The sequence below is a fragment of the Quercus lobata genome, chromosome 5, assembly GCF_001633185.2.
Source record: "Quercus lobata isolate SW786 chromosome 5, ValleyOak3.0 Primary Assembly, whole genome shotgun sequence".
In the NCBI taxonomy this organism is placed as follows: Eukaryota; Viridiplantae; Streptophyta; class Magnoliopsida; order Fagales; family Fagaceae; genus Quercus; species Quercus lobata.
Genome location: NC_044908.1, coordinates 21,250,489 through 21,321,670, shown reverse-complemented (window position 1 = coordinate 21,321,670; position 71,182 = coordinate 21,250,489). Strand labels below are relative to the sequence as shown.

The window sequence follows — 71,182 nt, the reverse complement described above, 5'->3', positions numbered from 1 at the left end:
AAATCCTATAGAAGAAAAACTCCACATGGGAAAACGCAATTACAACAGCCAAACCTATAATACAAGTCTGGCTACAATCTGATGGCTCGAATCATCAGAAGACTAGAAAATTTACATTTTTTGAAAATGAGATTCACTTTTTTCTTCTTAAAATCCTGTTGTACTTGAACAGAATATTGCTAGGTGTTGGGCATTAATGCGAGAGTTCTAAACACCTAAAATTAGATCATCCAAATTCTAAGACATAAATGCCCCAAAAAAAAAAAGAAAAAGAAAAAGAACATTCAGGCCAGCTGAAAGAAGACCAGATGTCTCATCAATTACCAATTAATACAGCCACCAATAAAGGATCATGGCAGGGAATGACATAAGTATAGATATATCTTTAGCCTACCCAAATACGTAAGAGAAGATTTTATTTACTAAAATTTGGGGGTGCCAGCTAGAGTAAGACTGATGGATGCACTTGAACCTTCTTGGCAGAAAGGCATACCCAATTTATTTACCAGTAAGCCATCAATAATGCAATCAACATGAAAATCTCTCTCTCTCTCTCTCTCTCTCTCTCTCTTTTTTTCTTACCAAAAAAAAAAAATGGTAAGTTACATGGGCACCTGCTGGGTCTTGAACCCAAAACTTCATCCTCTGCCTTGCTCTTACAAGGGAAGGAAGTGCCACTCAAGCTAAAATAAACTTTTCAAAATAACAGATAGACCACAATTCTCAGTTAATTCAAGGCAAAATCAATGTACATATAAATGAAAGGTAAAAGAGAGAGAGCAAGCACCTCTTATATAAAATTGATCACATATCTGCCTTACAGAATAATGATCTCCGGTTCCAGTGTCATAGTTATCCTCAAAAACAAGATGTTGGAAGCCCGCTTTCAGAGCCTGCTTTATTCTGCTCATGAAGGCATACAAAAGGAAAAAAATTGGCAAAACAATCCCAATCTAGATCAATAATGAATGAAGGGAAAAGTGTTCCTTGAGAAATGGTGATTACCTTTTCAATTCATTTTGATGGTCATCGAAAAAAATAAGAACCCGACTGAGATCAGTAATCTCATGTTTCTTCATTACACTTCCCCAATCAACACTTCCAAAATCAACAAAATCTTTTCCAGCAAAGTATGTGCAGTTTCCATCAACATAAGCAGGCCCCTTCTTCAGATATTTCTCAGGATGCCGTGGTGAAAGCGACACAATTGGTGTGTCTGGCATTGCTTGTCGCAAAACCCAAGTTGAATGTCCCTTAAATGCACCACTCTCAATCATCAAATCTGGCTTCAGCCATCGAGCAATGAACCAAAGGCCAAAACTGTGGTCAAAACCCATCCCATACATATTGTTTTTAATTGGCCGGGTTTCATATATAGGTACAAACTCTTCCAAGCCTTTGATTAAATCCTTAGATGTCCATTCGACCGTTTTTCCATGTTTCGATCTGCCTTTTGCCAAAAATAAGGACATAAGAATCAAAAAATTATTGGAAAATAAAACTTAATGATTTCACATTCAAACCAAGGATTTCAAACAGAACATAAGGATTCAAATCCCCTCATGTTCATCTTATGAGCAGCATGACTCGTGTTAATGAAATCTCAGCCATACCCAATTAAATGTATTGCCATAATCTTACAGAACTATAGTAATGGGACCAATTTGCACTCAGCTTGGTATCATTTTGTACCAGCAGGATCACAAATTCACAGTCAATAACAACTTATGGTTGAAATTTCACCAACACAAGGCATGCTTTACTACCATGAAAATGACAGAATCTATATTCCTGTACTCTATATTGTCTCTGGGAGTGTATGAAATGCAAGGGAAAGGAATGGAACTGAATTGTAGACCCCACCATTCCACTGTATGATAATAGACATTCACATCAATTAAGTAGGGGAAATAAATAACTCTTTTGCTCTTATTTGAAAAGCTTATGAATAAAATAAGCGGTATAATATAGTAAACTTACAATACATCCCTCCCCCTATTGTACATTGCATCTTAAATTCACTCCATCCTTAGTATTTCTTTCCTTTTATAAACTAACTTCTAAATCTGACTTCCATTTTTTACTTGGACCCCATTAAAGACCATAAATTTCCACAAGGTTCAGCAATTTCCTAAAATAAGCAACACAAAAGAAAACACATCTCCCCCATTAATTGTTGCAACTAATTTTTTTTTTTTTTTAATAAAAAAATTAAACATTTCTCACTTCCTTAACAACCCCAAAACACCAAATCTAGACATCCCAAATTCTATTCCATTTCCTCCAAAATTCCAGTACATTTTCTCAGCAACCAAACATAGTCCCCAATTAGTAATACTCTAGATCCTAATCAAACATTCACAACCCATAATCTAAATCCATCAATGCCTCACTATACACCAAAACCAAAACCAAAATATACAAACTTTAATAATAACAATTATAAAATTAATTACATTTTACACTAAAATCATAAATTGAATCGGATCCGGGTATTGAAAAAAGAGCAAAGGGCTTACACCAAGGGACGCCGAGAGATCCGAAATCGGATTCGAGCCCATCCAACCCGAAGAATCCGGAGCGGGTAACCGGGTCGTAACTGGAGACGCAAACGAAGGAGCGAGAGTGGAAAAGGTACAAGGAGAGAATGGAGAGTAAAGCGAGGGAGAGGAAGACGAGGCAGAGCCCGAAAGGCCCCATCCGGGTCAAGTAGTTCGCGGCGGTCCGGGTCGCAATTCGGATCTGCTGGTGCTGCTGCTTCTTGGTCTTCTCGTCGTCGTCGGCGTCCGCCGTCGCTTCGTCGTTGTCGTTTTCGAACTCTACCGATGACGTGGCGTCGCTGCGAGGCGAAACGGCACGGCGCACAGAGAGAACTCGCTCCAGCATTTTCTTGTGCATTGATTTTTATTATTATTTTTTTTTGGTTTCGGTTTTGGTTTTGTTATCGAGTGTGAGAGTTTGTGGGAGTTGTGAAAATTGAAATTGTGAGAGAGTGTAATGTGAAGAGGAGAGATTAGGAACTCAAAAGAAAAAAAAAAAAGAGAAGTAATGTCGTGTCAAGAATGTGTCTCTCTCTAGTCTAGAAGGGTATAAAGATTTTTTATTTTTTATTTTATTTTTGGAAAGATTTATTTTTAATTGTTGTTTAATAAATTTAGCATTTATTGATGAGCTTTTATATATATTGAGAATGAATGATGAGCTTAAATATGATTTTGCGAAGTATTAGGAATTTAGGATAAGTCCCATTCTTCTTCTTAGTTTAATTCTCATCCCTTTTAGGCTGTTTAGTAAGAATACTTAATTATAATTTTTTGTTTTGAAATCCATAAAATGGTGGGTTTCATACTTGAGTTTATTGTTTGACTAATATTTTCTAAATATAGTTTTTAAAAAAACAGTATCCTATTTTTTTGGTAAGGTTTAGCTTACCTTCAGTACTTTTTTAATTAGAATCTATTTTTATTTTAATAAGAAACTACCACATCATCCACTAATTAAATAAAAAGTTGAGATTAAAACCCACTACTACTTGCTATTGTGTATTTAAAACAAAATGACACTTCAAGTTAAAAAAAAGTACTAGAAGTAAGCCAAACCCTTTCTAGTTTAGAGCAGGATTTTGAAAACGGCTAAAGGTGTGTTTTCAAGATACAGAAAATGTTTTTAATGACATAGTTGTAAATAAATTGAAAACAGTGGACTTCACATATTTGTCCAAACTTTTTTATCTCTTAAAATAAGGAATTTATCTTTATCATAAAAAAAAATTTCCACATTTCAAATTTGAAACTTATTATTAAAAAAAAAAAGTACATGAGTTCTATTCCCTTATCATTATCCATTAAAAAAAAAAAAAAAAGTAATCAACAAACTTTTTGTAAATATATATATTTTAAAATCTCAAAAATAGAAATGGTCACCTAAACAATTATCTTTTGTTTTTAGTATTTTGAAATTTTTTCTTAAAAGTAGGAGCCAAACATGTATAATATAAAAATCATTATTTGAAAGCTAGTTTCAAGTTCAATTTTTTGAAAATTGTTTTTATATTGTTTTGAAAACAAAAACAAAAATCCTTTTATCAATCAAGCCCATATAGATAGATATTTACTTTGTTTAGGTGCCACTTAATTACGATGAATTATTAAGTCTATCAGGAGGACTACTGACGTGGTTCTTCACATTTGTATAAATGACATCATCTCATTGATTAGGAAGACCACATTAATAGTCCTCATGATATACCTAATAATTAATTACTTGACAGCAATAGAAAAAGTTATTTTAGGAACACAAACTTTACCGTACCACGTGAATTTGTTGAGTCTATGTGAAAATAACAAGTAACTATCTAACTGATACTAATCAGCCATATAAGAGATTGGGGCGGGGGGGGGGGGGGGGGAAGTGTGGAAAAATATAAAAAAAGAAAGTGCAGTATAAATTAATAAAAGTAATACTTAATTATGACTTGAGCCATCATTAGCACTTGAGAAAGCAGTGGATTTGTAGCAAATTATTCATTACATCCAGTATAGCATACTCTCCTCTCACATAAATGTGGCTCTATATGCAAGATCTACGCGTAGGAGATGTATCTTTATACGAAAAAAAAGAGGATGTAGAACATTAACTGCCCTCAATAATTTCTACAGCTTCATTACAGCGCAAGCCACCTGATTTCTAGCAATATTGCTTCTGGACATTCCACCTAGCCAAGTTGCTTAATTAGTCACCGCCAACACCTATCGAATTTCCAACGTGGTGAGAGAGAGAGAAGTTAGCCCCTGAGCGCTTTTAAGGTGACATGAATACACGTAATCCATGAGTTAATTAGATGATGACAAAGTTAATATTGAAATGTGTTGGAGAAAAATAAGGACTGAATTGACATTAAAAATTTGTAGAGCAGAAAAATAAAACTGGTTCTTAAAATTGGTAACCAAACACGTATTTAAGAATGAAAGGGATTTTTTTTCACATTGGTTGTGTATATCTAGTATCTGCTATTTATAATCTCAGTTTATAAATACAAAAGTTACCTTTTGTAGTTGTACTATAGTTATATAATGTATTATAAACCCGATTTAAAACACTAATATTACTATTTTCGTATGTATTCTAATAAATATTACTGTTTACTAAAAAAAAACATATTTGTTTCTCAAAAAAAAAAAAACATATTTAATTAAGAATTATTTATTTTAGAAATTTTTAAGTCTTAAATGAAAAAAATCTATTTCAAAATACTTTAATCCAAGATCTCAGTCTCAACCAATATATAAATATTTTATTAATTTGATATTTCTAATATATTTTTCAACCTTTTTCAAGATTTTGGCAAAAAAAAAAAAAAAAAAATCGAGATTCCAACCAATATACAATTATATTGGATTGATAATTCTTAGATTTTCCATATATTTCATTGATATACAGTAAATATTTCCGATATCTCAGTCAACATATTTCCCATCTATAATACAAGATAACCTTTTCAATTTTTATAATCAAACCTAGATCTCACAAAAATATGTATGTGGAAATGTTTGGTAAAGAAACAAGTGTGAAGAGATTTTCTATTCAATATGAAATTGTCTAATCATACATTGGAAAACCTGTGTTTTCTTTAAACAAAATTAACAAATTGTTCATTTTAATTTTATAAAAAATTAAACATTAATTTAGGAAATTTTGATAGAGAATATTATGAATAAAAAGTAGATAAAATACTTCTTGATATTTCGTTTAATGCACTGCATAATGTTTGCTTGTTATGATTACTTCTTTTTAGTGGAAACCCAAAAATTTATAGAAAATTTCAAGAATGGAAATAAAAGAGAGGAATATACAAGTGCTTTTTGGTGTCTTTGTTAACAACTTGGTTTTCGTGGGGAGAGAGAAAAATGGTAGTAATAGAAAATGTTTGTTGAAATTATTGGTTAGAATCTTAATTAAGTACCGTACTTTTGTCATAACTGAACTTTGAGATTATTATTGTTATTGGAAGAGAGATAAAGAATCCTAAGATGATTGAAGCTTTTTGTGGCATGCATGCAATATTTTTAAAATAAATTTATGAGTCATAATGAGAGATAGCCCTTGGATTCTTACATTTTTTTTTTTTCTTTTCATTCTTTGATGAAAAATTGCAACTATACAATTCCCCAAATGAAAGGGTAGAAGGAAAAAACTGCAACCAATTCTGCATTAGAGCATTTATATACTTCTCCTACCAAAATCAATTCACATTATGCATCACAATTTGTAGGAGAGCTATATATAATGCATTTAAACACAATATTACCCCACCAAAAGGAAAACCATTACACCATATGCACCACCACTACACCAGTCCTCTCCTTTGCATTGAGAGATAGAAATGGCTTCACTAGACTCCTCCAATTCCCCTCCAAACCCATCTTTTGCAATAAGAGGAACAGCCACACAGAACAAGTTCTTAAGAAGCATTTCAACCAAAGAGCCTTCCTTTTCACATTTTCCTTACACCCCACCAAGGCTAAGCTCCCCTAGTCTCTCCCAAAGTCTCCACACTTCACCACTCTCTTCACCTCTTCACCCTCTCTCTGCTTCCAAGCTTAATGACCTTTACTCCACCTATAGATGTGTCTCTTCTGTGCTAAAAAAAGATGGCCAAATCTTGTCCATTGCTGTGTCCAATAGCTTAGTCTACACTGGCTCTGATTCCAATGTTATAAGGATTTGGAAACTGCCTGATTTCAGTGAGTGTGGACAGCTCAAGACTCAGGCTTGCACAGTGGTTGCATTGAAAGTGTCCAATGAAAGAGTGTATGCAGCTTATGGTGATGGCAAGATTAGAGTGTGGCGCAAAACATGGGATGGGTCTTTGAAACACATTCGATTAGCAACAATCCCAAAATCTGGAAGTTATGTTCGGAGCTACATTGGTGGGAAAGACAAAATGGTAAAGTTTTTGATGGGTTTGTTTTGCATTTATGTCTTGTATTAATTTTGTTGCTGTTATTTGTTAGTGTACAACTGCATGTTATTGTGTGGATTCATTGTGTATTTGTTTTGTGTGGAAATATCGTTGGGAGGTGAGTATTGTGTGTGTGCACTTAGAGGTTCTTTAGGGTGTGCTGAATAAGTGGCATGCATTCATAGGTCGGACTTGGGAGAGAAATATTCTAGTAGTCCTCTTTCACAGTTTCATGTGGTCTAGAATGATTTACATGGTGGTGGCACTATGGAACTTGAATTAACAGGCCCAACTTTCAAGTTTTGAGCTGTTGGATTAGTAAAAATATTGAGCAACCCAATCCTAGGCTACTAATAGAAGATAAAGCTTGGGCTTAAAACTAAAAAAGAAGGAAATGATTTGGAAGGTTAACTAGCCCCATTCTAGTGGGTTTCATCAAAATTTTGTTGAAAATTTACACTAGATATAAGTTGTATTCAGTGCACAAAATTCTCAATTTTGTTTTAAGAGGTTGATTCCCGGATTCAAACTAGTGATCAATCACTTTTGGTGCAAACCACTTTTATTTATTCCTTTTGTTTTCTTTCGTTTGGTGTGTATGTATGAAATTTGGTCTTGATTAAAGCATTGCTTTTTTTTACTGCTAATGCTTTAAATATCGTTGCTAATGTGAGATGGGTAAACTACATAGGATGTAAGAGGCATAGAATGTTAAGGAAAATTATTTACACGTCAACAGAGGTATAGAATGTCTAAATTCTGAAGTATGTGAGATGGGTAAACCCTCCTTATGTAATCCCCATTAGATTAAGTGATATAAATCCCCTTCTATGGAAGAATCTACCACGTTGTACAACAAATTTTCCCCCATTTGAAGGTATAATTTCAAGATTAGGGATAACTCTAGTATTGGCACATTGGTACTATAGTCAGTCACTAGGAATATGTCTTGGTGAGACATACATACCTACTTTAATGAACCCATAGATATTGGTGTTGCTCATTATTAAAATGAAAATATGGAGCTGCAAATTAATTTAGCTTCAGAAGTGTTGGAAGAAGAACCTTGGCTAAAATTAGATTTGGTGCAGTAATAATAGCTTCAATATATACCATGTCTACTTTTTGGTATTCCAGACTCAATGGCATGCATAGCTTTACTAACTTTTCCATTATATATGGGCAGAATCTTATACTCTTTAATGTAGGCACACAACAACCGACATTACTTTAAATTTTCTTTCTATATAAATGTCAGGAAAGAATTAGCTGGAAGTTATTTCCTAAGAGCATCCAAATTAAAAAGCATTGCATGAATAAGGTGTTTGTTGAACATTTTTGCTCAGCGATTACTTCCTTTTCACTGTTTTTCTGGTGAACTGAGTTAAAGTTGGTAGAAATATTTATAACAATAATAACAAACATATAATTATATTCAATCTATTAGCAGAAATATAGGTTATATGTATATTGAAATTGGCGCCTAGTTCTGCCTTTTCCAGAACATTAGGTAGGATAGCATTTTGAGCATGAAGTGTAGTACTGAACTTTTTATGATTGTTTCTTTTTCTGAAACCAAAACAATGTACCTTGTTATTAATATTATTGTTTGTGATTAACAAGAAAATAATTTCATCATTCATGTTCAATCAATCTAGCAGATGAAGCATACTGGACCTATAACCTCACTAGCGATGAATGCATCAGACGACATCATATATTCGGCGTCCCTTGATAAAACAGTGAAAGTATGGCGAATTTCTGACCAGAAATGCATTGAGACCATTCAAGCTCATTCTGGGCCTGTCAATGATATTATAGTCACTGATGATGGGTTACTTTTCACAGCCTCAGATGATGCCACTGTCAAAGTGTGGCGCTGCAACTTTTTTAGAGGGAATCAGTCTCACTCACTCACTGTGACACTCCCTGCCAAGTCCTCACCTGTAAAGACCTTAACACTAAACCAAGAAGGTGGAGTATTATATGGTGGGTGCACAGATGGTTACATACACTATTGGTTCAAGGGTTGGTACTCAGGCCAATTACAATATGGTGGTGCACTACAGGGTCACACACATGCAGTAATGTGCATTGCTAGTGTATCAAATTATGTTGTTAGTGGATCAGCTGACTCAACAAGCAGGGTTTGGGTTAGAGAACAAGATGGGCATCACACATGTCTAGCAGTCTTGGTAGGTCACAGAGGGCCTATTAGGTGTGTCACTGCATTTTCTGGGTCCTTAGGTGAAGAGAGTGAGGATGGTTGCACAATTTGTACTGGGAGTCTTGACGGAGTCTTAAAGGTGTGGCATGTGACATGCAAGAACAAATCAAGCCAGAGTTCTGCACAAAATGCGTGCGAGTATTTTGAGCTTTAGAATGGACTTTAGGGAATCTAATTTGGGTAGCAAGTGTACATATTTCTAGTCTATGTTCTGGCTCACTTTGTTGTCAACTATGAAGCGATGACAAGCTTGAGCTTGTAATTTTGAAGTGATAGGTAATCATGTACTAGATTAACAAGCGCTATATATGGATGGGTACTCTCTAACCTTTCAATATGCAGTGTATCTACTTTGTTGGTACATCTTTAACCAATAATTCTTTTGAAGTAGACCATTTAATAAGATTGGTCATCTTTCAAATGTTCCTATATGCAAAGGAATAAAAAATAACAAATTTGGTCTGATTATTTCTTTATATTGTAAAATGTTCCTTTGTGCTATGGCCTTACGTGCCAATTTAACCAGAAACTAAGATGATTATACATAGCGGCATGTTCTCATTCATTGAATGGTTTGATGTGTCAAGCTAAGATTAATATTCTACAACTTATGATAGTAGCTACACATTTTATACAAGTCAACTAAATAGCAATTTTTTCCTTTAGGACAATACAAGAATGTTTACAAGAAATTTAATTGAAATAAATGAAGGAAATCATAAGAACCCGAACTGCCACTAATTAGTAATTATGGTTGGCCTATGATGAAATACTCCGAGTTATGAATGATGCATGACCCTCTCTTTTTAATATCAGAAACTTGCTTTCTGGCAATGCTCTCCTTAGAGAAATCAGATATGCGTGGGGTGTACTTATCTCTGACTGCATTTCCAACCCATCGTTTGAATGTTCCTCACTGTTAGGTTGCTCCCTCTTTAACAACCTATAAATGATGCGACAAAGAATACGCAAGCCACAAAGAATGGCTATGATTACTAAAGCAGATAGAATGTAAGCTTTGATGGAATGTGATCTTTTGCATCCAAGCAGAAATCCTAGACACACCATGGCTAAGGCTATAAGCACGAAAGGTCTTAGAAGGTTAAGTATTAGAGGAGAACATATATATTTTGCTTGGGGTTCCTTCCTTGTTCAAAATGTAGAGAATTTTTGGTGTATGCCGTATAATACAAGGTTAATTTCTGGGTGTATTCTTGCCTTCAATGTCAATGGACACAGTTTGCCAACTTCTGTTTCAAGGATAGAATATGTAAACAAACCTTTGCATAAAAATTACTATGGGAATCTCCTCCTTTTGAGCCATTCCTAGATCCACATTTGTCTTTCTTTCTGGTGTTGCTTTCTACCTCGGCCCAACTTGAAATTATCATTTCTTTTTTATTATTATTTTTAAGTTCTCTTTTCACTACACTTATGACATGTATTCACACTTTGACATAAATCCATTTACATTAAACACTAACACACAAAAATTCCTGTCGTAAATCGCAAGTCATGTCAAATATTGTCACCTCTAAATCAAAACCTTTTTTTTTTTTTTTTATATAAATTCAAACAAATAAAATTTCAAATATAATAATGAAACAATTTCCTCCTTATTAGAAGTGTTGGATCAAACAGGTAAGCCGAGACTAAGTACTTTATATTCTAATCTCATAATAATTTAAACTACCCTTTCATGCAAATGGTGTTCACAATCTAATCTTAATTGAATATTATTATTATTATTATTATTATTGCAAGAGTAGGCAATGTATCTAACAAAGTTTTGCTACCAGGATGCTTCCCCATCTTCAATCCCAAGCAAGACTCCCAATCTTTGCACCTTTTAAGAGATGCCACCAACATTTGTGATAAAAAAAAAACAAATAGTCTGGATCCTCACTACCGTAGTACTACCCAATACCTGCTCCCTCAGGATTGCCCTCTAAGTCTAAACTGATGTTTATATTATTCTAATAAAGTTCTTTCCCTTCTTATCCAAATAAAAAATTAAAAAAAAAAAAATACCGAACGACATTTAAATTTTTATGGTGCGGATTTGACTAAAGGAGACTCTATCAATGACTACTAGAACAAAACCACCATAAGTAGGTACCAAATTACCAATTGAGCAGCGAGTAAAAGAAGGATGAATAATTTTTAAATCAAATCAGATTCAAAATCTTACCAGATTAAACCATAAAACATTTGAAATAAAAAATGAAAGAAAAGTAAATTCTTAAGAGAGAGAGAACATTTTTGGCACATGCAAAAGAGAACAGTTGGTGTTTGTCCTTGTTTTGGATAGAATGGTGAAAATGAGTTTTTCACCACGGTTAGAAAGTTAGAATTTTAGAGTTTGGTGGAAAAATTTATCAATACAAGTATATAACCATTATCGATCGTGTTAAATTCACAATTCAAATGTAAATTGGATAAAAAAAGACATCTACCTATGTGTTATATGATTTTTCTAATTACGGGTCATGTTAACATTGTCACCCCTAGTTTTAAAAAAAATAATACTAATTTTTGATAAGTAAAAGAAAATTAGAAAAATTCAATCAAAAAGTAAGGATGATACAATGTCTTAATTAGAAGTGTTGGAACACACAGGTAATCCAAAATACGACAAGCATTAATCTCACAAGACCATTTTACTTCATATTCTAATCTCATAGTAATAACTTAAGCCACCCCTCCATGTAATTGGTATTCCCAATCCAATCTAAATTGAATCTCGTAACCTTTTGGAAGGATGGGCAATGTATCTGCCAAAGTTTGGCTATTATCAAGAAGCCTCCCATCTTCAATCCCAGCAAGACTCCCACATTTTAAATGATGCCGCCAACATTTGTGATCAAAAGCACAACAGTTGCATGGATCTTCTCTACACAATAGCTTCTCACATAGCACCTAGAGTTCAAGTAAAATTAGAGCTGAAATAATTAGTTCCAGCAAGAGTAAATTTTTTAAAGACGAATTTGATATATTCTTAATTTCAAGTAATTCTATCTACTTTTGTATTAACAGGACATCAAAAGTTTGTCAAAACTTCAGCAGAGGAATATATCAGGGTACAAATCATTTAAAAAAAATTATTAGTATTAATTTAGATTTTTCATCCTATGTGTGCAATACCAAACCACTGCTAAGCCATAATAGCTTATTGCCTTCTACTCAAATACCAAAAAAAAAAAAAAAAAAAAAGAGAGGAAAGAGACAATATTTCACTTGGAACTTGCAAACTCTAATGGGGGTGTAGAAATCATGCAAACTATTATCAAGCACTTCACTTCAGTAACTTTCATTTCCCCCATATTTTAATCACCAAGACTTATATTACATAATTGTATATGTTCATCACCTGACATGCAATACAACTCCAATGCATCTATCAACTAGGGTTAAAATGCATTAAATAACAAACAAGTCAAATCTAATTAACTTGTCAAATACAAATTAATCTGATAGAGACAATCTAAAATATTGTAAAAGAACAATCATACCATTATGCACTTCTCCTGGAACTCCAAACCTGTTGACAAAGAAATAACCTTCGGACAACAACTCCAAAGCAAGCCATCCATAAAACTTCCATAATCTATTCACAGTGTTCTGTTGCATACATTTAGTGTTCTGCTGCGTACATTTAGACTCGAAAGTTCCAGTTCAAATGGTGGAGAAAGGGTCATTTCTCTCAAGTCTTCAAAATTATATGTAACCTTCATAATCCAAGCAAAGTAAAAAAAGATCTCACTAAACAAAAAGTGAAATTGCAAAAATAAAAAGGCATTAAAGAAAAAACTGGGTGAAAATTGATAAGTTGTGTTAATAGACAAACCTTCGGACAAATGATTGTTAGCCTCAAAACTTTTCTTCAAGTTGACCTTACTAGAAATTCCCTCAATTTAAGGAACCACAGAGTGTCCATTAGATGATTGGCATAAAATGTAAGATCAAGTTCAAAAGAACATGGGGCATTCTTTAAAAATATCATAGGAAATTTATTGCTGAAGCCATGGTATTGGATTGACGATAGATTCGGAGCATCAATTTCAACCTCTAGACTATGGCATTTATCAATTGTTAACATCCTAAGCCCCTGCGCAGAAATCTTGACACTTCTTCAATTATTACAGCTAATGACCTGCAAAGTTTCAAGGTGGGGAAATCTATAGATAATGAAGTGAAGATCCTGATCTGTAATGCTCACACCTCTTAGGTATAATATTTTCAAATTATGACTGGCAGCGATGTCCAGATGTTTCAGTCCCTGACATCTTATAAGAGCAGAATTGGAATTAAAAGGGTAAGTACAGAAGATATCTTGGAGAGTCTCTTCACTCACATAAATATCCTTAAGCCACAGCTTTTGTAGGGAATTTAACTTCACAGCACTCCTATAGAATGGTTGCTCATACTTGCAACCACTAGTTGACTTTGTAACAAGTATTGTTCCAGGAAAAGTATACCATGTATCCCCTTTTGTTTTAATCTTAAGGTCAATCTCTTTGGCATTATGTTGCGAGGCCAACTGTATTCATTTATCAACTACTGAAGCCCACTTCAAGTCAACAAGGGTCATGTGAAGTTTAAATTTCTGTATCAGCAACTTATGCTCATGAAATCTACTTAAAGACTTGTCCACAATTTTGATGAACTCTTCAATTCTGTGTATTTCAGAAGAGAAAACGATCAAAATCAAGGTAACAGGTTTGATCAAAATCCAAGATGGGGAATGAACACCATACACAATTCCATTTCTTAGACAAGAGACTAGTTTTAGCTGCATCTTTTCGGGGTAGGAAGGACAATGTGTGATGCAAGATCATTTCAGGAAATCAGATATCTGATCCATGGCATCAATTTTTTCATCCATCATATGTCTTTCTATGTTGGTCTTCTGTGTCATTGTCAAAAATAAAATGTAATAAAAAAGAAATCAAAGGGAACAAATTGAAGCAAAAAGTTGATATATCCTCTAAAATAGAAGCTGGTAAAAGAAACACATCTTCTTCATTCTAATCATAAAAAATTGGCCAAAATACAAATTGCATCCTTTAAGTTTGACTGAAATTCATTTTAGTTCTTTAACTTTACTTTTCAATTGAGTTCTCTAAATTTTAAATTTATTCAATTCATATATTTTGTCCAATTCCTTTACAATTAACTAATGAAAAAAGAACTTTGAAAAACAAATTCTCACATGAAAAATCTATAAAATATTTTTTTTAATGGAAAATTTTTAATAAAATTGGATAGAATGTCTAAATTGAATAAATTTGAAATTTAGAAAACTTAATAGTACAAAAGTAAAGTTGGAGGGTGCAATTTACATTTTAACCCTAAAAGAATCTATAAAATAAAATAAAACTTAAAAGCTACCTTCATCATAAAAAAAACTCATCAACAATCAACCTAGCTTGTTTACCTCAAAAAGACAAAAATTAATATCTTCGCCACTAAACCTTGAAGAAGACAAAAATAAATTTTTGGGTTTTCAACCCAACATGATTTTCCTCGAAATAAGCCGAAAATATAGCCAACAACAAACGGATTTTCTACAAACACGTCGCAAATCAAAGTAACAACAATAATACTATATATATATATATATATAAAAGTAAAACTAAAAAAACTTACGGCATAGCATCTCAACTCTAGTCAGGAGAGAAAGTGTACTTAAGACTTTGGAGATTGGGAGTATGAGGCAAAATTTGGTAAATAGTACATTTTTAGGAAAAAATTTAATGATTAGCATGCGTTTGAACTTATTTAGTTAGTTAAACTATTTTTGGAACTCGACTCGAGTTTGGCAAACTCGAGTTCCAACCCAAAATCGACTTTACTACACTCGAGGTCCAACTAGCATAACTCTAACGTGGAATTAAAAAAAAAAAAAAAAAAACCCACGTGGAACTTAGTCCCTTGTTTCAATACATCTGCATCTTCCTCATGTTCTTGACCTTGGTCATGCCTGCAAGATATGTCTCATTCTCACTTCTCTATTTTTCTTATCTAGGATTTTTTTTCTTTACTTTTTAGTGTTATTAGCCTGTTTGCTGTGACTTCAAATATTCTGGATCGTTTCAAACGATCAAGAAAACAAAACCCATTACTATTGCTATTTTCTTTTTCTTTTTCTTTTTCTTTTGGGAGTTAAATTTATTTACTTTTGTTAGGGTTGCTGAGAAAATGTACACAAGTCCTGGAAAGAAAGTTTAGATCTTTTTGTTTTTTACCTTGCTTTCTTTTTGATTTTATAGAAAAGAATGTGAGAAATGGTTGTATTAGGTTCACTGCAGTATTTCTTTTGCTAGAATCAAACTTTCTGCATAGATATAAAAAATAGAATTTCTCCTATTTTTGGTTTTGAGGTCTTCAGATTGTTTATTCATTTTCTACTTATTTGTTGCTATAAATTGCAATTGACCATGTTCATGATCTTTTTCTTATGTGATATCTAGACTGTGATCAATTTTTTCTTGTGGTGACCACCTAAAACATGAATTATATTTATTAAAAAAAAAAATGATGATTACAATTCTAATTAAAAGTGTCATTATCCAGCATCACTTATAGTAGTTATAGAGGACCTACTACATAAGTATCATTAGAATAACCCAAATTTAATAATGTGACAAAAAATCATACTGCACTAGAGAATAAGTCTAGGATTTTAGCATATAGGCTTGTGGGGATCTTGTACTTCATCTTCCATTTCTTTTCTTTTTCTTTTTTTCTTTTTTTGGGTCGGCTATGGATCCTTAAAAGATTATGCAATGTCAGCCATATGCATTTTTTTATTATTACTTTGATTATTGAATGTTGTAAATTTAAAAGATTTTAGTCGATATTTTATATTGTATGGTTTAAATTAAATCCTATGTCTTCTCTTTTTCCTTTCATACTTGGCTCATTTATGCATATATCTTGTGTCTTTTTTTTTTCTTTTTCTTTTTTTTTTTTTCTATTTGATATGACATAAAAACTTTTTGCAGCACAACGATAGATCCTGGACCCATTGATCATAGCGTTTTGACGGAATAAGTGAATCATCGATCTGAGTTACTTTGGAACCCTAGAGGCCAAGTAAAAATTTTCGCATAATGGTATTTGGTGATTTATTAACTTTTTTTTGAAGTGATAGAAGAAACCTGAAATTGATTCAAAAATAGACTTATAGATTATAATATTGCTTTTGGATGTATTTGATCAAAGTATAAGATATTTATCTATTGTTAAAAAATTTGCAGGATCCTCCTAGCACACTAAATTGTTGATGTCGCCATGAAGATTTGACACATCAAGATCCTATGGTAGATGAGTGTGTGATTGCTATAGTGAGGTTGCTTGGTTTAGAGCGTCTGCACATGGTCCCATCCATAAAGCTTGGTTATGTATTGATCATTGCATTTGTAGAGCGATAGCGCCTAGAGGCCCATTCTGTCCACCTTCCACATGGTGAGATGATGATCACATTGCAAGATGTGGAAGTTATAATGGGTGTGAGAGACTGCAAAAGGGGTGCTCTCAAAAAAAGAGATTTGGGTGCTTGTAAGGGCACCTCTCTTTTGGGTAGTGGTGTGGAGTCGCCACTTATTTTTTTATACCAAAAAAAAAATAGAAAAAAAAAATACAAGTTACATGTTCAAAATACTTCTAATGTCATTGATTGAATAAAGAAAAATACAAAGCATTGGTCCTAGTTACAATCTACCAAAATTAAAAGACAAAACACTAATCTATCTATCCAAAAATCCTAAGCTCAGGGGCTAGGTTATGGAATGGGATGGTGTTAGGCACCCATTCCGCCTAGACAGAGTCTGGTCTTCTAGACTCTAATGGCCAATATACCCTTTTTTTGCATGATGTTCAATGATATGTTGTAACATACATGACAAACACTCAAAAATTAATTTTTAATAACTTTGCCTTTTGCATATGTCATTTTTTTATAAAGAAATTCATATCTATTTTGAAAATTTTAAAAAATAAAATTGGCTTGTAAAAAATAAATAAAAAAATCAAATCTGTTTTTATGTAACAGCAAGAATAAGATTTTGTTAAATAGAATCAGATCCATTTTTCTGTAAAGTTTAAAAAAAAAATGATTTTGTTAAGAAAAATCAGATTTGTGTTGGACACAAATAAAATAAATAAATAAAAGACTTTTGAAGAGGATCCACATTCATGAGACAAATTTATTATGCATGCATCACATATTTAGAAAAACTTGAACCTAACTTTCAATCCCTTCTTTTGAATTTCAAAATCTGCAATTTTATGACAAAGAAAACTTTTCAAAAAAAAATCGGATCTGTATTTAATGAAAATACAGATAAGTTTTTAGTTTAGAGAAAAGATCAGATCTGTATTTAATGAAAATACAAATTAGTTTTAAGTTTAGAAAAAAAAAAAATCAGATCTGTATTTAACGAAAATATAGATCAGCTTTGTGTTTAGAAAAATCAGATCTATATTTAATGAAAATACAAATCAGTTTTGTGTTTAGAAAAATCAGATCTGTATTTAATGAAAATACATATCAATTTGGAATCTTCATAAAAAAGTTTTGATAGTCACTGCAAATCTTGAAGTCAAAGAGAAAGAATTGAAATAAACAATCATCTAAAGTATCTAATAATGACAATTATATATTAAGAACAAGACATAATAAAACATACTAAACATATTCATGCATCAAACAAAAACATACTAATTAATGGAAGAAAAAAAGAAAGAAGAAAAACAGAATACCTCTTGCATGAGCGTGCTCTTCTAATGAAAGAATATTTTAGAAATCAAAGAAATTTGTTCACCTCTTTGAAGTCTAAAATACTTTACTTACAAAAAAGAAGTTCCTTAAGCAAAATCCTCTAGAACATCTTTAACGTATGGGGAGCAGAAAAGTCAGAAAAGAAGAGCCCCTAATTCTAATTTGTTTCCTCTATTTATAGAGGTTAGGATTAAAAAAATAAGCTAAATGAGATCAAATAAAAATTGAAATACGTCCTTATATCTAAAAAGTTGAAAAAGATAAGCTTTATCTCAATTAGGAAGTCCCCGAGTCGAGAATTGTACCTAGACACATTTATAATCCGTATGCTAAAAATTAATCCCTTTTTCTTGATATTCAAGTCTTTAAAGTGATAATTATCTTGTATATAAATATTCCAAAAAGGCTTGATTATCCACAACTTCTTTGTTATCTGATTATCCACTTAATTCTCATGCAAGCAGGTCTATTTTTGACACTAACCAACAACCAATCACAAAATTATTTAATTAATTTTAATTGTCTAACCAATAAAAATTAATTTAAATTAATCATGCGTGATCGGTTCCACTCAAACAAAATGCATGCAGACCGTGAAAACTTGATCATGTGATATCTTTCAATCCGACGGTCTGATTTGGAAATCGGACATACCATCGTGACCATTAGACCCTCAAGATCATTTTTATGATATGCAATGAATGAATTAATGCATGTAATGCAACTCTAAATTTTGGGTATATGAATGGTCACTCTAGCCATCTTCCATGATTAAATTATGGGTGCAAAATCAAGTGTCTACAATGGGGATGTCCATCGAGGGTAAGGCAATGGTTGGGTTCACTAAAAGAACATGGAAAACTGTGTGTGATGAAATGCTTGGAATTCAAATTCCAAGTGAAAATAAAACCGTGCTAGATGGTCAAAGGATTCAAATAAAAGCGCACATTGACCGAATTGCAAAACCGCTGCCTTTGGATGCCAATGAGTTGTAGGTTCATCAGTGTGCTCGCTGCTATGTACTAGCCCTACTAAGGGATATGGTATTTGTTGACAAGTCTAGAGATAGGGTCCATCTCATGTGGTTGGAGTTCATGGAGAACCTTCATAATCCAACCAAGTATAGTTGGGGTAGTGCAGCCCTATCATGGTTGTATAGACAATTGTGCAAGGCAGCCGAAAAGACGGCAAAGAAAATTGGAGCATTGATTTTGGTCCAATTGTGGATATATAATAGGTGAAAACCACATTTTCATCCCTACATTTCCACGCAATTCCCACTTTGGTCCCTAACTTTTTTTTCCACTGCTTTTAGTCCCTATCCTGGAAAACGCGTCTCGTTTTTATCCCTCTCGTTACATCAAAGACGGAAAATACGCACATGGCAAACGGAGTGCACTGTTGGCATGCTAAAAGCTGACGTGGCCATTAAAATTAAAAAAAAAAAAAATGTTATTTGGCATTAAAAATGCCACGTCAGCATCTAAATTAAAAAAAAAAAATTTAAATAGAATTTAAAAACCAAAAATCACATGAATTGAGATCTAAGTGTGTCTTGACCAAGAACAACAAGACCATAAACTTAGATATAAGAACACAAACCCAGAAATTAAAAAAAAAAAAAAAAAAAAAAAAAAAAAAAAACCTCCAAAACTGAAACTGAATTCTGAACTATTACCTGGATGGAAACTTGCATTTATCATGACCTGCAATAAAGAAAAATTGTAAATTTAGAAACAAAAAACTATACCCATCAAATCCTATCATCATAACTCAATAAGGGTTGGAGCCTTTTCAGATCCCCAAAAAACCCCAACTCAATTTCCATAAAGAGATTCATAATCAATAAAGTTAATAGGACAAATAAAAAGATAAAAGACAAAGCTTTTACAAAAATTAGATCTAATAACCTTCCAAACATTCTAATTTCCAATTAGGAAAAAAAAGAAAAGAAAATAAAAAGAAGGAGAGTTTTTGGGATTGACTGGGGTTCAAAGAAGTGAGGGCAACAGTGTTATTGAAGGAGCACTTGTCGGTGCTCAAGCCATGCTTGAGGTAATAGTCATTGAACGTGTACAACGCCATAACCACTATGTAGCAGGGCCCACCTTGCTGTATTGGGCTACAGTCGGCGGCGCCGGGCCCATAGGTCTAGTCCAGCACTATTTGCAACGTCGCATCCTCCATGTTTTTCTTTGCTTTCTTCTTTTTTCCATTGTTGCTTTTTTTGGGTGATGAGAGAGAGAGGGAGAGAGAGAGAGAAGGGAAATGTAGGAGATTGGAGTGTGAGGGAGTGTGGTTTTTTTTTTTTTTTTTTAAATTTCTGGGTTTGTGTTCTTATATTTGAGTTTGTGTTCTTGTTCAAGACACACTTAGATCTCAATTCATGTGATTTTTGGTTTTTAATTTTTTTTTTTTAATTTAGATGTTGATGTGGCATTTTTTTAATGCCAAATAACATTTTTTATTATTATTTTAATGGCCACGTTAGGTTTTAGTGTGCTAACAGTGCACTCCATTTGCCACATGTGCATTTTCCGTCTCTGATGTAATGGGAGGGTAAAAAACAAGACGCGTTTTCCTGGATAAGGACTAAAAGCGATGGAAAAAATAGTTAGGGACCAAAGTGGAATCGCGTGAAAATGTAGGGACGAAAATGTGGTTTTCGCCTATATAATATGCCAGGTTCCCACATATGTCGCCACAAAAGGTGCTCCCACCAGAGGGTGTTTATGGTCCACCACCACCACCAATTCCTCTTGCCATGAAGTAAGTATATATTGCATAATTACTATGCTATCATTAGACGTATTATGCCACAATCATTTTATCATTCAAGTTTTATGTAAACGACTAATGACCATGCTATGTTACGTGCTTGTAGGTGGGCAAGGGCTAAGCGTACAAAGAACGCTTCTATACACGTGCTTTTCACATATCGCAATCAAATTGCCACAACACGGCCCAACCAAGTATAATACTTATTTTTATACAACGTTTATATCAATTTATGTCTTTGAAATTACACCCATCATAATCAAAATCATAAAAAAGTATTTCATTGCCTACTATTGAATTAGTTATGGAAATTATGAGAAAATTGCTTAACGTGGTTGCTTTTGTTGGTGGCTACTATAGGTTAAATGGGTGCCATATGCGGATGAATTAAGCCACCTTTCTCTTGATTTTTGCATCGAGGAAAGTAATATGTGGAGGTCGAAAATTCCACTTATATGTTTTTGGCTTGTAGAGTTTCACCTACCTGATCATGTCCTCCGACAATTTGTGCTAAAGCAGGAACAACCTGAAGATTTTGATACCAATCGCGAATTGCATAAAGTAGATGTGAGGGTCAAGGTAGAAAAAAATTGGAGGGTGGAACATGCAATCCATATTTAGAAATGGAATGATCGTTCCGAGTACATTTGTCATGCAGAGAGGATAAAGGAGGGGATGTCATGTCATCATCTATATATGGTGTGCTATCGTAGGATCACTCAACTGTATACTGATCGTGATAGCGCTAAAATGGAAATTTTGGTAATGTGCACAAATTTATTTTGTTTTGCAAGTTGTGTTTAATGTTATGTCTGTGTCCTACTCAATAATGCCTGTGATTTAATGACAAATTGCCAACCAACTAGCTGTCCTTAGTTGGTTCGATGAAGACTCTAAAGAATACAAGTTCATCAAAAAAGCCCTTGAGGATGTGGATAAGGTTGATCGCATTGATGTGCTAGCTAGTGATTAAGCAGCAAACCACACTAAAACACTAGATGTAGGGCCCAGTACGAGCTCAGTTTTTTTAGTGCATACACATCGTCGACGTGCACCCACTCCTCATCTTGTCACTGAGACCCCTGATCCACCCTTGTCCACCCCTCGTGACACAACTAGCCCCCTATGTCACCCATCCCTCTTATTGACATCGGATCTCCCTTGTGATTTACCCAAGCTGAATTTGAGTCCTCCCCACACACCACCATCGTTGACCACAACTCGCCTATCGCCCCATCCTATAGCTCCCCACAAACAATTATACCCACCCCTAACCTTCAAACACCCCAAGTTGAGCTCATGTCTACCAGCCCGAGTCATACACAATTGCCTCCTACCTCCTCTTCTCCCTTGATACATGTTGCATAAGCGATGCAACCACATGATGGACACGTTGAGCAGGGGCAACGTGATTAAGTTGAGCAGCCACACGATGTAAACAATCACGCTCCCCCTAAACGGAAATCCACTCGCATCATCCAACCAAAGAGATGCGGCACAGGTTCCCACATGGTATTCCAAGTGCTTTATTGTTATTTTAATTTCATCTATTTTTTGTGGTTCTATGTGCATGAATTTGTTCGTTTGTATAGGCTTACAAATAGTTTTATGAGTAGGTTACGGCTCCAAATGAGTCATTAGAGCAGGTTGCAGCTCCATGTCTAATGCAATATCGATGATATACTGGTACATAATCATGGGGCCACTGTGCAATGGAAGATACAATAGCTCTATGTCAGTTAGATATTATGCAAATGTTGGAATCGGGTACCACATGCTGTATTGCTGTCTACAGGCAAGATAAAAACCATCTCTAACTGGCCCTCGTCTCATCATCCATAACTGCAAAGGCAAGCAGAAAAATCTCATTGTTAGCATTAGTAGTCATTGCAATCAACAACTTTCCTTTATATTTTCTGTAAAGATGAGTTCCATCAATACTAATTACTAACCTACATTGTGCGAATCCAGCAATGAAAGGAGCAAAAGCCAAGAACACATACTTGAATATAATAGTACCTGGTGTGTTCTCGTTGATCGACCGATAAGACACTTGTGTACCTGGATTGTTGTCCTTGTATGCTAACAACAACTTGTACAACTTTTGGTATAACTCTTCCCAATTCCCATGTATGTTTGCGATGGCCTTTTTTTTCACATCCCATATCTTGTAGTACGATATTTCGTGCTCAAACCGTTCCTTCATAAGCTTTTGGAGGTCCTTTATTTTGCAAGTGTGATCTTCAAGTACATATTTATGAAGTTCTTGGGCAAGAAATTTGAATCCATCATTCTACCATCTTTGTTCACCCCAACTAATGGACAAGGGTAAGGACCGCTATACAATGTGACGGCCCATAGTCCGTTAAGTTTCCATTGTGAGAATGCTCAGACTTTTCATGCACATGACCCATTCACCCACTTCACATGCAATCTTTGCTAGTTGGACCTCTCAGTTATATAACTTTTGTTGTTATCCATAGAGTACACTATTAATGCCTGCCTCACCGCCTCTTTATTAGGGAAAATCAACTCCTTGCTAAAATTCATTCCCCACACCCAATTTGATGAAAATGGTATCTTAACATTTGAAGAATCAACCATATTATCCCAAGTGTTTGCATGGAATGACGGGCTATAAGCTTCGTAGGTAGGGACTATATTCGTAACATGTTGCACACCTATATGATCGCCTATATATCATCATGAAACTCTATAGCATCATCATCATGATCATTCACAACATCATTATGAGCATTGTCAGCATTTTCATAGTGATCAACGTACTCATGGAAGTCATCTCTCCCAATCATCTCTTCATACTCATCTTTACCATGATCAACATCGCCTTCATCTTCCCCCCTAGAGATTGAATACATTCTTGTTGATAACTAGATCCGCAAACCTCCATTGGAGTTGGTGTCTCATGACATGGTAGTGTATAACTCCCAATTGTGGTGCATGGAGTAAGAGTTGGATGTCCATCAGCATGTAATGATTGTAATTCTTCACTTCCATCCCCTTCCAAAGTTGTTTGTTGCACATCTTCACCACTAACTTTTGTATGAGGCTCCACACATAATCTTAACTTGCTTCTCTCCTTTTATTTCAATAGGCATGAAGACAATGCGATCACTGAAAACTGCATGCGAAGCATGATATATACTTGTTATGTCATGGAACCAACGGTCCAAATTTGGCTCTTTCATAATTTTCTTTTTCAACTTCTTCAAACTGATCTCTCGCCATTTTTTTAGCTGAATAATCTCCAACCTTTTACTAGATCCTTCATACGTCACTCCATGAACCACATCACTGCAGGGCTCCCTACCATAATATAGATATAAATCAATTGAACTCATTACAAGCCTATTCAAAGTCAAATGAGTTTGCTAAAAGTTAGTGACAAGTATAACACTTTTATCCGATATGAATTATAAAATATTATCTCCAAGCAAATATAAAGATAACATTGTATGGTCCACTGAACAATTATAAACAATTGAAATTTTATTATCTCCAAGCAAATACAAAATATAGAATATAACATTGTATGGTTTGCCAAGTAAAAATAACATGGTATGGTCCACCAAAATATAACATTGGAGATAATATTTTTGAAATTTCCAAGCAAATTTTTATTAAAGATAAATATTGTATGATTAACCAAACACATATAAAATATTGTCTCCAAGCAAATACAAATATTTGAATTTTTATTCTCAAGCAAATTTTTATATGGCCACTAACCTTTAAAAATTAAAAATCATTATGCCTTACAAATAACAACCCATTACAAATAGCAACACATTGCAAATAATAACAACATGTTACTCATACACATTACAAATAACAACCCATTTCATAGAAAAACCTATTACACATTGCAAAGAACAACCCATTACAAAGAATGAACAACAACCAAGTACAAATACATTTTTTTTTTTTAAAAAAAAAAACACATTATGAAGAACAAATAACACAGTACTCATAAACACTATAAAAGTGGTATGTGTATATATATCTACCAAATGAAAACTTAATTAACTAGGTCTAACAAAAAAATTTTGAAAAAAGTTTAGATATTTACCTACAAATTGAAGAAGAATGAAGCTATTAATTTTGTAGAGTGATCAATGAAAGTTGCTAGGTTTGAAGTAAAAAAAGAGAGTTTGGGCATGGGAGAGAGTTGGGAAAGTTGTGATTTGTGTGTTTAATCTGATATATTTGTGAGTTATGAAAACTGAAACAATTGGGGTGGTTGGTGAAATTAATTGGAACTCGAGTTTGGCAAACTCTAGTTCCATTTGAAAAAAAAAAAAAAAAAAATACTTCCCAAGAACTTGAGTTTACTAATCTCAAGTTCCAAGTGGGTAAAAAATTTACCCACCAGGAAATCGAGTTTACTAAACTCGAGTTCCAAGCGGGTATTTACCAGATAGGAACTCGAGCTTAGAAAACTCGAGTTCCACATGTTTAAAAAAAAATATCCACGTCAGACAACTACACCAAGAGGAAATCGAGTTTGGTAAACTTGATTTTGGATTGGAACTTGAGTTCCAAAAACAGTCCAACTTACTAAATAAGTTCAACCGCATGCTATTCATCTAATATTTTCCTAAAAAGGTGTTGTTCAACAAATTTTGCTAGGAGTATGAAGAGCTTGTAGTGTTGGCATTACTCCAATCTCTAGTATATAAGGGTAAAGGGTTAGATGACAAAGAAAAGTGTACTTATATATATATATATATATATATATATATATGGGTTGGGTTCAAGTTACACCTAATGTAACGCTAACCAATGTTACACCACCCAATAAATTGTTATAGAATTCATATTTTGAAAATTCCACCGTTTAATTACATGTTCTATATGTTCTTAATGATCATGCCAATTTTCATGTTAATTGGATATTATTTATCATTTGATCTATAAACTCATCTTTTATGCATTATTTTAAAATACAAAAACTTGAATTTAAAAAATCGATCGATGAGATGGCTATTAATCTTTGATCACCTTGAAATTTTGCAAGAATGAAGAGTATATGATGATAATGTAATCTAATGGTAGATTTGTCAAAATTTACATCCAATTAAAAAATATTGAGTGGTGTAACATTTCTTAGAACCCAAGACAACTTCAATGATTCCCAAGCACCAGACAAAAATAAAGAACTTTGAAGGACTCTATGTGTGTTCTAAATTTAATCTCCTCTCATGGAATTTAACAATTGGAGAGGGACAATGTAGAGAGAACAAATGGAATTTAGGTTGTTGAAGCTTGAATCTCATGGGTTAGAACAATATATGAGAGAGATTTAAGAGATGGGTACAATAGAGGATGAAAATAACTAATTTGTCTTAAATTTGCAAAACTCGTTCAATTAAGTTATTGCCAAGTGTTTGTTGAGTTGTTGTTCCAATAGCTTTTCAAGAAACACCTGTGAAAGGTGTCCAGTTACAGGAACTAAAGGACACTCACGCAGAGTCTCTATACACAAAAAGTCTCATCCATATTTACAGAATATAAACAGTGGACAATCATTAAACGTTTCCAAAAGGCTAGTTTTCATCCTCACCTTATTCGTGAGGTCATTTGCTATTGAGTTTGCTACACGTTATATGTGGTGTAGATGGACCACCCATTCCCTGCTGAGGAGCATCCTGTAATCAGAAATTATGGGAAACAATTCTGGAGCCAATTTCCCAGCAGAAGTTAGACATGAAAGAACAAAAGTGGAATCAACATTAGCATTTAAAAAATTAATATCCATGTCCCAAGCAGTAATTAAACCATGTCTAACATCTCACAATTCAGCCTTATTATTAAAAGCAATCTCAATGTGACAAGAAAAACCTACTACCCATTTTCCCAAGTGATCATGGATAACACTATAAGAAATAAGGATTGCAACTTATTCTATAATTTTTAGAGTGATCTGCCATCATATCATTTGCAAGAGGATGTGCGTAGGTAATGATCTAAATTTAATTTAATTTGTATCATAATTAATTTCATTAAGATTAACATGTTTATGCATGTAAAAGTATGACCATGCATATTAAGATTAAATTTTAATTTATGTAATTTCACATGATGAGCATATTTAATTTATTACAATTCATAACATGATTAGAATAGCGCATAACATGATATGACTATTAGTTTCATAAAGACCAAAATAAAGCATTGTATTTTTATTTTTTTAAGATTATATCTAGGACCAAAATAATGTAATTTTTTTATTTCTATGATTTTATTTAGGATCAAAGCCATGTAATTTTTCTTGTTTTATTATTCCAATTATTTAATTTCAAAATTAATCAACAAAGAGGTATTCATGAAGATTTTCTTTTTTCTTGTAAAAATAAGTGACAACTCTATTATAAAACTGTCCATTTATGCACTAACACATATCTAGGTGAGTAATCACTACACACACGAACAGTTTTACCCATTTTAGTTTTTAGTTTTTTTTTTCCCCCTTTTGTTTTGATATGTGTATGTCATGTTATGTTATGCTTGTTTGTTTAATGTGATGATGACGTGCATAGTTCACGTGCCCTTTTCCTACTACTATTCTTTGATCAATTTCATGTGGTTGGTTATCTCATTGAAGGACATCATCTGCCAGATGAAACCTGTCAGAAATAAAGAAGAGATAATACTTGACTTTTCCTTAGAAATTACATGATTTGATTTTACCAAAAGTGGTGGCGTAGATGAGGTGTGAGCCAAGTCATTGTCTTGAGACAAATCTTGTCATCTATGGTATATCTAATATAGTTAGACAAAACATTTCTACACGTTGTTCCCAGGATACAATAGTCCAACCACATTTGCTGATTATCTTTGCGAGCCTACACCACTCATAAGATATAAGCTCTCTATAGTACTTTCTTTTCTCAAAAAATTTAGTAAAAGATTAAATATTTTTGTGAACAGTAAGAAGCAATAGATGTAAGTGTTTAGAACAACAATAAAAATTGTTTTTGAAATTCTGTAACTTTGTAAATCAAAATAATGTGTATCTTGAAACTTTTATTTCTTTCCATATATATAGAGCCAGGCATGTAACTTGTCCTTAGCCGAAGAATCAAAAGGGTTTGATATCAATTAAATGGTTATAAAGTTATTGAAATCAAGAAAAATGATATGTCTACAACATTTTTATAACAAATCCTAAGTGGAAGGTTATTACTGGTTGTTATTGTAATGGCAAAAAAGCAATCTTAGTATTAGTTTCAAATTTGAACCAATAACAACTAACCACCTGTGATTTGTTGTAAAAATATTGTAAAAATGTTGTAGACGTAGCATCTCTCTGAAATCAATATATATATATATATTTTTGATGTGATTATATATTATCAATAGCTTTCTTTCTTTCTATATATATATATATAGAGAGAGAGAGAGAGAGAGAGAGAGAGAGAGAGATGTGTTCAAAAAGGTAACAAACTTCTTTGAATTCTAAAATATTCTTTCATTAGAAGAGCACACTCATGCAAAAGGTATTCGGTTTTGCTTCTTTCTTTTCTTCTTCCATTAGTTTTTTGTTATTGTTTGATGCTCGAATATGTTTAGCATGTTTTATTATGTTTTTTTCTTGATATATAATTACCCTGCTTAGATACTTTGCTAGAATTTTCTTAAACATGTTCTTAGATGATTGTTTATTGTAATTCCTTTTCTTGAGTTTCAAAATCTGCTAATGACTATCAAAGATTATTTTAAAAACTCAATAACTAATATGTATTTTCATTAAATACAGATCTGGTTTTTTAATCCAAAAACTGATCTGTATTTTTCAGATCTAATTTTTTTAAAGTCTCAAAACTGATTTGCATTTTCATTGAATACAGTTCTGATTTTTTTTAATTCAAAAACTTATCTGTATTTTTCAGATCTGATTTTTTTAAAGACTCAAAACTGATCTGTATTTTTCAAATCTGATTTTTTAAAAGACTTAAATTGATCTGTATTTTCATTAAATACAAATCTGATTTTTTTAAACTCAAAAACTGATCTGTATTTTTCAGATCTGATTTTTTTTTCTTAAAAGTTTTCTTTGTTATAAAATTGCATATTTTGAAATTTAAAAGAAAGGATTGAAAGTTAGGTTGAAGTTTTTTTTTTTAATATGTGATGCATGCATAATAAATTAATATCATGAATGTGAATCCTCTTTCAAAAAGTCCTTTTTTTTATTTCTAAAAACAAATCTTATTTTTCTTTTACAAATCTAAAATTATTTTTTATTACTTTTCAAAACAAAATAGTAAAAGATAAATTATTTTTGTGAATAGTAAGAAGCAATAGATGGTAAGTGTTTAGAACAATAATAAAAATGGTTTTTGAAAGTCTGCAACTTTGTAATTCAAAATAATGTGTATCTTGAAACTTTTATTTCTTTCCATATATATAGAGCTGGACTGTAACTTGTCCTTAACCAAAGAATCAAAAGGGTTTGATATCAATTAAATGGTCATAAAGTTATTGAAATCAATATATATTATCAATAGCTTTCTTTCTATGTTTCTTTCTATATATATATATATATATATATATATATATATAATATACTATAATATAATATAAACCCGACATCAAATATTGTCTTTGCCAAAATCTCAATCTGTACGTTGGGAACAAAGAAAAGGTCATAATGCTATGAAGTTAATGCCCCAATAACGTTGCTAAACATTATTACAATATCTTTTTGAAAGTTTCTGAATATATATTACAAAAAATTGCTAGCTGTTTTGACCACTTCCCATTGAAAAATTATTAGGTACTCTCGGAGTATCATAAATGCGTACTCCTCTCTCTCACATGAATAGTGGGTCCCACCATGAATTTAATTAGTGGGACTCATCATTCATGTGAGAAGAGGAAATATGCATTTATGGTTCTCCGAGAGTACACAATAATTTCTCTTAATATGGTGGGGAGATTTGAAATTGTACATCATAAATTCTGTATATATATTACCGTTATTTCCTTATTTGTTGTTGTCACTTTTATGTTGTCATATATATATATATATATATATATATATATATATATATATTTTTTTTTTTTGGGTTTTCTTTTTGGGACAAAGCTAATATTCCATTTTTGTTTTTTTACATTTAGCAAAATATGGATAATGGTAAACGGCCCCAGATGGAAGAAGCGGATTTGACTACACCAGAAATCTTGAAATATTATTTTTTGTTGTGCAATGAAATAGACCTTGACGACAAAAAAATGGGTATAAAGGAGTTTAAATATCTTAAGAAGGGATTGGATAAGAAATTTAACTTGGAGTTTAGTTTAGTAGATACTGTGAACAAATATAGAGATAATCATTACAATTTACAAGTGGCAAATTTGGGAAAAATTTATTAAGAATAAGGAATTCATCTTTAGCCCTCAACTGTACAGCGGACGTATCATGGCTACAAAGTAAGTCCAAGGTTAGTATCAATTCCAGTTGAGAGAGTGTTGCTTTTGTTCTACACTAAATTTGGAACCATGTATATAATTTCTAACTGTGGTTTTCTATTAATTCATTTAGGAATGCCTTGATATACTTTTTGTAGACAAATGTGGTCAGCCAAGTATAGGCTTCTTGAAAATCTTATTCGGAAGCTCCGCAATTGGCATCAAAGGAAGTAATTCTTTGAAGCTAACAGTACAAGAGGGTTTCGGGGACTCTTCAAGGGACTTGGAATTCCATGAGCCAAAAATCAACCTCTCCAATGGCATCAGTTTAGATGACGTCCATAATATTCCTTCATTTACCATATCTAAAAGTAGCAAATGTGTAGGATTAGGCACCCGTCCAAAGAGAATAAAAATGAACGGTAGTCGTAGGACATGGACTGCTTTAGAGGTTGAGGTGTTTCAGGTGAATAGAGCAATGAGGTTGGTCTCTAAAATTAGTAGATTGATGTCAAATGAACCTTTATATTTGTTCATGACAAGATTATTGATGAATCCACGTGAAAGATTGATGTTTTATTTAATCAGTTCCTCATTGCGTTTGAGATATCTACGAGAAAAGTTTAAAAAGTATTGTCCAAACAGAGTTTATAATACTAATAGTGACAAGAAGAGTTCAAAAGTGAAACAGGAGTTATTGGTTTTGTTTGAAGACTATCTTTGAACAGTGTATGTATTTCATGGCTATGATTAAGGAAAGGTTGTTATCAATGAGCATTGATTTTGTTTGAAAATTGTCTTTGAACAATGTATGTATTTCATGGCTATGATTATGGAAAGGTTGTTCTCTATGAGCATGATTCTTGCAATTTGTAAATGTCATGTACTAGCTTGCTTGTTTGGTAATCGTCTCTACTCTAGAGTCTAGATATGGAGGTATACCATGCATTCAATACATGTATCCTCCCTCTCACATGGAGGTGGAGCAGGTGTGGTGTCCACCTCCATATAAGAGAGGGGATACATACACTAGAGACAAGGTGTAATCTCTCCTAGAGATGGGATAGTTGATTGCTTGGTCCTTGATAGCTTGAGGCCCCAAAATTTTATACAGCATTCACAATGAGTTGGTAAAACAACTCAAAAGCTATATAGTTTAGTTGATGGTGAAAATGCACTTTTGATCCCTGTATTTTGGGCAGATTCCTATTTTGGTCCTTACTTTTTAAACGCACCTACCTCAGGCCTGAAAATGGAAACAAGTGTAATTCAAACTTTATGAAGAAAATAGTGTAATTCAATCTTTATAAAGAAAACAAATAAATAAATAACAAAATAGAAGCTTTGTCATCTAAAGTTTGAACGCCCTCATTGGAATGGAGATTCTAGATTTATTCATATTAGATGAAGTGTTAGGTTCTAAATATTAAGATATAAATTTTTAGGTTCTAAATGCTTTATACGTTGGCAAACCGAAAACATAAACTTGTTTAGGAATAAATCTTAGTACCTATAAAGTGTTTTAGACATTGCTCAAAGTGCTACAAGTCAAGATTCAAGAACATACAAACTGCAAAAAGAAAAATTAAAAAACTAACTAGCTCGACTGATATAGAGGGATCTTCGATCAATCGAGATACGAATCTGCAAAATTTAATTCAACCCTACAATAGACGAAACGTTTAGGGTTTCAATCCAAACCTACTAAGTATATAAGGAAATAAAGAGATAAATAAAAGATAACAATGGATGAAAATTAATCCTAATTGAACTCAAATACCAATTCCTATTTGAATAAAAGTCTACAATTATCCAATTTCTTATAAGATAAATAAAAATCTAAAAATAATTTTGGTTTTTCTCCCACCTATAGCCCCCTTTTTTATATACCATACACTTCTAAATTTTAAAGTGTTTATCAATTATTATAAAATATAAATTGAAGTATTAAATGAGACAATTTTTAATGTTAAATGTCAAAATTGCACAAAACATTTGTGGTTGGGGGAACATGTTTCAATTTCTGTCTTTGGAACACTTGTACAAGGTGATAGCCCAAACATTATCGTTCATTTTTAATTAGGAAGTTGAGGCTACCGAAAAATTTGAAAAATCGTCACCACATAGTAATATGGATCCAACCAGGATTCTTTCACGTCTCTCCAAATCAGAGCTGGTCACTTTTAGGGCTTGGTTTCTTCTTTTTTTCTTGGAGAACTTTTACTCCTTATATTTGCTATCGTATCATTTCGAACACCGACTAAATCAAAACATTGACGATTCAGCGATACTGATACCAACATATAGTCTCAGGTATCACATTAGCATTACAATAACATGTTTAAAAAGCCTGTCCCATCAATAATTACTGTTTGCAAAGAATTTATTTAGACATTAAAACTTAAAGAACTAAATTAAAACAATTGATAGTTCAAGCACAAACTTGATTTCTAACACAAAATTCTGAAAATAAAATCATATTTCACCAAAATTTTGCAACTTATATTACTTCTACAAGAGTACTTGCTATGAAGAAATCTCGAAGGCTTGACAAAATTCACACAGATACAACTGTCGTTGCAAGTCATGTGGACCTAAGGATAAATTAGGATATCTGGCTAAAAGCTTTACTAACTAAATATACACATGACACAATTGATGCTGCACATTGTTGTAGCATACTTTAAATCCCAAAATTTGTGATACAAACTACAAAGTTAAAGCACATCTATTCCAGATCCATAAAAGCTACAATCTCTCTACATCAGATTTCCAACTTCTGCATAACATCAAAACTTCCAGTACCTACCTTCACCGGCAACCCAAGAATAACCCTAGCAGATGGAGACTCCAACTCGTCTGTCTCCCCATGACTTGCAGCTTCAACAATAAATTTAGAAGCTGTCTCAAAAGACATTTTACAAAAAGGAGATATCGAGTTAGCTATTCCCCCAAGTCTGTTCATTGGACGATACCCTCCCGAATGAGTCATATAGTCAGCAATAAGTGTTAGGTGCCGCATATTGACAGATATCCCATAAGAACCGAAAACATGTTGTATTTCCCTGATGATAGTTGCTCTGGCAGCTTCCACACCATATGTGTTTAGCATAGCATCAATGCTGTTGGAATATACGCACCTGACATCAAGAACATCCTGAAACTGCCAAAATGTACCGAAATCCACTCCAGTGGCTTGCAGTGCTGGAACTTTTTCCTTTTCTGCAGGCGAGATATCCTTCCTGGCTTTGGGATTTTTACCATAGAATATCACTTGCTTTTCTTGGCATGTAACAACTGTACACCCGTCAATTTTGCCAAAGCTCTGGATGTAAACCTTCTTGGCTGTTTTTTGAGCAATCTACAACAACAACAAAAAATTTTAATTAAAAATTAAATTTCATATTGAGAAATAATTATAAGAATGTCAATACTAATGAAACACCAAAAACTCCAAATCACAAAATCTCACATGAACAAGAACAATTAAATTGACCTTTCGACAAAAAATCAAATAACAATGGTTTGTTATTAAGGAGCCAATGGTAACCCTCTATTGAGTGATTATTTCTAGGCCAACAAATATTTGACACTTATCAGAGAGAAGACAGCATTCAAGTTCTTACAAGACTGAAATCCATTTCTTAACAATACATCCAATAGAGTGAATAGACTCATATTAAATACAAGCTGTCATGTTCCGACTTCTTATTATGTTCATCAGCACAAGTGAACAAATTCAAGAAAAAATAATTAATATATATTTTAGGGTAAATTATCCTTTATATTTCATGAATGCTACTCACCTCCAAACATTTTACAAAATGACACTCCTCTCACACAGACGTCCCTAACGAAATATTTCATTTTTAAAAAAGATATTCATTTATATGAACCTTAAGGGGGGGGAGGGGGGGTGAGTGTCATTTCATCCACAGTTTGGGTAGATATATTTTTTGAAAATAAAATATTCTGTTAGAAAAGTCATAGTTTTAGAAGGAATTGACTTATCTATTGCTTTTATACAAACCATTCGAGAGGAGTGCAAATATAGATATTCAAGTGCCCTATCAACATAAGAAATCATTGAACAATATGTGTCTTTCCTCATTGTTTCCAGCTACACTCTTGGATATAAGAAATCATGACTCAGAAAAATGCAGACTACTGAACAATATGTAAGCCAAATGGAAAAATGTACATAAAAACAATATTCTCAACTTCGCAACAAAATTGAAAGAATAGAGAAAGCAACCATTCTAATAGCCCGTAAGTCCACCAAATATTATTTCTTCCAAAGAAGGGAAACAGTATACAGTCACTACAATTAATTTCAAGTTCCAACATTATCCCAGCATAAAAATGATTAGAGGACTTGTGCAATAGAGGTGATATAGGAAAGTGATAAGATTATTGTCATTATTATTCAAAAAGGGGCAATAAACTCAGGACAGACTAAATGGAAAATGAGGAGTAATCAAAGAGGGTGATGTGAACTGAAAAAACAATGAAAAACTTCCCCACCCTCAACACCCCCCACCCCCCCAACCCCCAAACAAAACCAAAAAAAAAAAGAGGGAAAAACATAGAATATATTTGCAAAAGAATTTAATAAGGTTGATACTATTATAAAATGGAAAAGAAAGAGAAGGTGAAAAAACCTGAGCCAGTAAAATATGAGGTTCATTAGTAAATCGAAAATGGATCTCAAAGTGCATTCCCTTAGCTTTCACAAAATATGCTCTATCATACTCCTTTTTCACTAGTTTTCCCCTGGATCTCTTCTTTCTTTTGGCTTTTGATTCATTCTTTTTGTCCTTTGATTTATGCTTAGAGGATTTTCCTGATTGTTCATATGATATATCTAGGGCATCAAGTGGCTCAATCGCATCATCCTTAGTAACTTCAATTTCATTCTCAGCCTGATCAATTTCACTTTCAGAGCCAGCTGATAGCTCCCCTTCATTTGGATCCTCTTCAGAAGCATCATCATAATCCATCTCATCTATTGATTGCTGTTTTCTCTTTTGTACATCCAAACCCAGATCATCAGACACTGCACCATCATCAGCATCTTCATCAGCATCAGCATCTTCCTCATGCTGTGATCTGTTGCCAGATACATCATCATCATCTGTCCCATTTGATGTATTTGATTTTGAATCTGGCATGAAATTTTTGATGCCACTAATTTTAGAAAGCAAGAGCAGATGATTTTGTATGGCATCCTCCAATTCCCTCACAAAAACAACCTCTAGAGTTTCCTCCCAATCTTCTAATGAAATATCAGTGTTTTTTGGATAGTTTTCAGGTACGTAAAGCATCATCTCAAGCTTGTAAATACTGCAAATCTGGTGATCATGAACAGCAAATGGCACAACTGATACTTTCATACTCTTTATTATGTCTGCTACAGTTATCTTCTTCAACTTATCAGCAAGACAAGAGGCATCTTCCCTGTAGATAATAAGTTAAATATCAACTTCTTTTTCTGCATAGCTAATAGTTATGTACATGTGTGTTCATTACTATAATGCCTGACTATCAAACAAACACAGGCAATGGTAACTAGCCAGTGAAAAATAGAAAAGGAGAAAGGAAGGAAAGGATAATATGGAACTGGGAAAGAAAACATTAACATAAATGCTAACTAGTTCAAGACCATTGATTGTGTTTGTCACCTGCCAATCTAAAAATAAATAGAGAAATCTACATTATAGTATTTGACTATCAAACTCTAAACCTAGGATGCACCGACACAGACACAGGTACAAGTACAAGTACAATATGGTGACACGAGTAATTTTTGAAAAATTATAACATGATACAGCAAATTGGACACCGCTACGACATGGGTACGGTATCCCAAATGAAGTGTCTGTGCATCCTAGCTCTAAACAAAAAGATGTTTTCGCAACCCTAAGACACAATACTATTCTCCAATAATCAAGCATTGTACCATAAAACAGAGAGTTTTCCTTCTTCATTTATTTGGTGAAAAGGAGGGGATGGGGGCAGAAGCAACTTTCAAAATAATCGATTCCCGTGCTACAAGAATATACATGAGCCCTAACCTTCTACCTAATTTTAACCATTACTCCAATCCTATAACCTCTACAGTCTCTGTGTAGGTTCCTATCTTGGAGAAACATTGTGTAAAAACAAAAAAAAGAAGTAATATTCTGCAAAACATTTGGTCACCATTCGTCAGAACCAATGCAGAAGTAACTTGAAACTTCCAAGAAAGTTAAAAAGAATGTAACCAACAAAATGGATTTATATGCAACATACTTTGACCTCCCAACTTGGAAAGGGCATGTCATCACGGGTGTCTTAATATCTCTTGCAGCAGTCATCAAAATTTCCTGCAAACGCGGAATTCCAAGTGTCACATTCATTTCACCTCTCCCAGCAAGATGGAACGTATTCAGCCTGATAAATAAAAAACATTAGACAACCTTGGACAAACTAAAAGCTCATCTGAAAAATGTAATGCATGCTCTAATAAAATATAATAAAAGGAAAAATTAAGCACTCCCTTTTATTTACGACAAAGGTCAAAAGAACTACAAAAGATGCTTCATGCCTCCAATAAAAAAGTTTTAAAATCAGAGGGTTCATATGACCTCCTAAATGTTAATACACAAGCAACCATTCCTCAACCTCAATGTCTATCTTAACCTCCAACAGCTAAAATCAAATCCTTTACGAATTCAGCATGATCATTATGATTATTTGATTGCACCCAGAAAAAATGACTTTCATCCCCCCAATAAAGGTGATGAGAAAAGAGGTTATGGTTCTAGGGGGAGCTAGACTCGATGGTCAACCCTACTAAAGTGGAGAATGAAAGATGTCAGCTGCTCATAATACAATGTAAGGAAAGTCACTGCAGCTTATCTCACAAAACAATCAAAAAATGCATGTTCAGGCACTTCATTTTTAATTTCAGAAATACAGGAAGCAAAATTAGGACAGTGACTGTATGAAGGATAAAGGTCAAGTGCCCTATCAACATTTTACTTTTCTAATATGTGAAAGCATAAACTTCTATTGCCAATTTAATTTTGCTTTTTCGTTTTGATCTCCTTTTTGTTCTGAAGAAATAAATAAAAAAACAAATATTCAGACAAAATAGATTATTTTACAGCTTAAAAAAAATCACTTAAAATCATTAGGATCATTATTATGTGGAACTAAATGGTATAATGTCTTTATCCACCAATTTCAAGAAGTTATTGAAATTTAAAGTCATGAATACAGAAACTGCTACACTATACATAAAACCCAATCCTCACACTACCATAATTTGGAACCACCAGTTAATACCATTTTACCCATTCTCTAGCCTCCTTGACTAAAACTATATTGTGACACCAAGAAATTCCAGACATAAATGGGGTTGGGGAAATAATAATGACACTGACGGTCAATCCCAGAAGTCAGCCCATTATAATAACAAAATAACTCTTTCACACTGATTATAACGCCACTGCTCCTGTTAATCACATCAACGTATCTACCTTCTCTAGATCTACCTTAGTTTGTTTGCTACTATATGTAATGGAAACTGAAACAAAAATAAAAACTGCTTGTATAGGACACCCCTTTAACAATTACACTTCCTTTTCCTAATGTTTTCTAAGAACCAAAACAAGGTAATGTCTAGGTAAGGATCAATATTTTCTGTAAACCATTTCATGATTTGAAACTAACATTCTTCATAGACAATCCTTGCTTAAGGTAGTTGTGTATCTATTACCTCTCCCTTTCCCATTGATGTCCATGACTAGTTATAGCAGCTTATTAAGAGAGAATTCTTTAATAAAACACTATATTTATTGCCTATAATTCAGTCAATTTTATACTAGGAGAAAATTATAGTCAGCTGACAACTGACCCAATCTAAATGATATTGCATAATAATTCTCTATTTAAAGAATTTCTTTTGTGTTTAAAAAAAATTCTTAAATATGAGTTCATAATTTCTAAAATGCCATCTCCTTTCTCTCTCTATCCTCCCCTTCCACCTCCCCCCCCCCCCAACAACAAAAAAAAAAAAATCCAATAACTATATATATATATATATATATATAAATTCAACCAATCCACATCAACACAGTTATCACTGATATTTACTCTCCTTCCAATGTTTACAGATATGATCAATCAGTGCCTACATAAAATTATCATTTAATGGCTGGTGAAGTCCTACAGATATTACATATGTACTAATCATTACTATTGGCTCCTAACACAAAAAAAGTTTGGTTAAAATTTACCTGTTCTCTATTTTTCTCAGTCAAATTTGAATTAAAGAAATGATAAATAACCATATGAAAAGGAAAATCTTCATCATCTTCTTCAAATACTCTATTACTTGAAAATTATTTGAGATGGTGCCAACTCAAATCTGAGGAAGGAGCAGAAAATAAAAACACCAAGGAGCAGGTTTATATATATATATATATAAAACAAAAAACACCTTGAAGACTATAAAAGGGAAACTACTGAATGAATACTAAACTAAAACCTGCCATCCTTCCCAAATATTCCTAGACAAACAAAAGATTGTTCTTTGGAAGGCAAAAACATGCATAGTGAAATGCAATTTAACAGTTCAACACAGGATTTCAAACAAGTGTTCTCAGAAACTATTGGACTATGAAAGAAAATGAAAATACCAAAAAATAAGTGAGGAAATGAATATGACCCCACTGGATCACTCATGGACAAACGTTGACCATCTACCTGCACAGGCAGAGTCAGCTCCCTCAAAAATTTAAGTGCTTTAGTTTGATTAGGGTAAAATTACTTAACACTTCAAGTAGAAACTGTTACTACGCATTGATATACCCTAAGTTTCTGCTGCTATAACTCCAAGATAAAAACACTGAAGTTAAAACAAATGCAAAAGATTTATGGGCATCCACCAAATGTCACCAAGATCACATCACCAACAGTCTTATGAACACGCAAGATGCACCACCAAACTAATATAATATAATATATATATATGGGCAAATTACAATTTACCCACCTGTAGTTTAACCAAAATTTAAGTTGCCTACCTGTGATTTGAAATTTGACACTTTACCCACCTGAAATTAGACTGAAATTTAAGTTGCCTACCTGTAGTTTGAAATCTCATGATGCAAGTATTCTGCTGGATTCTTTTTTATCTTATTTGATCTTGTATTTTTATATTTTTGAAGGAGCAAAACATAAAAGTGGAGCAAAATTACATATTTAACCATGTTTTTTAAAAAATGTGGGGTTACGGAACTCTAATTGAGCTAACTTCAAGTGCATATATATATATATATATATATGCAAATGCACTCAAGCAACTATTACAAGCATAAAATTTTATACGCTATCATATAAAATTAAGCAGCATTTATGGAAACAAGTATAAATAATTAAATAAGAGATCCTACGTCATCTGAGTTGATGGCTCTCCTACAGACTGCGCTGCAAGCACACCAACTGGTTCTCCAGGCTGTGCAAGACTTGAGATGTATTTGTGTTCCATTAACTTCAAAAAATCCTTTTCTTTTAAAATATCAGGATTTTTCTCCTTCAAGGTAAACTTATGCACAAAGTCCTTCGCTTTTTTTTCAAGAGAAGAAGGCAATCCCTTAATATAAACATTGGACTTGTGAAGCCCTTGACGAAATTTTTTGGAAAAAATTTCTTGATTCTGAAAATAAACAAAAAAAGAGATGTTGGTTGTAAGAAACTAGTTTTTTTTAAGAATAACAATTCAGAAAATCAGGAACAATTACTCACAGCTGCTAGTGCTTCAAATTTAGCAATGAAACTTGTTTGATGGACATCTACACCATCTTCTCCATAGAAAAATTGAATAACGGAACCATCAGCATCACGAACAGTATGATCATAACATATTTTTAGGCACTCAAGATTTTTTATTAGGCATCTTTGGAGGTATCCACTGCGAGATGTCTTCACTGCTGTATCAACCAACCTGTGCGACAGAGAGACCATAGTAGAAAAGTTAACTTTATGATGATTAAAAATAGTCTATGCCGTCCATATAGATAAGAATAAATACTGAAGACCTTATATGTACGTTTGGATTAGCTTATTTTCACCACTGCACACCCTTAGTGCGATGGTCACTCCACAAGTATAAGTGCTTGTGGGGTATGGGGTGTGAGGAGCAAGGCCAAGATTCAGGTCTCCAGAAAGGAGCTTCACACACAAATACACTTAGATTAGGCTAGAATAGAATTTTTTTCTTGTATCAAAAAAAGATTAGCTTATTTTCATCAGCTTATGTTGTTTATATTGTCTACTGTGTAAAATCAGAGTTGTACTTTGAAAATATGTTAAAAGGCTGAATATTCCCTTTCAGGATGAAAGTAAACTCAACTAAACAGGCCTTCTTAAAACTGGTCACAAGACTTCAATCCAAAAAGTATATGCAAGTGTGTGTGTGTTAAAGAAAGCAATGTCAATACACACAAACAGTAGCCCACTGACATAGGACAACCACACTATTTCAATTGAACAAATAAACAATAGAATCAAAAATAAACCCTAGGAGTCAGCACCTAAGGATTGCTTGAAGTCAATACCAAGCAAAACTGGAGTTGGCACTAGAGTAAAAGAAACACGCATTTTTTTATAATTCTCAAACTATCTTACAATAATAAGAAAAAGTGCTTAAATAGCTAACAATAAAATGTATAAAGAAACCTTAATTATTAAATGCTCGGGCTTGCTTAATCTCAAGCCCAATTACTAACAGACTCCATCCATAAGGCCACAAGTTGGGCCGTCTTCTTTTTGCTCTTCCTCCCATACATGCATATAATTGGAGGCTTGTACCTTGTGTCCACACCACCCACCCACACTCAGCATGCATGCATACACACATACACTAGCATTAGAGCACTGCAATCCAAAACATTGATGTCTATCATTCCTACATTATATGTTTCTCGCTTTTAAACTTACTTAACCTAAAGCCTCTAGATTGTAAAGCATCCCAGATTAGTGTCAATTTCATATCTAGGAAGCACAGACACAGAAAAAAAGGCCACCTCGTCTGTGTCAAATATAATTCTTTATTTTTTTTTGATAAATAACGTAAGAATATTATTAATAATAAAAAGATTGCCAAACCGAGTACATTGGGGATGTACTATGGGGGAACAAGTCAAGAAACAAAAGAACAACGGTCAAGAAACAAAGAAAAGGAAGAACAAGAAAAATGAGAAAAAACCACACTCCATTCAAAGAGAGTGTGTAGGAAAAAAGACTTAAGCTCCAGTAAAGAGCGTTCACAACCCTCAAAACTTCTATCATTCCTTTCACGCCAAATGCACCAAATCAAGCAATGAGGCACCATTCTCCAAACATCAATGTGGCGATGTCGCACAAACTTTCCTTGCCAAGCCTCAAACAACTCAAGAACAGTATGAGGCATAACCCATTGAATACCAAACAAGCAGAAAACCATGGACCACAACTCCCAAGCTATGGAGCAATGAAGTAGAAGATGATCCACCGACTCCCCACTCCTCTTACACATATAGCACCAGTCAAGCACCATCACTCGTCTTTTACGAAGGTTATCTGTTGTTAAGATCTTACCCAATGAGGCAGACCAAGAAAAGAACGCCACCCTTGGGGGAACCTTTGATTGCCATATCATTCTCCATGGAAAAGAAACAAAAGTAGGAGGGTAGAATGAGTTATAATAACCTCTAACCTCAAAACCTCTATTCCTTGCAGGTTTCCAACAAACCTTATCAGGACCAAACCCCCGCACCGTCGAAGAATAGACCAATTCCATAAACCGGTCAAATATAATTCTTTATTAAAATTACTAATAATAAAACGAGACATTTTTGACAACCTAGCACAATCTGAGACATTGATAAGGTATTTAGGGTTCTCAATGAATAATCTCTCTCTCTCTCTCTCTCTCTCTCTCTCTCTCTCTCTCTCTCTCTCTCTCTCTATATATATATATATATATATATATATATAGTCACTTTCACACTTGGGCGACACTCATCAGCCACAAACAATGATCATTTCTATCATCAACAGACATTTTGATCCCTGTCATTTCACTCTATTTTATTTTCTTAAGAATGTAAAGAACTCCCTCGGTCTCAGTTAAGAATATTTCACTCATTTAGCCTTTTTTCCTCCTCTTTTTTTCAATTGTAATTCAGTATGGTATACAGTCAATAGCATAACACTATTTTTTGGCGTTGAATGTCTGTCAAACAACTAAAAGTTAAAAGTTGTTAATTTAATAATTTATTTCGTAGTTTATTGATATATATTTTTAAATTATTACACTAATCATTATCACTCAGTTATTATAATAGTAGAGCACATAGTTTAAACCTAAAATCAACATAAAAAACGTCTAAAAACATATGAAATATACTTTAAAATATCAATTAATTGTCATGTCTCCACCATGTTGTGTCCTAATTTTGAAGTTAGCCACATCACTTGTCCCGTGTCATCTATACTTCATCTATACTTCTTTGCTCTACGTTTTTTTTTTTTGTTCACTAGAACTATATCTTCTACAAAAAGCATACCTATAGAAAACTTACTTGTGGTATCTCTACTTTTTTCTTGCACTAGTTAAAGTTGATCCTTGATACAAATAAGAATAATCTAAATAAACCATTTTGTTCATTCACTACTCGCCTTAAGGAATTTTGGCATTCCATAAAAAATAGTTATAGTGCTTCACATCAGCAGAAGATATCAACATCCCTTTTTACAAGATCAAAATTGCCCCCAAAGAGTCTTTTATTAATCACTCATTTAAAAAGTAAAATTGGCATCTCACCTGAACCTTCTTCCCAACCAAAGCCTGACTCAAAGACCATTGCACCTGATTTATTTACCAGCAACCATCACCACCCTATAAATATTACTGCAAACATCCCATATATAGTGCTCCAATAGCAGCACAAACCATTGCCCCCAAGATTTTTGGCTACGATATCTGCTGCCACAATATTTCATCCTCTCTCTCTCTCTCTCCAAATTTCAAGGTTCAACACAAGACATGGAAGAAACATGTCTTACAACAAGATCACAAAATATCAAGCAAGTAGTCATCTCAATTTCTGGATACATAAATCAATCAGAAGTATAAATGTAATTAATTAAAATAACTACTGAATAAATCACCATTGATACAAAGAATTCCACCTAATGCAGAACTCAAAGATATATAGTGCAATCCAAGTGCATGAAATCAGGTACAAGCAGCATGAAGCTTTTGACTAACAAAACTGAAATCACATTACTTCTTATGACAAGTTATTATATTATACATACATATAAATATATATATATATATATATATATACAGGTTGCAATTGGCAGATTGCACCATTTAGCAATTCACCATTTTAAATAAAAGTTTTAAAAAAATTTAATAAAAAAAAAAAACACCACTTCCCACTAGAACGAAAGACTCATGGATGAGGCAAAAATTTCACTTACCCTTCACGACCAGCCATGCAATGGAAGTAGTATTCTTGAGGATGCAATCCAGTAAGAAACCGATCAATAATAAAGCCTCCAGCTCGAGCTGCACAATCCCATGGAGGAAAGCAGGGTAAGGTCTTTCCAGAAACCATTCGAGGGACTCGTTTTCCTTCTAGCTCTTGTTGGCCTAAATGAGAAGATATTTGTTGGAAATTAACCTGTTCAAAGCATAATGCAGTCAATAAAGAGAGCTAAGCCTATATGTACTGTTTCTAAGAAGTAAAAAATTGCTAATAAATTATGATACTAGAGAAGTTCAGGTTAAGCATGTTTTACAAGGAACACCTGGGATCCAATACAGCAGAACCATCTCCTAAATATATAGACGGTACAAATCAGATCACTATTACGTCAAAAGTATCATAAACAAAGTTCGAACCTCTAATTTCATAAAATAATAGTTCTAAATGAGTTCACTAGGGCATAGAATTTTAAACAAAATCTACAAAATAGACACACTAAATGCAACTTAAGCTGACCATTTCATTGTGATGACTCATAAAAATCATAGGTTGTCTAATTAGAGAAACAACTATGAACAATAGTTCCAGTACCTCTATGCGATTGGGTAATCATAAAACTCACGCTCAGAGACAATCATAAACTATGCAATATAATTATCTTGGGTAACCATTTGATCATATTTCTTAGTCCTATACATAATCTTTGATCAGCATACCAGTACCTCTGTATGATGAGATGACCAAGCTCTTTAAGCAATCCAGTGATACCTCGAACAAACAAGGAATATCCTATGAGGAATTTTGGCAGCTATCACAGTGTTTCCAATAACATTGATGGTTGTGGGGATTGGAACAAATGTATTTCACAAAAGAGGTGGAAAAACATAATTGTAGGTGGATGTGCTAGTGATGGAACTATCAGTAGCAGCATAATATACTAACATCCAAATATTTTGCAGCCTTTTTCCAGACTGGTGTGTCACAAAGAAAAGGTATACAGCTAAAGCTAAAATCATGTCTCCTTACCACATTTATTCACTTATATTTTTTTTTAGATAAAATTAAAAATTATAAACTGAACTTTCTGATGAGTGAAAAGAATGGAACCACTAGAGTTGAAAATTAAAGGAAAAAAAAATTAGAAATTAAGTTAGGAGCGAAGAGATATAGTGCAACACAAATGTGTAATTTCAGGTACAAGTATCAAATAAACAATAGATTCGGGCATACAAAAATTTCCACCATTCACAATTGACCAACAATCCCCAGTATTGCCATATAAAAACACCAACATTATAGCAAAAAAAACAAATCTTAGCCTATTCAGATCAGAGGGCCAAAGCAGAGTGCATTACTTGTTTTTTTGATAGGTAATCAAAGAAATATTATTAATGAAAATAGTAAGGAAAAATACAAGTTGTTCATGATGATGAACAACAGGAAAAGGATAAAACAAACAACAAAAGAAAAGGGAAATCAGGAAACAAATCTAAGAGAAAACATAAACTCAAAGAGAGAGGAACAATTAGTAAAACCCCAACAACGAGACCACTCAAAAAGACTATACTGGCATAAAACTTTTAACTCTTCCAACGTCTTCTCAATGTCCTCAAAGGATCGACGATTTCATTCCAACCAAGCAATCCACATCAAGCAACCTAGAATCAAATTCCATATATTCGAAGTATGATTCCCAAGCCATGGATGCCAACAAAATAACAATCTCGCCACAGATCCTGGCATAATCCAATGAATACTGAAAGCCTGAAACATAAAAGTCCATAAGATATATGTAATAGGACAATGAAGAAGGAGGTGGTCCACCAACTCCTCATCACATCAACACATACAACACCGATTTGCCAAAGAGCGACCCCTAAGCATGAGATTATCCAAAATAAGAATTCGACCGTGAGCAGTTGTCCACAAAAAGAAAGCCACTCAATTAGGAACCTTTGGTTTCCAAACACCCTTCCAAGGAAACAAAGAATTCTGAACACCCTGAATCACAGGGAAGAAAGACAGGGTGTCAAACTTACCATCTCCTTTGAGACACCAACAAAGAGTATCACTTCTTTCACCCCAAGGAATACGAGATTGGATAAACTCAAGGAGAGAATAAGATGCAGCTAGCTCATAGTCTTGAAATTCTCTATAAAACCTTAAATCCCAAACTCTAACGGTACCCCCCTCCAAAAGCCACGAAACCTCAGAAATACAAACATCCTTGTCAGCTAAACACACATAGAGCTCAGGAAAGAAAATTTAAGGGTATTATCACCAATCCACCTAGCATGTCAAAAGTGGATACAAGTACCTTCACCCACTACAAAAGACAAATGCTTAGAAAAGCCCTCCCACCCTTCATGAGTGCTTCGCCAAAGACCACATCCATGAGCCCTCCTACATACTTTATCAGTGGTTTCCAAGCAAATCACAATACACGTGGAGGTTTGCATATTTCTCACCTTTTGTTTGCTGATGATACTATTCTCTTTTGTGATGCATCAAAGGAACAATTATTACATATTCGTATGGTTCTAATTTTCTTTAAAGCTATCACAGGACTGAAAGTAAATGTTGACAAGAGTGAGATTGTGCCGGTTGGTGAGGTTGGGAACTTGGATGCTTTAGCTCGTATCTTATGTTGTAAGGTAGGCTGTTTACCCATGTCTTATTTGGGGATGCCTTTGGGGGCACATTATAAGGATTCCTCAATTTGGAACCCTATCATTGAAAGGATGGAAAAAAAGCTTGCAGGTTGGAAGCAATTATATTTGTCAAAAGGAGGTAGACTTACTTTATTGAAAAGTACTTTATCAAGTCTCCCTACTTATTATTTATCTTTGTTCACTATTCCACAACATGTGGCAGACAGATTAAAGAAAATTCAGAGGGATTTCCTTTGGGGGAGATCTAATGAGGTCTTTAAATTCTCACTTGTTACTTGGGAGAAAGTTGTGTGGCCAGTGGAGTCTGGTGGCTTGGGGATCCTGAAAATTGGGCTGTTTAACCAAGATTTGCTTGGGAAGTGGCTCTGGAGATTTGGAAATGAGGTCACACGGTTATAGAGACAGGTTATAGCTTCCAAATATGGGGAGGCCAATGGGGGATGGTGTACTAGAGTTGTTAGAGGGACTCATGGTTATGGTATGTGGAAGAGCATTAGGAAGGGGGCTGAGAGTTTCTTTGGTCATGTGTTGTATGCGGCAGGAGAGGGTTTTCATATCAGATTCTAGCATGACCCTTGGAGTAGCCCTACTGCCTTGAAAGATTTATATCCGGCACTGTTTGCTATTATGGTGAACAAGGAAGCTATGATTTTGGAAATGGTTGATTATGATCCGGATGGGGGTGGTAGAAGCTAGAACTTATGTTTCCGTCGTGCATTTCAAGACTGGGAGACAGGGATCTTTTATGATTTCTTTGCGTATATCTCTTCTAAGTTACCTAGGAAAGATGATGATACCATGATATGGCAATTGAATCGTAGTGGTGTTTTTGATGTGCACTCTTTCTATAATTCATTGCTAGCAGCTCCAATGGTGTCTTTTCCTTGGAAGAGCATTTGGTGTGTTAAGGTACCTAAAAGGGTGGCTTTCTTCTTATGGACAACTGCTAGGGGTGGGCTTCTTACCATAGACAACCTCGTCAAGAAGAAAATACCTCTTGTGATTTGCTGTTGCCTTTGTCGATGTGATGAGGAAACTATGGATCATTTATTGATCCATTGTAAGTATGCTTATACTTTGTGGAGTGAAGTCCTTCATTTGTTTGGGGTTCAGTGGGTGATGCCAAAGAATGTTGTTTCTCTTCTTACTGCATGGTGGAATTGGTTGGGGAGTCACACTTCAAGAGTGTGGAATATGGTTCCAGCTTGTATTATGTGGTTAATTTGGAAGGAGCGCAATGCTTGTACTTTTGAGGAAACTGAGAGACTTGTAGACTGTGTGAAATCTTTGCTACTCAAGACTTTGTTTGAGTGGTCCCGGGTTTGGGGGTTTACGCATTGTCACTCTTTGTTTGATTTCCTTACTTTTGTTAGCCTTTCTTTTTGATTGGTTTGTATTCTTTTCAGTGCCTGTTATTATCTATTAAAAAAAAAAAAAAAAAAAAGCTATATGTGCTATATGTGCCAAAGGAGTAGGGAATTAGTGGATCATTTTCTTCATTGCCCTTCAATGGGCTCTGGCGCAAAGGGTCATTGACTTGTTAGATTCATGGCAAGGAAATTTCAACCAGCATCGCAATATAGCTTTTTGGAGGATTGTGCCACATTGCATAATGTGGTGCCTTTGGCAAAAATGGAATGCTAGATGTTTTGAAGGATGTGAACTGTCTATTCTCGAGATTAAGTCTTTGTTCTTTTATACTGTTCACATGTTTCTCTTACTAATTTGATTGACCATTGTAATTTGAGATCTTTATTGAATAGCCCCCATAGTACATTACTAGTGTATTTTGATTTGCCTTTTTTTTCAAATAAAATTTTTGTTAATTACCACACACACACACACAAAAAAAAAACAAAAAACTATGCCTTGAAAGGATTTTACAACAACTTGCATGTGTGTGTTTGTGCGTGTATATTTATAAAATTTTATTGTTACAATTGAGAGAGGGGGATTTGAATCTTGGTTCTCCTTATAAAGGAGACCAAGCATTGCTATTGAACCACAAGACTCCTGAATAAATAAGATTAATAACTTCAAATGGTCCATGAGAAATTTTATAGATAATTTTACTCAGATAACATCCACAGGCATATAGAAACTGTATTAAAATTACACTCGTTATACTATTGCTTTCTCCTAAAACGTAGAACTCCAAAAAAATGCTCAATTAAACATGGAACTTCTAGACTTAATGCCATATAAGATTATGGCCTTGCCAATAAGAATTTCAAGTAAAGTATTGTAGTAAAAAGGATACTATAGCTATCCTGAGAATGAAAGGAGCTTACCGAAGCACCCTTAGCCCCTGATGTAGTCATGAGAGAAATACAGTTCTTTCCAGAGGGTTTCAATAACCCTCTGGACAACAGCTCTTTGAAAAAGTCCTTGCTTACTTCTTCATTCAGTTTACTTATCATCTTCCGATCCAAGTCTGTTAAGGCAGATTCTCCGTTACTGCGTATTTTTTTTTCAATATTCAGTTGCAGAACATCTGCATCTGCATGTAACATAGGTCAAGACATCAGATATCCATCACAACAAGCAAGTTAAACAAAATGATACAAAATAGAAACATAAGTAAACACAGAGATTTCTCAAGCAACTCTCTGTGGTTGAATATGCGGCCAATCTTTAGTTATCCAAGAATTAACATTTGGCCTAATACTGATTATTCCTAGTTATCAACCACATTAATCAAGCTAGTATCATATTGGCAGAGGAAACAAGAAGTTTTGATATAGAGCTTTTCCGCGTGAACAATAGAATACCTATTTTAACACTACCCTTGTCATTAACAAACTTAAGATGAACTTCTTCTCCAACTTCCGCACAATCTTGAAGTTTTTCTTCCCTCTCATTGTCTTTCTCTTTCATTAACAAAAGATCATCTACTCCACATGTGAACCCATGCACCTGAATCATACAGATTATATAATGCAAGTTTAATCATCTGTCAAAACAAACTCGCCACAGAAATTGAGAAAATTCAATGGGGAGTTAATTTGCAAATTAGGATCAAAGCTGGCTGACCTGCAAAAAAGAAGTAAATAAGCGACTTAACGCAGAAAGCAGGACACCTGCAGTATTTGAGCCATAGAGTTCGTGCACTGTATGAACCAAACCATATTCAGCAAACTGAGCCTTGTCGATCACACCACGCACCAAATCATTCTTATGTATCAACAACTTATCTTCATCAGGCTCCTTCCTCGTTGGTGCATCTTTGTCTACCTTTTTCCCTTGACTTGTTTTCTCTATATCTCGCTTCTTTTCCTTTGATGCATCTTTATCAGACTTTTCTTCTTTGTTCAATTTCTTTTCATTTCTATTACTCTTAAAAAAATCATGTGGAAGTTTCGCGTCTTTTTCAACATTAAATGGTGGGCGACCCTTTGTAATATGATTCAGCAAGGCACTGATTACCTAGAAATGCAAAATTAAACAAAACTATGTTTAGACTCATCTATAATATGTCACCAACTCTAGTTTGAAATCGTGAACAGATTTGTCATATTTAATTCAAAGGTCCAGGAACATCAAACATGATCATTCTTCAAACAAAATCAGCAGAAATAAAAATCAATTGTTAAACTTTGAACTAGTCTTTACATTCTGTTTGAAACAATGAATTCTTTAGAAGATTTAACTAATGCTAACCTGTTTCCCTGTCCAAAGAGGCACCGGTTTCCATATTGCAGGCGGAAGGGGCTGCATCTCACAGTCAGAGTTTAATATGCAAACTTTCTGGCCAAATTTTCCATTAAAAGAAGCTGGACTTGCAGCTGAGAGGCCGGCACAATAAAGAAGTTGGTTGAACTCATCAGCACTAAAAAAAGTATCCTTCTTTGTAAGAAGTACAGCACTTACTACATGATCCTGAAAAATTTTAGAAAATAAGGGATGAATTTCAGACACATTATAATTATTTTATTCGTAAATTTACATGCACTCAGTGGGTTTAATGACTTTACCCTTCACCTTTCTCATTCAAGGAGGGGGGGGGGGGGGGGGGGGTGTGTGAGGTGCCATTCGAGCTAGAGCTCATTAGCAAAAGTTATTATATTATAAAACAAACAATAAAAAAGGCATCCGATTACTGGAGACTATATTATTCGGAATAATATACTGATACCTGAATCAAGGCTCTGATGGGTTCACCACTTGTGGGCTTGACATATTGATTATTTGCATTTACAATGTTGTACGCTTCAGCACGAGAAATTTCATCTTGTGGGAAATGAACATTCATTTCATCACCATCAAAATCAGCATTATACGTACTGGAATAAATTTAAAAAAAAAAAAATATTAATCACCACATGCTTGGAGGAAAAAAACAATAGTTAAACATAATAAGAAAAAAAAAATTTTAACATATGGACATACATAAATATGTCCACATGGTAAATCAACCTGCAATTTTAATAGTACCTGCAGTTTGCATAGTGCATACGAAGTGTTTTCTCCCCCTTTAACACACGAACTACATGTGCCATTATACTAGGCTTGTGGAGAGTTGGCTACGATGAAAAAAACAATTAGGAGAACCTTCCCAACAAATTAATAACAAGTAAAAAATCCAGAAGAATTCCAGAAATTAATATATAATAAAACGTAATAGTCTACTTAATTAAAATAATAGTAAGCTGCTTCACATTACCATCATTATATTGAGCACACAAAGTAATTCATATATTTGCATTCGTATAAACAATAATAATTTTCACTGTGCAATAATATTAGTCTTATTTTGGCAGGCCCCACACACACCAAAAAAAAACTTTTCTCCTCCTGTTTCCACTGTACTTTCAGCAAAATAACCAATCAGCAAAGTGCATCCAAACACAATTCTTGACAAGATCTGGAGCAGCAGAAAACGCATGCTTCAGAGGTTTGTCCCAACAGATGTCATTCCAAAAATGAAAACACCTACCTTCACCAACTCCAAAGAAGTCATAAATTAAGAAAAATCCCATCACTTTTGAATGGAATGCTTTCTAGAATTCGACCAATAAGGAAATAAGAACCCAAATGCAGCTGCTGCTTTGGGGCCTTAAACAGAATCCCAGATCACATGGATTTTCTATAATGGCCATTAGAAGGATAATTATTGATAGATGGACTGGGGTACAGTTCACACAAACCTAGAATTCCAACAAACCCCTTACCATATTCCTACTTCAATACACAACTCCAAGGAATCTCATTGACTGTCTTTTTCAAGGGTGTGCTCACAGCATTACTCCTACAACAAAGAAAATTGCAGGTCTGTTTCCACTCTTTCTAGGATAGTTCTAATTTTTAATCAAAGGAGGCCAAGTTTCATCTGCCTCGGTCAAGAGGGCTGAAAAAAATAAGGCCGCAATTATTTGCACATTGGAAAACCAACCTAGGGAGTCCAGCTTCAATGAAAATGGTTTCCTGTTAAGGGGTCAAATGATGGCAATTTGATCCCTACCCGCCCCACCCCAGTTTTTCCCCACTCTGAAAAGGTGGAGTGGGGTCAAGGTAAAATCTTTGCCCCTGATCATTGGGTTCAGGTCAAGGATTATTTTGGTTGTTCTACCCTGAGTACATTTACTAAAATGCCATCTTTTTTAAATAATAACAAAATCACCAATAGGGTTTGTGTTATTATATTGTATACATTGAGACTTTGTATGATTTTCTAATGAAAATTTTCAATTTATGTTAGTTTTTAAGATTTAATTTATATTATAAAGTACTATTGCTTCGTAAAGATGATTTGTGTTGTTTCCAGAATACTTTTGAGCTTCCGTTAAACTGTTATTGTATTTTTCTCTGTATGAATTTTGTTTTAGATTTTGCTTGGACTTTCGGACTTTCCTTTGTATAGTCCACGTGTACTAGAGTTGTGCCCCTCTTGCAATTTTTTCAATGAAGTTTATTACTTAGAAAAAATAATATTTAATTTGAGTTATTGAATATCAATTTTGGTATGATATCATGGTTTATTGTATGTCATTACCCAATTTAGGTATAGAGCATTAACGCAGTTTAGTTGACCTGCCCCACCCCTTTCTTTATTGATAAGTTACACACACATCCAATTAGGCTTGAACCCACATCCTCACCTTCCATCCCATTATCATGGAAGGAGGAAGTGCCAACTGAACTCAGGTCATTGACCCATCCCAATCTATGAAGCATGGACACAGACACAACACAACACAACACAAGACATGGCGACAAATTAATTCATTAAAAAATTAGGACACAACACGGTAGGAATATTACAATCAATTACCATTGGAATATCAGTTTAATTCGATCATAGCAAGATTGGGAGTTTGAATCAGTTGACTAATTTATGGACCTTATACATTCTGGATCTTTGAGAAGGAATAGATTGGGAGTTAGAATCAGTTGACTCCTTTATGGACCTTATACATTTTGGATCTTTGAGAAGGAATGGGGTAGATAAAATGTGTTGAAAACTTTCTCCTCTGGGTGTTTTCAATGTTCACTCTTATTATAGGGCTTTACAACCTCTAAACTCCTTTTTTTTTCCACGGAAACCTTTGTGGAAACCAAAATTTCCTACAAAGGTTAGTTTCTTTACTTGGACAGCGTCATTGGGGAAAATTTTAACCATTGATAATTTAAGGAAGCGAAAAGTGATGGTGGTGGATTTGTATTGCATGTGCAAGAGGAACAGGGAGACTATTGAGCACTTACTCCTACATTGCCCAATAGCTCAAGAATTATGGAATATGGTGTGTTCACTATTTGGGATATATTAGGTCATGCCACATAGTGCTGTTGTGGAACTTATAGCAAGTTGGTCAAGCAAGATTAAAAGACTCAAAACTAAGGTGATTTAGAATATGATCCCTCATTGGGAAAGGAATACATGCACCTTTGAAGGGCATGAAAGATCAATTCATAAGTTTAAGCATTTCTTCTTTCAGACTTTGTTTGAATGGGCAAATGGCTGGGTGTTGTTACTTTCAATACTCTGCTTGATGTGCTTCCTTTTTGTACTTTCATTGCTATTTATTTTTTTATTCTTTGTTGCCTCTTAGCACACTGCGTATGTTAATTGTTTTCCCTGCTCTTTCAATAAGAAACATATCTAAAATTAAAGTTTTTTTTTTTTTTTTTTTTTTTGGCCCAACAAAATGAGAACATGAATGTAGAAGTGTCCCCAGCGTGTCCAATACGGACATGGCAGGGGTTTTTAGTGTCCGATTTTCTGTGCTTCTTAGACCCCATTTCTCTCTCTCTCTCTCTCTCTCTCTCTCTCTCTATCTCTCCCCACACACACCTTCATTATGATGCATTTACTCGACCTCAGTCCTCATCTTCACGTCCACCACCTTCCTATGAAGGGAGGTATCATGGGCATATAAGATTGGTTGAGGCATTTAGAGGCTGCAGTGGACTGTGAAAGAGTAAACTATGGAGTTACAAAGCTTTGGAGATTTTGGAAAAACATAAGAGGGAAATGATGTTAGGTGGGCAGACAAGTAGAGGACAGATCCTTGACGGTAAAGAGGAGAAAGGATGGGGAATTATGTCAAAATATGAGTCAGGTTGGAAGTGGGGGCAGCAAAGGGTATTCTTCTGCTGGGTATGAGGTATGAGTGCCCCATACCAAACCATTGCCTACCCATTGACCATTTTGAGGAATATAATCACAAATGAACAACATAAGCCCATTTAGCACAAGTTTGTGGCAGATTTCCTCACCTCACACTGATAATGTCAGCCAAGAAAGTAAGAAATTATCACATCTCATTTTGTATAGATATGCATAAGAAATAATATATATCAAATCAAATAAAGTATTACCTGTCTGTTGACAAGCACAATATCCCCATCTTGCAAGTGACGACGTACAAATTTTCCTTCAAATTCATAATCACTTCCTTTTCCATGCTGTGTGAGAAGACCTCGTGAGGATGGCAATTTCCTTGATATTGAAATGCGTTCTTTTAGATGTTCTTTTCGCAGTTTCTTAATACCCAGCTTATCAGCATAGTGTGTAGCTCCAGGATGTATTACAGGACCATTGATGATAGCTTTCCTCAGCTTGACAAGATTCCAAGGAGTCACCCTCTGCAGAAATATCAACATCATGAGTAAAACAAAATGATGGAAGTCCAAAAGTCAAGGAATTTTTAAATTGATAACATTTTCACTCCGCCTAAAGGCACACAATGTGTAACTAGAAAATATCATTATTGTATGTATTTCTGTCCATGCATAGCTATATTCATCAAACCAAAAAACGAATAATTTATAAGTAATATCAAAAGGTATCAAAATAAGGAAAAGCAAAATGGCCCATCTGAATGTCATTATTTTACAATATGTCCAGGTCACACCGCTCAGACCTTAATTTTTTGATAACTAATGGTGTTTTATTAATAGAATAGATTTCTTCGTGCTCATGATGAAGAGCATACCATAACCTTAAAGAATTACAAAGAATTATCCTGTGAAATTTAATTCACAAAGATTTCAAATCCTCCACCATTTTGTACTCCAAAAATCCAATATAAATTATTTGACAACCATCTATTTGGAGCCGCACATCCTTCAAGAAAATAAACGATCCAGTCCTGTCTGGTAAAGGAATATATACCACTATAAATTTTTATGTGTTCCATTTTTTATTTTTTATTTTAACTATTTTGTTCCCAATTTGTAGTCCATATTTCCACCAAAGACAAGAAAACCAAGAGTTGAGGATAAAAATATGCTGAGTGCAAGACTGGCCACAAGAGTACATACAGCAAGAGAATACACAGAAAGCTAGTAACAACTATCAGAATCCATACTGAACCTTTTTACTAACCAATATCTAAATATAAAATTAATAATAAGAGTTAATCAATTTTTCTCACATCAGTGTTGGTGAGCTCTCTGAAATTTTAAATATTGCATATAAAAGATGCCTATATGTCTGTTAGATTGAATAAAGCAAAGCAATAGGAACAACACAAAAAGAAATACAAAAGACATTTTCCCCTCATATTCTCTGTGCAACATTAAGCAGATTGGACTAAAATTCATCTCCACAGATAATCCACAATTGATTAAGATATAATAATTAAGTAAGCCATAAAATTAAGCATATTCATTGCTACATGGTGATAATTCAAATTTGTCCACCCTACCTCAGGATAGGTTAATTCTAATGCAAAATTTGGAGGGATTCCAATTTCATTAACTGCTAAATAGGGATCTGGGGATATGACAGAGCGGCAAGAATAATTGACCCTCTTTCCCATCATTTTCTGGCGGAACATGCCTTCCTTCTTTTCCAGCAACTGACAAATTCCTGAAGCTATACCTCTTTGACCTTGAGCTAACATTAAGTAGAGAAGGAAAACTGGTTAGCTGCCAGTCAGTGGTTAATTGAATACTGCTATAGCATATTGGAACAAGGGACATGCACTAACACTGAAGCACAGACACTAAGCCATTCAATGTACAGAAAACGTATTAACAGTGTAGCAAAATGGAACACCCTTTTTTTTCAATTTAAATAACTCAACCCTTGACCAGTGCCCCAAAGGTGCTCATAGGAATATACTGCAATACCTATTTTTATACAAGGAGTACAAGGGAAAGCACAAGCCATTAATTACAATCATACGCTTTAAGCATATACACATCATTATACATGTACTTGAAAGTAATAATATATATGTTGTAACTTGTATGTGTACGCATATTTGAGATAGTTACAAAAAGTGCTCAAACCCTTCCCCCTAGACCCCCAAGCACTTTGTGCATGGGGAGGCGCCAAAAGGCTCTTGGCATGCATATTTATCCACTGACCATTGTATACAGAGGAAAGAAAGAGGGGAAGGAATGGAGAGGGAGCAATTTTTATCATTGACCAAAGTAAATGCCAATAAGCAATGCATCGCATGTTATATAATATGATTATAAATACCAGAAAAGCATAATTACCAATTAAAATAGAATTGAAATAATTTATTCACATTCAAATTCATAACAGAAATTAAATGTCCAAAACAAATGAAGATAAACCAAGCAACATCAATTTATACTCACCTGTTGCAGTTTTGCTATCAAACAACACATTTACTGATTGTTGGAGATCCATCCACCGGCTCACTATCTTTGAGCGCTCTAAGTTGTCATCATGAGCAAATCTTAATTGTATATTTGACTGTAGCACCTTATTTAACAAGACAGTTTGTGGATGCTCCATTACCTACATTAACATCAACTATGTAATTCACTAAAGCATCCTTAGAATCAAAAGAATGACCCAGCAGAAAAAATAAAATAAAACTGTAACTTCATCATCCCATTACACCTATGTTAACACAGATACAAGGTGCCACCACACCCTCCTACCCTTTTTAACTTAATAAACAAAATAATTTTTTTTTTTATAAGTAGGGAAAGGTTTTATTAAAATGCTAAAAAAAGGAAGATGCCTAACAATACACAAGCTGCGTACTGGATGGCAGCCTCAAGTACATTACAGCAATCAATCATCCTACCAGGTATCACCCGCTGCACCCCAAACAAACAGAAAACGAGGGACCACAACTCCTTAGCAAATGCACAATGAAGCAACAAGTGGTCAACACTTTCAAATTTGCACTTAAGTAATAAAATTGAAAGAAATGAGCGCCAGGAAATTTCAATTGCAAGTCCAAGAGAAGGAACTGTTTAGACCTCTAATGGAAACCACATTATTCTTTCTCTTTTCTTTTCTTTTTTTTTTTTTTTTTTTTTGAGACTACATCACATATAATAATCAAAAACTTCTAAGTACATGATTCGAAAGCACAAAACAAAAAAGTAAGAGCAAAATGAGGGCAAAGCCCCGCACCTCACCCCCCCCCCCCCAACCCCCCAAACAAAAAACAAAGGAATTTGCTTTTAGTTGTGTACCACTGTTTTGAACATATTGCCTATAATGTATGTTATAATTATTTAAGATACATCGTGTTTTGGTATAATTACAACTTTACAAGAACCTTCACTTTAATTTCAAACATAACAGAGACCAACTGGTTATAGTTTTCATATCAAACTCACCAATAAATCCAGAAAATACTCAAAGAAGTTATACTCCTCAATGAGTTCAGTGATAAGCAAAGCTCAATATCTTCAAAAGTTTCCAACCTTTTCTCTTTTTATAGGTAAAAATAATTTTATTGAAGTGAGACTACCTCATGAACATAGACACAAAGTAGCCTAAAGAATTACAATTGAAAACCTTTTCTCTTTCAAATACTCCACAAGACTGAGATAGACTAAATTTGCTAAAGTGATTGTCTCATTTTCCAAAGAGTAATTTTACTCCAAATCAAGTTAATTATTTACAGCAATTTTTTATCCTTTCCAGGAGACAAATTATGCTCCACAAGAGGACATGAGAGCATCTTATACCATAATAGCTCCACAATGCATGCTCCTCACATGACTTACCTTCCAAATTTAACCACTGTTCACTTAAATTGTTTCAACAAAAACAGGAAGAAGACAGAGATGAAATATATGCCAACTAGAATGTGATTAAGGTTACAAAACTTAGGATGCAATGAGCATGTGTATCAGCAAGGCATAAACGTTATTCATATGATACTCTACACAATCAACCCTTTTGGGGGTAGCAAACAAATCTTAAAATAAGATTGGATTCACCAACTAAACCAATAACCACAGAAATATTAAAATAATAGAAGATTCTCCAAAGTTGCAACAATAACAGGGGGGACAAAAAAAATTAAGTCAAGCAGGAAAGGAAGAAAACAAAACCCCCACTTTATGGAAAGAGATAAAGATATTTATTCTTTAAGTACTTACTGAATCACCTCCCTTGGCTGGGGGGCGGAATTTGATTGGAGGTACAAGAATAGTCTCCAAGAAGAACATGGAGTAATCATCTTTCATTTCACCAACTTTCATTTCAAGTCCCTGATGCTGAATATGACTGATGAATGAGCAGAGTTCAACCTCATTTTCCCAGAGATCCTTCAAAATATCCTTAACCTGTAATAAAAAGAGAATTTTAAAATGCACTTCCAAATCAGGATAGGTTTCTACAGTGGTCGTCTAAATAGCAGAAACCCAAGTCCTGACAACCATACACATCAAAAAAAGGCAGTTATCAAAACCTGTCCCTAAGCAGCATACCTCCGATGGTAATAGAGGTCCCGAAAAAAAATCTTTCTGCTTAACAAACTGATGAGGCACTTCCCCTCCTTTTCCTCCATGCTTTCTTGTAGCACTATCTTGTGGTCTAGGAGAGGTGTCACTGGCAGTATCTGTTTCAGCAGAATCAACAACATCACTCCAGGGAGTCGTATCATTGCTATTTTCCACCTCAGGCAAAGCTTTTTTATTAGTTCTACCAGTGAATGACCCTTCCAAATTATGCCCTCGAATAACATTCTGTCTAGCATCACTTGATTTTCCTCTCTACAAAAAACAACCCAAAAGGGAAAATTAGTCATCTAGCCCGAAAAAGAACCATGAGAATTTAATTTTAATTTTTATGTAAATAGTAGTTTATTTTTTTGTCATTTTTGTTCTCACTCTCTTTTTCATTTTTTTTTTTTTTTTTTTGGGTCTTCAATGGATAGCCTTTAGTACCTTCTATGTGATAAGGTCCCCCACAACCCTGGGAAAAAAAGTTATTTAACAAATTTCTAATTTATCATAGAAATTGTTGATCAAAAAAGACTTCAAATAGGCATTACAAGCTAACAACTATTCAAGTATTATAACTTTGTGAACTCATCAGCCAATTTTCTCAACAAATCCCACTACCAATCAAATTCTACCAAAAAAAAAAAAAAAAACACCTCATAATAGTGATGAACAATGAGGAGAGGTGATTCAGGTATGGTAAGGAACAAAGACATGGTGCATGCCATAAGGCCATATCTACCAAAGGAGGCAAGGACAACCATGAACATCCAATGCTCACCAAAATCCATTCTTGAATATGAGTTCCTCATTTCATGAAAGAAACTGGCAAAAAAATAAGCCAGGGAATACATGTGTTTGCACTTTACAAACACACCAAATGGGTCTTGATCCCACAATCTCATCCTCCACCTCACTCCTACAAGGGAAGAAGTGCCATTTGAGCTAGACCTAATTGGCAGGTATGGCTTTTGAAGTTGATTATAGAGGTATCAATGTATGACCACTACAGTTTGTTCATCATTAGAGAAGCAATATGCCCTGGTTCTTTATGCTGATAGATTTTCATTGATTCAACAAAATATTACAACTAAAATTGAAGCCCTATGGTAACATATTTAAAAGGCAAACATAATTTCCCCAAAGGCTGCAGGTTCCGACTAATTAAAGACAACTGACTTCCTATTGGCTAATTGAACTGGTAAACAATCAGTTGAATGGTTTCCTTCAAACTTAGTACATGTATACAGGTAACAATTTGTTGATGTAGCCAGCAAATATTTCAAGGAAAAACCATATTAAATACCAAATATCCATGAATTGTGGCCTAGTTACAATGTGGGGCCTACCTTTCATAAGCTACTTTAGTTACTACTGAGTCTTAATATTAAGTTGTTTTAGGTTAGAAAAGTAATGGTTCATTTTTTTGATAAGTACTAGAGGCCCATGAGCCTTATTTTATATTTTAATTTTTTCCCTGTTTAGGGGGTAGCCCCTATTGATGAAAAGATGAGGGAGAGTCGCTTAACATGATTTGGCCATGTTCAGAGCAGAGTGATTAATGCACAGATAAGAAAGAGTGAGTTGATCCAAGTTGAGGGAATGAAAAGAGATATAGGAAGACCAAAAATAACATTAGTAGAAGTGATAAAGAAGGACATGTAAATTAAGGATGTAATAGAGAGAATTACTTTAGATAAAACAGAATGGAGGAAAAGAAGATATGTTGAACCAAACTAATTTTGTTGTCATTGTCCTAGTCTTTCTAGGAAAGGGTTTGGCAATAGCCTATATAAAGACTTTCTTTTGTCAATTCCGAGCTGCTATTTGAGGACTTGCTTGTGCCCAATGCTCCCATGCACCAAGCACAATATGCATCCAAAAGAGACCACGTGTCAATCTCATGTCCCATCCAATGCATTGGAGCACTCACAAAAGCTTTGCCCCCTATTTTAAGCTTCAAGTGTGTGATTACGTAGGATTTACCTTTCTTTGTTTCTCATTTTATTCACCATTTTGACAACATAGACAACCATCAAATTCATTCAAGATCCAAATATTTTATTGATAAACCTTACTTAAACCTTTAAACATCAAACACTATTCAAGAACCCTTCATATCCTCATCAAGAATCCTAATTTAGTGCTGAATTTCTAAAGATCCTAATCAAATCTGCTAATAAAAAATATGAAGAACAAAAGGCTGGTAAAAAGCTAGTGCAAAGACACCATATAGGCATGGCCATAAAAGCATCAAATAAGAGAAATAAAAACTGCTCTTATTTATAACCAGAAAAATTGAAACAAAAATTTCTGTGGATGGACCAGCATGAATTAATTCTATCAACTATCCAACAATATTAATGTTCAGTAAACAATTTTAAGTTGTTCGCATGGAATAACAAACATTTCCTTTACATATACCACATCAAAGGAATACGCACTAATGAGTCTAAGAACTTGATTAAGGAAGAGTGTAAAGAACATATGATTTTGTCTTATTCTAGTCTATGAACTTGATTTAGGAAGAGTGTCATGAGAATATGATGTTCCCTTATTCGACTTATATTGTTAATTATTGAGTTTTCTTATTTTCTTCTTACAACTGTTATTTCCATCAAAGATCTAGAAGTTACATAAAGCCTCAGATGATTCAAAGTGAAGACACTTGATTTCAAGTTGCATAAAGTCATACATTTACGTACCATATGTAAAATATGGACACAAAAGACCACAAATACCCAACAGTTTGCCTGATTAGTGCACAGCATGGCATTCAGGCTATGTTTACGTTAAAACATACACACACACTATCAAATACTGAATATGCTTTACAAGTATTTTAGTGGCTCTCTCTTTGATTGGTCTAGGGCTTGGGGACTCACCTCTAGTGATTCTCTCCCTTTGTTTCTTTGTTCTCTCCTTTGTAATTAGCTCTTTGCTGTTTTCTGTTTGTTTTTGTGTTTCGTTTCTTTTTTCTGTTTGTTTCTTCCTCTGTAATCTTTGCTCTGCCTTGTGTTTTCATGAGGTAATTCTTGAATATACTTCTTTCTTATTTATCAAAAAAATAAAATAAAATAAAAAAATTTCATAAAAATGGCCGTCTTAACACCCACTCATATTTTGGGGTTCACTCAACTTAAATTTTTTCACTTCCTAAAGTCATGGAGTCTATCCACTTCCTATTGACGCTGGGTCTTGATGGTTCTTTGTATCAACAAAAATTGTTTATGTTATTCATCAAAGTTCCTGGCTTACAAAGCCCCACCCACCCACAAAAATGAACCAAAAAAGTCAGCACAAACAGACAAATAAGTCAAGGCATTTTCACTGAAAGTATGGAAGCTAATCGACCATCAAACACATCATTAAAATTAATTAGCAAATAAGGAAACAACAATCACTGTTCTCATGGACAGTCTTCAAGCTGCAAGGACATTAAGAGACTAACCATATGAAACCATCCAAAAGTAGGTTTACTGATTGCAGGATTTTTGGCTTCACAATTCTTACAAGCCGGAGACCTCGGCTTCAAAAACTTTTTCAAAACAGACATTGCTTCAGTAAACTGAAGAGAGGTCCATCCTTGCTGCCTTGAATGCCCAACATCATCATATTGACTCCCATCACTGTCATCTGAATACAAGGTTTCACTTGGCATGTCAGCTTCTAATATTTTGGCCCCAACAATATCACCTTTCGCAATGAGTTCTAACTGAGAAACACATGTCTCAACCTTAAATTGACATAAAAATTCACACAAAAAAAAAAACATTAGAAACTATATAAAGGCCAACAAAATATTCAATATATATATAAAGTACTTATATATTAAGTTACTAAAGTGAAAGTACCTGTTTTCTAGTTGCCCGAAAATGGTGGCAAAAGAAACAAGTTCTATGAAGAATATTGTACAGAATATTGAATAGCAAGGGATTATAAACCGGAGCAACGAGGTCAATATGACCAAAATGACCATGGCAAGGACTATAGTACTGCCCACATGTCTTGCAACTGCATTGAAACAAACAAACCCATCATCCATACGTCACAAAAAAAATCGCCCCATATTATACACTAAAAACAAATGCACCTCTCAAAACTTCAACATTATCACCAAATCAGTTTCAAAATTTCTTCCAATACACGCAAATTTTGTTTCTTTCTTTTCATTAGTAAGCAATTAAAGAACGCAATGCATAATCTTACTGACAAAATTGGGCCTTAAAGTTTAGCTAATGAGCAATTTTAGTTTCTAAAGCTAAAAGTGATCGCTTTCCGTCCCTTAATTACTTCATAGGAACTAAAATTGTTCGTTTTAAGAAGTAAGCACTCATTAGTAAGCACCACAACCTCGCCTCTCCACCGGTTCTTATTAACTAATTTTGTTAACACAATGAAGAATCCAATTGAAAAAGGTCCAAGCTTAACAACAACAACAACAAAGGGTTCATTGTACTCTAAAAGTTAACAAATTAAGCATATGAGAGAGAGAAAGAGGAGGTACGGGACGGTTTCTTCGAGGGGGCCCAAATGAGGATCATACAATCCACCAGGCTCGGGTCTGCCCATGACATCAAGATACTGATCCTTTGTAATCTTCTTAACGCTGATTTTTCGAACATCTTCGTCGCTGAAGAAACTGAACTTCACCGATTTCACGCACTCCGTCGGTACCTACAAATACCGCACGCTCTCAAAAGCTTTGTTAATTACAATTTCAAATTAATAATTAAATAAACTCTCTATTTCAAAACACACGCACACACCAGAGAGAGAGAGAGAGAGATACCTCTGTGTTGTCAGCCATGATTGAGTAAGGAAGCTATTGAAGAGACAGAGAGAAGGGTTTAGAGTTTGGCGGTGAACTTTGTTCGGCTACTCAGTCTTAAGAGCTTTGGCCTTCGGCTTTGGCTTTCCAGGTTGCCCTTCTCAACTGGGCGCAAAGATGACAAAACCTCTCGCCAGGGTTTTTAATTTTTATTTTTATACTTGCTATTATGTTTGGCTTTTTTAAAAAATAAAAAAATAAAAATAAAAATAGTAATAACAATATTATTATTATTACAAATTGTTCTTGGTTCTTCTTTCTCAAAAAAAAAATTACTAACATCATTTTTTTTTTTTTTTGATAAGTAGCATAAAAATTTTAATTAAAAAAAGTTTTTTTTACTAAAAGTATTAATCATTTACCTAATCAATAATTTGTAAATATTCTTTTAAAAAAAAGTTTGTAGTATTTCTCATATTATAAACATTTAACTTATTCTTATTTTTAAAAATAAGATGTTACTTACGTTTTTCTTTTTTCCTTATCATATAATTAATTATAGTGTGGTTAGAAAACTTTTATTTTGGATGAAAATTTAACATAAAAAAAAAATGTATTTTGATTCAATTTAGCTAGAAATATAGAAAGGATGGGGGAAATTTGCAAAATGGTATCATTATAAGGTTAATTATTTAAATGGTATTACTTTAGTTTTGCAAAATCTTCTTTATCATATAACCAATTTTAAGTAAATAATATAGCATGAGTTAGTGAATTTTATTTTCTATGAAAATTTAATTTGGAAAAAATATGTATTTGAATAAATATATAATAATGAACATAAATGGCTATTGATGGGGAAAATTATATAATATTTTAAAGGGTCATGTTAATAAGTTTCCTTAGGCATTTGATAATAGACAATGTAAAGACTCAAGAAATGGCCCAGGCCCACTTAGAATAGTGGTTCCCAATATTTCAAGCCCAACACAATTGAGTTGCTAGAGAGTGGGTTTTCCGAGTCAATTGCAATGCTAAGTAAGATTCAAGCTTGATGTTAAAATGTATAAGACTTTTAATATGAACGGATGAAGCTCAAATTCAGCATAAACACATCCTTGGGCTCGTCCAAGGATGGATTGTTCATTAACAGTCAAAGCTGATTTCTTTACAGTGAGATCCTTAGTTCTCTCTTTTTAGGTTCTTAAAATGCTCATCCCCTTTTCTAGAGGAGTTCCTTTCCTTATATAGTCTTTTCTATTACATCTCAGCCTTCCACCTGTATGTCTCTGGGGAATCACTTAGATGCTTGTCCCATCAGGACCCTTTTGGGGGTGGTAGAGAGAGTTGTGAGCTGTGGAGTTACTGTTAAGGTGTATTTTCCTCATAAATGCGGCCAGCTCAATTGGTGTGGAGAGCATTGAATGTGGAGGAGATGGCCACCTTTCCATATATTTCATTTTTTTTTCTTGTTTGCACGACTCTAGTGTCTTCCATAGTGCTTTACTTTATGGTGCAAGGAATTGTATAAGGTATTCCCGAGGTGTATTTGATCCTTGGGCTCCTCGGACGACGGGCCTACTAGCCTCCTTTCCTTGGGCCTACTTCGAGTTTGAGTGGTCTTCACGTCTTCTCTCCTCAGTCTTAGCCCACGTGTCAGACCTAGGTTGACACATGAATGGGCCTTTGATCATCCATGAACAGGGCCCATGGGCTTTAGAATGTCCTCAGACCACTTGCTCCCACAATAGCCTCTCAAAACTTCATTCCTTCCTTTTTCAAGGAGAATCGGGTTTTGATAAAAACCCGCAAGTTTCGCATGCTTTGGGAGTGTTCCCACTTGGTTACGTCATTTCATTTGCTCTGCACACGTTCTTGACGCTTAGGCATTTGCAACACTCCATTTAATGCCTAGTACGGCGTTGTGTCTCCCATATTTTATGGTGCAATGAAGATCCAACGACTTTGATTTCTCATGGGGTTTCGAGCAGGAATTTTCTCGCTCATCTTTTCTTCTTATATAAGGAGGGTAGGGGGTCCATCTCCTCCATTTTATCAATCTCCTTTAGATTGTCCAAGAAGCGGTTCGAGGTGCCCCAATCTCTGGTTTTGTTTATCTTTTAGCTTTCACACAGCACTTAGAGTCCTTTCTTTTCTTTTATCTTCCTTAGAGGGATGGATAGATTTGCTAACTTAGTCAATACGCCCGAGAAGAGGCAGGCCTTTAAAGCCAAATACAATATTGCTACTAGGGCAGAGATAGAACACTACCGCTTAGGGGAGTGGCATACCAAAAGACCAAAAGGTGTCGTAGTCATATCCATGATTGCCTTTATAGAGGGTGGGATGCAAATCTCTATGGGTAAAGTGACAAGAGATTTTTTAATTTTTTATAGGCTCTATCCGACCCAGTGTTCACCCAATTTATTTAGGATATTAGGTAGTGTAGATATGTTAAATCGTAAGATGGGAGTTAGTCTGACACATTACAATGTCAACTGGGTGTATAATTGCCAAAATAGCATGGACACGAGGTATTATTTTAAAACTAGGGTTCCTTCGGTCAAGCTGATCTCCTGCCTTCCCAAAAACAAAGGCATGGACAAGGACTTTCTAATAATCTCGGGTGAATAGCACGAGCCATTTGTCTTATCCTTTAGGCTCTAGCAACCATTTTGTCCATTTCCCGCTCTTTCTTTCTTTTTCTTTTTTCTTTTTTTTTTTTTTTTTGCTTGTTGTCTTCAAGCTTTTCATTCATTTTCTTTTTTGTATTGTAGATAGACTATTCACTACTCCCAACTTCAACTTGGTGAACCGTGAGGATCTTAATAGAATCTTACAGTGCAAAATCTTCCTCCATAAGGACGGTCAGTTGCGGGTTGCCCACATTATCCTTAGGTATACTCCTATCTCCTCCAGCTTCCAATCTCCTAAGAACGTGATTAAAGCTAAGGATTCTTGACTGGTTCAGATCAACATTGCCATTCCCAGATTTCTCACTGGTCCCTCTCGATAGGAACTTATAACGTTGCTCTAACTAATCAACAAATAGCTAAGATCCTACAAGTCAAGGAGGAAGTTATTCCGTTGGACGAAGAGTAAGAGGAACCTGTCTAAGAGCCAAAACCTACCAACTTAGAAGAGGACTTCAGCATATTTGATTAGCCCGAGTTTGCTGAATCCTTGGGTGCTAGCTCTAGGCGTCAATCTGCTATTCGAGTAAGTAGTGATCAAGAAACTACCGACGACCGTGAAGCCGTGGTACTGCAAAGAAAGACCCAAACCTGCTGGCCCTACTAGAGTCCCACGTAGAAGGTACCATGCCCGAGGTGGCAGTTAACCCTTGTCCCCCCACTCCTCTTTCGTCATGGGTTTCCCTTACTGAGCCTTTAGAAAAGAAAAGGAAAAGGGACAAGAAGGCTGGGAATGAGACGTCCGAGGAGGGCGGGGTTCAGCCTTCCAAGGACCAAGAACCTCCCAAGGGGTGTAAGGCTGCCAAAGGGCAACAAAAAAGGAGCTTTGCTGAGGGTTCTGGCTTCGAGGTCGCACCAGATTGCCGCCCTAAGGTTCTTGCTTGGAACCTACCATTAGAGTTGGATGGAGCCCCACTGCTTGCTGATTCCTCTATCAGGGATTTCCAACAGGGAAAAACAAGTTATGTGGCCAATTCCTTGGAGCAAGCTCTACTCCTCCCCTAAGACATGGCTGATTTGAGGGGTTTGAAGAAGTATAAGGTCTTCTTGACCTTGAAGAGGGACCTTGCTATGTTAGGTGTTCAATGCCTTGTTCCCTTCTGAACTTTCGAAACCTTTTTTTTTTTTTTTTTTTTTTTTTTTTTTTTTTTTTTTTTTTTTTTTTTTTTTTTTTTTTAACTTTAAACTAACTTTACTCTTCGTTTTATTTTGTTTGTCTAGGTGGTCCAGTCAACTCATATTGTCGAGGAATGGATGGATCACGCTTATTCTAAGCTGAAGGATGAGAAGACACGCCGAGTCTCTACTGTGAAGACCCTAGCAGTCACAGAGAAAAAAATGCAAGGATCTTACCCTTAAGCTAACTGAGACTAAGAGGGGAAAAAAGAGTGTCGATGCGACCATGGCTGGGGTAGAAAAGCAAGTCGAAGGGTAGCACCTCCATCTTCGGAAGACCAAGGAGCAGCTAACCATTGCCCACCAAAAGATCAAAGCTCAGCAAAAGGAACTAGAAGGCAAAACCAAGGCAATTGTCAAAGTCGAGCAGGCTGGGTTTAACGTGGGTACTAAGGAGACCGAAGAGATTCTGAGGTCCCAAGTCACCGAGGTTTGTCGCAATTACTGTCTCCAAGTTTGGAAGGAGGCCTTAAATGCTGCCGGGGTGGATTCTACCTTTGAGTTAAGGAACCCTGAGAGGGTTTTTTACCCCCTGGCTTTAAGGGAGATTGCTCTTACTACCATCGGAGAGACAAGTGCTACTACTTCGGTCCCTCAACCTACTTGGAAGTCCACTGATAAAGCCACTCAGCTTGTTGATAAAACTACCACGCCAGCCCCCCAGGCCAAGGATAAGCCTATTACTTCGGTCTCCCAGACTGCTGAAGGGGGTGAGAATGGGAGGGGTGATGTTGTCCCTAAGATTACTTCATAGAGAGGACACCTTTTTCCTTCCACCCTCCTTTGATCCCTCCTTCTATCCAAGAGTAGCTTAAGTTTTACCTTGCCCCATTTTTTTTTTTAATATATTGTGCCTTGTAATTTTTAGTGAAATTTTGACTTTATTGGAATTGTGTACATAGTTTTCTTCTATTTCTTCCCTGCCTTGTTCCCTTTAGCTGATCGTGCATGCATACATGTATTTTTGATTAATTTATTTTTTTCAATTTTTGTTTTTGGTTACTTTGGATAAATAGTAACTTTTGAAAAATTAAAGGGCCCGTTTGGTAGAGGAGTTTGAGTAATGTTGTTTAAAATGGCGTGGAAATGTGGTTTAAAAAGTGTTGTCAAAAATACGTATTTATAGTATTCATAAAGAGAAAAATGTGTTTGGCAATGTGTTTCAAATAGATATTTTGGTGTTTAGAAATATGAAGTTGTGTGTTTGGTATGTGTGTTATTTAAAAAAAAAGCTGCCACCGGTACTGTTTTGGTTTGATTACACATTAGAGGAAGATAACACACACAATAGTCCAACATCTCACACCACACAACTCCCTCCCCTGTTTCTTTCACCTCTATTTCACATCTCTACCTCACTTATCACTTCTCTCTTTGCAATACCAAACCAACATCTTCGATACCCATTTGCAGATTCAGCTCTAAGAGTGAATCCAATCATCTTTTTCCTAAATTCACTAGGAGTTGAGGCACAATGCAAGCGGCAACAAGATTAGCATGTTGCGTACTCTTCCCTCATCTCTGTTGACACTCCATTTTACAACCCGCATTTAACCTCACATGGGGGGTAAAAGGGTAATTTCGCTTTGGAAATATGCATCTTGATGCTGGTCACTAGTCCTTAATCTTACTTCACCAAAATGATCTTGATGCTATGACAATTAAATCAACTGGTTATAAGTTCTAATCGGATAATCAAATTGAAAGTTATCATCAAATCAAGTTTTAATGGCTAAGGTGCATTATCACAAATTGAGTCCGACTATATGTGATTATAAACAATTGATTCCAATTGGTTATAATTATAATCAATTTGAGATTAATGATGTGTTATGATTTGATTAGTTAGGACTACATTTTATGGTAAGGTTGCATACACCTAATTAATTAGATAAATAAATATTAATTATTTAATGAGTAATTTGTGCAGTTATCTTTTAATTAGGGTAAATTGGGAACTAATTTAAGTTTGAAATGAAAGTGATTGGAGCCATTTAATGTTAATTGGGAGCTAATTTGGGACCTATTAATGTTAATTGTGCCGAAATAATTGTCTAACAAATGACCTCTGCTCACCATTTCATTGATATCTCTCAGAATATTTTGAATCTGTGAATGAGGTTCATTTTCCCAGAAACTAGACATCTGGGACTTCAATATGAACATAAAAACGAGACAATTCCGATCAAAATTGAGTCAGATATGATTTTTCGAAGTTGACTCTACAGACTGTTACAGCAGCTACGAGAAAACTGAATTTTGGCTTGCTCCTCACTCTCACTAATCTCCATATTTAATGCATCAAATTTCCCCAAAGGCTAAAATGAGGTCTAGGTTCATGATTCTTTGTCAACTCTCATTAAATGACATTTCATTCATATTTTCTCCACCGCTACTATATAAACCCCCTTTCATTCTAAGGGACAAAAAAGACTCATTTCTTCTCATCTCTTGAGTTCTAGTGAAGTTGAGTAATCTTGTCATATCTTGATCTTCCTGAGACTCAAGGTATTGAGTGAGACTCACTCTCCCTCTCCTAACTCTTATTTTCCTCCACCCTTAGAACCTCACTTAAGAGTCTCATCCTCTACTATATGGATCTTGCGTAAAGGTATAATCATTTTTCCTAATTGTTTTTTTTGTGTTGCCATGATAAAAGTTTAAGATTAAAGCATGATAGTAATCATTTAAATTCCCTTGAATATGTTTGAATGTTCTTAATTATTCCTATATGTTCATCACATGTTCTTGGTTGTTCATCACATATTCATGTATAACACTAATTTTAATCTTAAATTCACATCAAAAATATGAAAAACATGTTTGTTTAATAATTCTTTCAAATCCTTGGATCTAGGATATCACCATCCACACACATTCACTAGAATTTATTTTTCAATCCAAATGACATACTTAATAAATGGAATTAGGGTTTATCACATGCACACACGATGAATTCAACATGCAAATTGATGGATAACATATTAGATGATGTGATATGAATGTTGGCTACCATAGTCTAGAAGACCAGTTTCACCGGGTAAGGTGGGTGCCTAACACCTTCCCATCTTGTAACATAGCCTTCAAACTTAGATCAAGGGTTGATAGACCAATGTTTATCCTTGTAATTTTCAATTTTTATGTTATAACTAGGAAATAAAGTTATGTACTTTATCTTAGATTGTATCTAGGACCAAAACCATATAATTTTCATATGATCAATGTAAATTCAATTGAAAATTAATAAAATGAGGAATTTTTCAATTTTGGTTTTCTTATTTATCTCAATAATTAAATAAGTGACGACTCCATTGTAAAACTCTTAATCTAAAGGGGAAAATATAACTAGTCGAATTTCCATTTTGAGAGGTAATAACATGACTCACCCATTTACGTGGGTTTGGCCCAACATCCTATAAAACGGGTCGGGGCGCGGTCTCTCACAATCTCTATCGACACGATTTGAAGGGCAATTAAGGTGATTTGAGATAAAGCCTATTGTGGGTTTGACAAAATCCAACAATAAACAGTGCTCAAGAGTGTGACTGGGCTATGGGAGTAAATATGGCAGGTGGGGAGGTTGAAAGGCCGTACGATTTAGGAAGATGTTTGTGGTGAATTTAGGGCTTTGATTTTGGAGGATCTGCTCAATGATTATGAAGGAGATGATGGCCTTTGGGACGAGTTATGGTGGATTGGGTGGGTGTGTGAGATTAATGGAGGGTGTGTGAGTTATGGTGATGCGACATGGCTGTGCGAGAGGGACACGAGAAAAGTTTACATAGTTCCTGCTTACTCACTCCCAAGTGCAGGAGATCGTAGCAATATAATTCTCGAAGTATCGAGGTCGAACCACAAAGAGCGGGGTAAATTCAAAGACAATGTAATTAAAAAAAACTTTTGGTGAAGATGAAGAATAATTTTTGTCTGGTAATTGTAAACAAGAATAACAATGATAACTTATTTAAATCAATAATGTTAATA

At 34.4% G+C, this 71,182-nt stretch overlaps 3 protein-coding genes across 4 annotated transcripts in view; 1 reads left to right on the top strand and 2 right to left on the bottom strand.

Moving 5' to 3' along the window:
- The window catches only part of LOC115992618, a 3,790-nt gene extending 757 nt beyond the window's left edge, over positions 1–3,033 (bottom strand). The window contains exons 1-3 of the mRNA XM_031116840.1: positions 2,520–3,033; positions 1,006–1,450; positions 788–903 (exon numbers count right to left, since the gene is read on the bottom strand). Coding sequence (XP_030972700.1) covers positions 788–903; positions 1,006–1,450; positions 2,520–2,898 — 940 coding nt within the window. The 5' untranslated portion in view covers positions 2,899–3,033. The remainder of the gene's footprint in view (positions 1–787; positions 904–1,005; positions 1,451–2,519) is intronic.
- Positions 3,034–6,240: 3,207 nt separating this feature from the next.
- On the top strand, positions 6,241–9,629 carry LOC115989266 (protein JINGUBANG-like). Of its 2 annotated transcripts, none has more exons than XM_031112936.1 (2): positions 6,241–6,946; positions 8,620–9,629. In XM_031112936.1, exons 1-2 carry the CDS (start codon positions 6,383–6,385, stop codon positions 9,340–9,342), a joined length of 1,287 nt encoding a protein of 428 aa, XP_030968796.1. In that variant the 5' UTR covers positions 6,241–6,382; the 3' UTR covers positions 9,343–9,629. The 2 variants fall into 2 exon arrangements, with proteins under 2 accessions (XP_030968796.1, XP_030968797.1); XM_031112937.1 differs by having other exon boundaries at positions 6,242–6,946; positions 8,623–9,629.
- A 23,024-nt stretch (positions 9,630–32,653) lies between these two features.
- LOC115988825 (DNA-directed RNA polymerase I subunit 1) lies at positions 32,654–63,519 on the bottom strand. Its single transcript, XM_031112445.1, has 21 exons — positions 63,351–63,519; positions 63,066–63,235; positions 62,413–62,572; positions 62,010–62,294; positions 58,544–58,828; positions 58,214–58,399; positions 56,441–56,603; positions 55,534–55,724; positions 54,203–54,469; positions 50,819–50,907; positions 50,520–50,667; positions 50,045–50,263; positions 49,418–49,810; positions 49,156–49,300; positions 48,676–48,884; positions 43,705–43,907; positions 39,979–40,177; positions 39,627–39,889; positions 36,478–36,618; positions 34,848–35,643; positions 32,654–33,547 (listed from the first exon to the last, which is right to left on the bottom strand). The coding sequence occupies exons 1-21, from the start codon at positions 63,366–63,368 to the stop codon at positions 32,951–32,953; spliced, it is 5,127 nt and encodes a 1,708-aa protein (XP_030968305.1). The 5' UTR covers positions 63,369–63,519; the 3' UTR covers positions 32,654–32,950.
- Positions 63,520–71,182: the final 7,663 nt, after the last annotated feature.

Excerpts from the sequence above, each read along its gene's own strand:
- LOC115989266 (XM_031112936.1), top strand. The coding sequence starts at position 6,383 with ATGGCTTCACTAGACTCCTCCAATTCCCCTCCAAACCCATCTTTTGCA. Across the intron at positions 6,947-8,619 it reads TTGGTGGGAAAGACAAAATG|CAGATGAAGCATACTGGACC; the intron begins GTAAAGTTTTTG and ends CAATCAATCTAG.
- LOC115988825 (XM_031112445.1), bottom strand. Across the intron at positions 58,829-62,009 it reads CTTTTGGATGGTTTCATATG|AGAGGAAAATCAAGTGATGC; the intron begins GTTAGTCTCTTA and ends TGTTTTTTGTAG. Across the intron at positions 40,178-43,704 it reads TGCATGGCTGGTCGTGAAGG|GTTGGTTGATACAGCAGTGA; the intron begins GTAAGTGAAATT and ends TCTGTCGCACAG.